The sequence below is a fragment of the Phocoena phocoena genome, chromosome 11, assembly GCF_963924675.1.
Source record: "Phocoena phocoena chromosome 11, mPhoPho1.1, whole genome shotgun sequence".
Lineage (NCBI taxonomy): Eukaryota > Metazoa > Chordata > Mammalia > Artiodactyla > Phocoenidae > Phocoena > Phocoena phocoena.
In genome coordinates, this window is record NC_089229.1 from 67,192,487 (window position 1) to 67,264,575 (window position 72,089).

General features: G+C 40.3%; 1 protein-coding gene across 1 annotated transcript; it reads left to right on the forward strand.

Moving 5' to 3' along the window:
- The first annotated feature begins 16,833 nt into the window (after positions 1–16,833).
- Positions 16,834–55,567, forward strand: DBX2 (developing brain homeobox 2). The gene is made up of 4 exons (XM_065887851.1): positions 16,834–17,561; positions 32,351–32,446; positions 49,463–49,650; positions 54,902–55,567. The coding sequence occupies exons 1-4, from the start codon at positions 17,162–17,164 to the stop codon at positions 55,232–55,234; spliced, it is 1,017 nt and encodes a 338-aa protein (XP_065743923.1). The 5' UTR covers positions 16,834–17,161; the 3' UTR covers positions 55,235–55,567.
- The last annotated feature ends 16,522 nt before the right edge of the window (positions 55,568–72,089 follow it).

Below are 72,089 nucleotides of genomic sequence, written 5' to 3' on the forward strand. Positions count from 1 at the left end.
GCTTGATGTTAATTCTTCTAGTTTATTTCTCATTACAGCTATTATACTCTTCAACTCTGGTTCTTTTTTTTTACATTTTATAGTTCTTTATTAAAATTCTCACTGTGTTCATATATTCTTTTCCCAAGTTCAGTTAGCATTCTTGTTATTGATTTGAACTCTTTATCTGGTAAATTATTTATTTCATTAGGGTTTTTTTCAGGTTTTTTTCTTTTTCTTTCATTTGCAACATATTCTCCTGTCTTCTCATTTTGTTTAAATTTCTGTCTCTATGAAATGACATGAAACAGTTACCTATCCTAGTCTTGAAGGGGTGTCCCTATGTGGGAGCTTTCTATGCAGTCTGTGTGTGCCCACTGGTTTTGATGGGAAAGCTGGGTCTGAAGTGAGCACGGTCACATCTTCCCCCAGGGTGTGCTGTCAGCTATCACCTTGGTGGGAGACAGGGCTGGAGATGGAGGGGTTAGAGCTATAGCCAGGTGCAATCCAGGGCTTCTCTGTTGCTCGTGGCTGTCCCTACCCTATCAGGTATGAGTGCAGGGCTCAAGGTGCTGAAGCAGAACCCCTGAAGGAGCTGGGTTTCTCTTGTGTGGGTGATGGCTGTCTCTACCTTGGTTGGTTTAGTGACAGGGGCCTATGGGTTTGGGGCTTCACTTTTGTGTTGGTTTTTACTTTTTCCCTGTGTGTGCCTTAGTTAGAGGCTGGATCAGGGACAGAGGGGTGGTTTCACACTACTGAGCTGGCTTCGCTCCTGCCGGCAATGTGGGTCTCTGTCCTGGAGCTAGTTTCACTCCTCCTAAATGTAGGTAGGCATGTGTGTCCTGGCAATGGCTACCTTCACTCTGATCAGAGATAGGGTCATGTCCAAGCTAGCTCCACTCCCTCTAAGTGTGTGCATTGTCATTGGCAATGGCAGCCCCTGCTCTAGGGGAGAGCAGCACTGGAGCAATATGGGCAGGAGTGGGTGCCTGGTGCAGGCTTGGGGGTAAACTGGGGCAGTCCTGGCAAGCCAGCTAGAGCCCCAGGCAGTTTTCAGTTTGCTGTCTTTGTGCTGTGACTGGGAGTAAGCAAGCATGTGCATGCTTTTCAAGAGCAGAGTCTCTGTTTCTTTTAGCCTTCTGGTAAGCCCCACTAGTTTTCAATCCAGCTAAGGGGATTTGCATTCCTGGTGTTGGATCCCAGTGCTGGGGTGCCTGATATGTGGCTTGAACCTCTTGCTCCCCAGGGAATATCCCTTAGCCTGTGATATCCCCCTCCTCTCCTGGGTCCTCCATCCAGGGTGCAGATCCCAATCAGATTGCTTCTCCTCCTTTCCTACCAAATTCCATACGGATCTTTCTATTTTTTAAAAATTAATTAATTAATTAATTTTTGGCTGCGTTGGGTCTTTGTTGCTCAGTGCGGGCTTTCTCTAGTTGCAGTGAGCAGGGGCTACTCTTCATTGCAGTGCATAAGCCTCTCATTGAGGTGGCTTCTCTTGTTGCAGAGCATGGGCTCTAGGTGCGCGGGCTCAGTAGTTGTGGCTCATGGGTTCTAGAGCGCGGGCTCAGTAGTTGTGGTGCGTGGGCTTAGTTGTTCCACGGCATGTGGGATCTTCCCGGACCAGGGCTTGAACCCGTGTCCCCTGCATTGGCAGGTGGATTCTTAACCACTGTACCACCCCAGGGAAGTCCCTTTGTGGATCTTTCTTTACAGTCTTGGTTGTAGAAGAGCCTTTCTGCCAGTCTTCAGGTTGTTCCAGCAAGAGTTGCTCCACATGTAGTTGTATTTTTTTTTTTTTTTTTTTTTTTGTGGTACGTGGGCCTCTCACTGTTGTGGCCTCTCCCGTTGCGGAACACAGGCTGCGGACGCGCAGGCTCAGCGGCCATGGCTCACGGGCCCAGCCGCTCCGCGGCACGTGGGATCTTCCCGGACCGGGGCATGAACCCGTGTCCCCTGCATCGGCAGGCGGACTCCCAACCACTGCACCACCAGGGAGGCCCAATGTAGTCGTATTTTTGATGATGTGTTCATGGAGGGAGATGAGCTCAGTGTCCTCCTAACTCTGCCATCTGGATCTCCACCTGCCCTGACACTAAGCCTACAGTATTTCATTATTAAGAAGAAAAAGAAACATCTTGGAGGGCCAAAAGTAAATAGGAGAAGGCTAGTTACAATGGTTCTCATTCGTTCATTCAACAAGGATTTATTGAGTACTTTTAAGTACAAGGTACTTTTCTTGTCTCTGAGGATATAACAATGAACAAGAAACAAACACTCTGCTCTCAGGAAACATAAATTATAGTGGTTATTGTAGTAGAATGAGCAAAAATAATCAAGGCTTGGATTAGAGTATTGTCAGATGGTGATAAGATGAAATCAACAGATCAGGGAAATAGTTAAAAGATGAAAATCAACAAAATTTAGTGAGTGAATGGATATGCATATGAAGGAGTGGGAAAAATATCAAGTATGACTTGAAGATTGTACCCTGAATGTGGGTGGATGGTGGTGCCATTTCCTGAAATGTGAAACACTGTTTGCCAATATTAATGGGATTTATAAACAGTACTTAAGTTTAGTCTTGAATGCTTATATTAGAAAGAAAGAATAAAAGTTAATTGCTTAAGCACTTTACCCTCAGATTAGTATAAGTACATCATAATAAATCCAAAGAAAATAAAAATTAGGAAAGGATAAAAATACAACTAGCAGAAAATAGGAAACACATAAAATAGGATCAAAAATACCAATCTGATATTGTGTGAAAATTAATAAAATTGACTAAGCACACTTTAGCAAGACTAATCAAGAGAAAAAAGAAAAAGAACAAATAAATAATATTATGAATAAAAAAGATATAATTAGAAATTCCACAGAGCATAAACAGAAAAAGTATGTTATATTTTTTTGCCTATAAATTTGAAGTTAATACATTTCTAGGAAATATAACTTACCAAAGGTGACTCAAGAAAATATAGAAAACCAGTGTAATCTTTATTTTTTTTTAATGGAAAGGCATTTTATTTTAAATATAGCCATGTGTACATGTCAATCCCAAACTCCCAGTCTATTCCTCCCCCTCACTGTTCCCCCCCGAGTAACCATAAATTTGTTCTCTAACTCTGTGAGTCTGTTTGTGCTCTGTAGATAAGTTCATTTGTATCAGTTTTTTTAGATGCCTCATATAAGCAATATATGATATTTGTCTTGCTCTGACTTACTTCACTTAGTACGATAATATCTAGGTCCATCCATGTTGCTGCAAATGGCTGAGTAATATTCCATTGTACATATGTACCACATGTTCTTTATCCATTCATCTGTCGATGGACATTTAGACTGCTTCCATGTCTTGGCTATTGTAAACAGTGCTGCAATGAACATTGGGGTACATGTATCCTTTTGAACCATGTTTTTCTCCAGATATATGCCCAAGAGTGGGATTGCTGCATCATATGGTAACTCTGTACCAATTTACATTCCCACCAACAGTGTAGGAGGGTTCCCTTTTCTCCACACCCTCTCCAGCATTTATTGTTTGCAGATTTTTTGATGATGGCCATGCTGACTGAAAATCAGTGTAATCTTTAATCTTTAAAGAAACTGAATCAGTGGCTAAAATCTCCCTCCCCCCAAAACACCTGATTTATTTAGTTATACAGAAAAGACTTCACCATACGTTCCTGAAACATAATTTCAATTTATATAATCTCCAGAAAATAGAAAAAAGAAAAGAGAACCTAAAAAGGACAGTATAGGAATGCAAAATCATGGGCCAATTGGACTCATGAATATAGATGCAAAAATTTTAAACAAAATATTTGCAAACTAAATCTAGCCATGTATATAACAGAGTTGAGGTTATCTCAGGAATTAAATGTAGTTTTGGTCTCATGGATCTCTTTATCAGTCTATCATAGATAAAGCCTATGGACCCCTTCTCAGAAAAATGTTTTAAAATCATAAAATAAAATATATAGAGTAAAAAAGGAAAAGCAGTATCAAAATATAGAAAAGGAAATCTGTGACTTAGTAATATTTGAATTTTCCTATTAGTATGTTAAATAATAAGAGGATTCAGTGGTAGGTCTAATAACTACCAAAATTTTGAGGTGGCAATAAGTGTAAGTCACATTTCAAGATATCTGCAACAACTGCATTTTGATATAAAAGTATTTGTGGCTTCTATTGGTACAGGTACTAATTGTTCCATTGTGGTTTGTTGCGTACATTCATAATTGAAGGAAAAGCTAAATTTCAGTTAAAGAATAATGAGAAGAAAGATATAATTTTTTCCCACCTAAGCTGTTCTGAATTCTGCACAGACCCCCCCAATGGGTCTGTGAACCCCAGGTTAAGAATTCTAGTTCAGACAGAAATCCTGGCTAGAGATGTTTGAGGATTCTCATCATGGAGGTAGTGGTTGAAGCCACAGAGATGGATATTTAGAGCAACCAATGAGAGTTCGTAAAATATTAGAAAAGAAGTTCCTATGGAACACTAAAATTTAAGAGACAGGCAGAGGAAGGGACACTGATAAATAGAATGAGATGTTCAAAAAGTTGGAGGAAAATTAGAAGAGACTAGAGCCAATGTTAAAGAAGGAACTGTTTCAAGGAAGAGGAAATGGTTATAGTCATCATCAGCTTAAGAGAAATCAAGATTTCAAGAAGGACCAACTGTGACCACTGGGTTTAGCAAAAAAAAAAAAAAAAAATCACTGATGACTCAGGTATGAGCAGGTCTCTGTAGGATGAGAGAGGAAGTCATGTTATAGTAGTTTGAGGAGTGAATGGGGAGGAGAGACAGAAAGTAGACAACCCTTTCTAGAAGGTAAACTTGAAGGTAAAATGAGAGAGACATGCTAGAGAAGAATCTCTGATGTTAAGAATGTGTTTTGCTTTGCCAGCTGGGAGAAACTTGAGCATGTTTAAATACAGATAGGGAAGACCCAAAGAGAGGGACATATTAATTGGATATCCAAGATGTCTCATTCACATGTTTATTGCCTTTATGTGTCTTAGTGTCTGTCTGTCTATCTCTGATACTCCCCCTGTCAGCCGCTCTCTCTTTAAGTGGCACCTCATTTTCCAGAGCCTCTTCATGTGGTTTGGGCTTGTCTCCGCATGATGGTCTTCGGATAGACGCACTTCTATGGTGACTTGCTTCCAAGAAGCAGGAAGCAGAAGTTTCCAGCCAGTTAAAGGCTACACTCAGCCCCACTGTCCATCAGCAACATCTGAGGTGATTGTTAAGGTTCTGATGCTAATTCTGAATCAGAAAGTGTTGAGTGGTGCCTGACATCTGATTTTCAGCAAGCTCTACACAGGTGATGCTTTTGCATATCCAGGCTTCGAAATTACAGGGTTAGGAAGCTACAGGAGAAACACTGATTGCTCCAGCTGGTTCATCAGCATCAACCCTCTCCTTCCCTTCCTGGTCAAACCTCCCTTTCCTTTTAAAGATCACTCTCCTTCATTTTAGTGCCATATTTCTTAAAGGAGAAAACCCCCTTTCCGTCTGAGTGATTTAAAATCACCAAATCAAACTAATTCAAAGTTGAACACGGATTTCACTTGTCAAATATCCTCTTATTAAGGAGACTTTATTTATGAGAAGCATTGTTAAGTGGTCAACTTCTCCTCTGAATCTCAATTTTCTGTAAAGAAGCACCCCCTCTATTCTATTATTTCACCACTCTCTCACTATCAGACTGGCTGGTTTCACTTCTCTATGGACTCACCTTGATCCTATGGTTCATTTACTCCTTTTAAATACAGTCGTTGCCTCTACTCCTCCTCATTGTACATGTCAGCAAAACCTCAAACTACCCATTTTCTCCTATGCAAACTTGAGCAGCTGAAAGGTACTACAGAAAATCAAACCATCAGGATGACTAATTGACATTAAAAACATGAACACAGAGCTCGATCATGCCAGGCAATCTTAAAATGTGTTCCCAGTAAGTTTACTTTCCTACTTTCCAAAAAATAGTATCCTATTGCATATCTACACCTCCATCCTCAAATCTCCTATACCAGTCTGCACCATCTCATACTTTTCTGAATATATGAAGGCCATCCAGGAACTCCTTTATCTTTCCATCAACAAACTGCTCGCATTGATATCTCTTCCCATGTTCTTCTGTGCAGTTACAACAGAGGATGCCCTCCTCCTCCCATCAGAGAACCATCCTTGCACGAGTAATCTGGATTCCATCACTTCTGTTCTTAAGGACAGTCCTTCAGTTTTTCTTCCCCCTTGCATCAAGAATTTCTCTTTTTCTACTGAACTATTCCTATCGGTATACAAGCATGCTCAAGAATCGCCTACCTTCTTTTCTTTTCTTAGCCCCTCCTTACTTCATGTACCTTTCTAGCAACTACTTCATTTTTAGACTCCTTCTAGCAAAAATTCTTGAAAGTGGCCTTTATAAAGTCTCCACTTAACTCTCCTGCAATTCATTCTTCGTTTCATCTCCTTATACTTAATACTTTTCCATTCTTATCTTTCTAACCCTTTAAGCAACATTGACTACAGTTGACCACTTCTGCATTCTGGAACCACTCTCCTTTCTCAGCCTCTGTGTGTAACACCACATTCTCCCAGCAGGGGGCAGCTTCTAAGATGACTCCCAATGATCCCCTCTCCTGGTAGTAATGCCCTTGTGTGATCCCCTCACCTTGAGCATGGGGTAAACCCAGCAACTTGCTTCTAAATGAATAGAATATGGCAAAAGTGATGGGTGATACTTCTGAGATTGGATTACAAAAGACTCCGGCTTCCATCTTGTCCACTCCCCCTTGCTTGCTCTTTTTTATTTCGATGGAAGCCAGCTACCATGTTGTGAACTTCCCTATGGAAAGGCCCACATGGTACAAAAACTAAAAGAGGTCTCTGGACAACAGGCAGGGAAGAACTGAATCCTGCCAGCTACCACCAGGTGAGCCTGGAAGCAGATCCTCCCCAGTGGAGCCTTGTGGTGACTTAGCCCCAGCCAACACCTCAGTGGCAGCCTGTGAATGACCCTGGGCCAAGGACTCAGTTAAGCTGAGCCCAGACTCCTGATCCACTGACCCTATGAGAAAATAAATATTTGTTGTTTTAAGCTGCTAAATTTTAGGATAACTTGTTACACAGTCATAGATAACTAATACATGGGAGTTTCCCCCAGAGGTCAGCAAACTACAGCAGTGGGCCAAATCTAGCCCACTGCTTGCTTTTGTCCTGCCTGTGAGCTAAGGATTGTTCTCACCTTTTTAAATGGTTGAAAATGAATAAAAAGGATAATAATATTTCATTAATGTAAAAGTTATATGAAATTCAAATGTGCCATAAATAAAGCTTTATTGGAACATAGCCACATACATTCCTTTCTGTATTGTCTATGGTTGCTTTTGTACTGCAACTGCAGAGTTAAGTAGCTGCGGCAGAGGCCTTATGACTTGCAAAGCCTAAACTATTTACTATCTGACCCTTTACAGAAGAAATTTTGCATTCTTTTTCCATCTTCTTTGCTGGCTCTGCCTCCTCTCTTCTATCTCTAGATGATGTAGTCTGTCTCCGTCTCTCTTTCTATACACATATATATATAAAACGTTATGCACGTTCTGACATATAATACCATTATGTACAATATTACACATATCAGATGTTATATAGGTTTCTTTCTATTTGATCTTTGTGCTTCTATATCTAATAAGCTTCTCAGACTTAACATGTCAAGCACAGAAGCCCTCTGCTGCCAGCTACCTCCAAAACCGGATTTTCCTCTATTCTTCCACATCTCAGTTGATGATACTATCATCTACCCAGGTGATCTACCCAGACATTGAGTGAGCCTGGATTTCTCCCTATTGCTCACCCTGTACAAACAATCCATCAATAAGATCTATATATTCTATTTCCAAAATATACTATTTTGGAATGTATTCAGTCTGTCTCAATTCGTTCCCTAAACACAGCATCCATTTCATTTTTTCTTATCATTTATCAACAGCATATAATTATTTTACTTGCTTAATAATGTATTTTCTATCTCTTTAACTAGAGTTTAAACTCCCTGAGGAGAGACCATCTCTGTCTTACTTACTACAGTATCCCCAGTACCTTGCCCACTGTAAGTACTAGAGCAGTTGATAAGTATTTTTGAATAAATAAACTGGGAGATGCTTGGTAGTAGCTATAGCTCAAAAGGGCACTAATTCACCTTTAAAAAGCTGTATTTATCTTTTGGTTAACTGTAACTACATTTAATAGAAGCAAGCAAATATCTTCAACTCAAAAAAAAAAAAAAAGGGTGATGAGGGGAGAAGTTTGTTCCTCTATTTTTAACTGGAGTAGTTTACTAAACAACATATTTTTAGAGAATAAATAGTTATGTTATTTTAATGACTGAAGAAGACTATGGTTTATATAGAAACATTTAAGATACAGTTTAAAATGTCTAAAACTCTGATATCAGTGATCTGTACTATAGAAAAATATCACTAGAAATTATTCAATGCTATCTCAAATTAATAGCTATATTAGGCAAAGTAAGAAAAATCCAGATAATTAATGGAAATAAATGAAGAAAAAAATTGCATAGGTATCTAACTAAATAATTTAATAGCATTACTATGAGGCTTTGCTAGTACTCAGGCAAACCAAAGATAATTCCTTATATGATCAAGCGAGTTTATTGTTTTCTATCATCATATTTTCCTTTGATTTTATAACCCAGTAGTATTATATGTATGTTTTGATTTCTAATTAATGCAGAACATTGTATGATTAGGATACTGTAGCGCACTTTATAACTGTTCACACATGCACGGTGTCCCTCCTTATGGGAAGATTTTATTCCTCACCCTATTGAACTCAAGCATGGCCACGTGACTTGCTTTGGCCAGTGAAATGTGAGCAGAAGTGACATGTGCCCTCTTTGGGCAGAAATTTTAAGAGTTAGTACGTGCTTTGATATACTTTCTTTTCCTTCTACCAAAAGGCCAGAAATACTTCAGATAGAGGCTACTCCATCAGCTTGAAGCCAGGAATAAATTCTATGTGGAGGAGAGTTATGGCCCACAGAGATGGACATAAACCTTTACTGCTTTAAGCCATTACAATTGTGGAGTCATGTGTTACCAGAGCATAACTAACCTATCCCTATCTTTGAACATTACATACATTTGGAACGAGTAAAACCTTACATTGAGAGAGTGTTGCCTAGGAGAAGGCCATTTGAATTAGTAAGAAGTCAGAGTTGTAGAATATTTTAAAGAAATCCAAACTTATTACTTCCAAATCTAACAAGAACCTAATGAGAGGACTAATTAGTAGTTATGCTCTATTAAAAAGGTGAGGGGCTTCCCTGGTGGCGCAGTGGTTGAGAATCTGCCTGCTGATGCAGGGGACACGGGTTCGAGCCCTGGTCTGGGAGGATCCCACGTGCCGCGGAGCAGCTGGGCCCGTGAGCCACAACTACTGAGCCTGCGCATCTGGAGCCTGTGCTCCTCAACAAGAGAGGCCGCGACAGTGAGAGGCCCGCGCACCGCGATGAAGAGTGGCCCCCACTCGCCGCAATTGGAGAAAGCCCTCGCACAGAAACGAAGACCCAACACAGCCAAAAATAAATAAATAAATTTAAAAAAAAAAAAGGTGAGACTTTGGCAGAATCTATCTAATTAAATAATGTAATCTGTAATGCAATATTGCAACGGAAGAAGAAATGAAATGTTGGTGTGTCATTCAATTAAGTGGTGGGCCATTTCACAAGTTCATCGCTGAATGACTGGTCAAAGTGTGTAGGCTAAATGAAGAACGTGTAGCTAGGGCAGAAGTGTTGGATTGGGGCTTGGGGTGATTACTAGATGGAATGATGGAGAGAGTGAAATATATGTAGTAACTTGAAAAACAGGGAGGGTATTGGAATGCCACTGCAGAATTACACCCCACAATTTAAATGGTTGACTTTCAAGCAATGCTTACTTTAGAAGCTTTGTAATGTTACTCTAGTTTTCAAATAAATCAAAGCTGTGAAACTCAACAGAGGACTGGGGGACTAGAAAAAACTCTAGGGATTAATTTTTGTTTATTGGCCTAAAATACTTGTTGTATTTTACATGAAACAAAGTCTCACCAGAGAAAGGACACCCTGAAGCAAGGCGATTAACACATCTAAATTTGGTTCAGAGAGCCTGGATTCAGAGCCTTAGGGTGGAGCTTCACAAGGGATTAACTTCTCCGTGTGTACTTCATAATTTTGGCAGTAAATGCAAACAACTTAATGTTCATCAGAAGGGACTACTTTGGTGTAAACATTGGGGAACATGACAAAATTCACGATGCAATGTGTATCCTTCCTTTTGTCCAGAGCGGTAATTCAGGGCCAACCAGAAAGCTTTGCAGGATTTCAATATGAATGAGAGGCACCTGTGACTCTGAGGACATTGAGCTAATGAGAAACGGTTGAAAAGGCTGCTGCTCAGCAGCACCCAGGGTAATTTCCTCAAAATCTTTCAGTGGTTCTCACATTTCGCTTGGGGCCAAGCAGTACAAGGGGAGACGTGGTTAGAAATGATCAATGAGCAAGGAATGCCAGAGAAACTGAATGGCCTGGAAAGAAACTGGGAAGTCTCCCAGTTACAGAAGAAAGTCAGTAAAATAGAGCTTGAAGGTTGAATGCAGGGCACGGAGATGAACAATGCCCGAGGCATGGCAAAATGATACACCAATGCCAACAGAGCCAGCCAGGAAAGACATGTGCAGGAAAAGTAGGACAATCGGAGCATGAGTCCTGCCAGGTCAACACTGAGAACACATTTCAGAGGTGAGCCAGATTTTTAGAATGTATTTCAGAGACCCGAGAGTATATGGGATGAGATGGGGTCGAGGGAGTGGGAGAATGTTTGGGAAAGAAGAGAACTGTACGGAAATCAACTGAGTAATGATTATTGAAGTGGTTGAATATGCCTAACTCTTAACATATTCCTTTATTTTTCTTTAAAATATTTTTTTCCTCTAATTCAAGGATTAGGAATGTAATCTGCCTAAGGCTCTGAGTCGTGAGTGTGTGCTGGGCTATGGAGAGAATCTACACAGTTAGCAGTTAATGGGAAATATTTGTTTCTCCCTGAGTAACCCTGCACCAGCCAGACTTAAAGGTTACTAAAAGGGATACAAAGGGTTCCTGAATCTTCTCCTTTAAGTTGAGGACAGAGCCTAGCTCCTCACAATTGCATCTCCTTTTAAAAGATGTCTGATTGTTGGAGCAGGTGCTCAGAGGCTGCCAACGAGAGGTCCGCAATTCATCCCGGACTTCATCCAGTGTCTGTATTACCAGGGCTATGAGAAGGCTTCTCTCTCCACCAAGCACAGAGACTCTCCTGCTCAAAAAGAAGAATTCTGCTGATCATGGAGGGGTGGGAAGAGCTTCTTCAGACTCCATTACAGAGGTCCAGGTCTTAATGGAACTATTGTTAAGCATGCGAGTTTAAAATAAAAAAAAGATATACTTTGTTGTATCTGTTTACCACTTAAAGGATTTGAAGAGACACACTAAATGGATACACATATAACAGAGACATTAAAATAAACATAAAAGATGTAAAGTGAGCTAAGGAGAGGATGGGGATGAGGGAAAGGCAGGCTAAGGGAGTTACTGCCATTGAACTCTAAAATTAGCTCAACTTCTTGGCATTCAAAACACATCAGGAAACACAATGGCTATATAGTTCTCACGGTCTGATAAAACTCAGCATACTGGTTCCTTACGGAGAGACAAGACTTCCTCAGACTCTAAATTCACAGATACTTTCTAGATAGCTCTCAAATTCTCCTGCTTCACCCCATCATCATTGCCACAAACCCAGTCCAAACTCCTGGGACCTCTTACCTGGATGACTTTAATGGTCTCCAATCCCAGTTTTCTCCAAATCTTAGCATAGCCTCTGTACCACAGAAGTGGTCTTTTAAAATGCATATAGGAGATCGTATCTCAATGCAGAGACTGAGATACAACTGACAGACATTATTGAGATACAACTGACATACACTATATTAGTTTTAGGTATGCAACACAACCATTTGATATTGCAAAATGATGACCACAATAAGATTAGTTAACATCCATCAACACACAGTTACAATTTTTTTTCTTATGCACATCTCGTTGCTTTAATGACAAAGTCCAAAATCCTGAGTGCTGCATACAAGGCACAATCTGGCCCCAGCCTACTTCTCCAGCTTAATGACAAAATAGGTCTCAGCCTACACTTTTCCCTACAGGCTCTCTCCCCTCCTCTCCTCCTCTCCCCCTCCCACCCTTCTTTACTAGCTAACTCGCGCTCATTATTTTATACCGGGCTATCCCATAGGTTTTACCCATCTGACCCTGAAGTCATTTAAGTTTGTCATGATGCTTTTTTTTTTTTTGGACCGGATCTTAGCATAGGCCAAGGTGGTTCTTTAAGGAATGAAAATTCTATATAGCAAAATGGGCTGAGCCTCTTTGTGCATTCTCAATTATTAGGTTCTTTTTCATAAATATCAGTAGCTTCTAACAACTGGTTAAGCAAATTAAGGCATATAGAGCCATTCCCATAACCCCACTACCACTAGGTGTGGAAGCAAGTGTCAGACTGAATTCTAGGACGCACTTAAACATTTATGTGCAAGCGGGTACAGAGACAGTCATATAATAGGTTTTGGAAGCTCAATAATGTCCGGCTCTTGGCCCTTTCAAGGTCACATCCTCTAAGAGAGATCTGCTTGAGGAAATGTGACAGTGTCCTAGTCCTGGGATGCTGCTAACCCTAGCTGGGTTTAGGAAATGAGTTCTCGAAGTCAGCGGCTAAGCACAGGCCTGGCTCAGAATTAAGCCTTGGGCTCCATTCTGGAGGTTAAAGGCTTTCACATAAAGGTGGAATGCTTCCCTCCACATCTTAAACGCCACTTATTGATCTCCTGAAAAATAATTTGTAATGTTCATTGAACTAAATAAAGAAGTCTGGTGTTAACTGAACATAAAGATAACTGTTGGGAAAGGCAGTCTTTATCATCGCCCACTTGGCTGCGTAAGAATGGGCCTGGGGCCTGGAACACTGCTTTACCAGGAAAGAGCGAGCCCACCCAGCCTGTGCTGGGCTCATAGCCTCTCTTGGTTCCATCACACAGCCCCACCTCTTTTGAACCTTCAGCCTCCTGTCTGTAGCACCTCTTTTTTTCTCATCGTACAGATATATTCATCTCTTCTTTTAACCCATGACTCCCTTTAGCTTTTCCCTCATGTTTCTTCAATCTCTACTTTCCTATCTTCTGTTGACCTTCAATCATCCACAAACTGATTTCTGCCTCTCTTGCTCCCCATGAAAAGCCTCTTGCCCTAGTCACTTAGAATCAAGGTATTTTTTTGGTCTGAAGCATTTACAGAGTTGCATATTAACTAAGGTATGTGAGGATATGCTGTGGAAATCAACTCTTTGAATTTTAATGGCATTAGCTAATAAAGGTTTACTTTTTGCTTATGTCATAATTTACTCATGGAGATATTCATGGTCACTGGCCTTCCAGGGTGATGCAGGGACTTAGGCTCCTTTCACCTTGTGGCTCCACCATGCCCTGGGGACCTCGGGTCCTCAGCTGGACCTCTGATCCGGCGGCTGAAGAGCAAAGAGTGCAGAGGACTGTGTGGATTGTTAGCAGGGGACAGCCCTAGAGGAGAAATAGATCACTTCCCCTCTTACTCCATCGGCCATACACAGCCTGCAGGGGAGGCTGGGAAATGCACTGTGGCTTTTGTCCAGCTGGAAGAAGAAACTGCTGAGAATACAGCAGTTCTTTACCAAAGCTTGCCATTCACAGTTTTCTGAAACTGCCTCTCCCTCGTCTACCATTTTCTCCTGGTTTCTGTCTTCAAATCTTGACTGATTGTTTTTTCAGTCTCCTTCACATCTCCTTTTCTTTTTTCCATCCCTCCATGTTGGTATCCCCCAGCATCTATCTCCTGACTCACTTCCCTTTTCACTACATTATTCTCCCTCAAAGATTTCATAAACAACCAGAACATCTATCTCCATCCTTTTGTTCATACCCCCATGTAAAACTCCTCCTCCTCTTACAAGTCCCCATCTTGATAAGTGGGCATCTGCTCAGTCACTGAACCAGAAAACCAGAGAAGTGATCCTATACTCTTCCCTTATCCTCTATAGCTGAGGTTTCTCAGCCACCACACTACTGACATTTCGGGCTGGGAGCTGTCCTGTGCGTTACAAGATGTTTAACAGCATCCCTGGATTCCAGCTACTAGGTGTTAGTAGCTAACCCCTGCCCCCCCGCCAAGTTGTGACAACCAATAGTTGTGACATTGCCAAATGTCCCCTGGGGAGGGGGTCACCCCCCCACTGAGAACTGCATTATCCAGTCTTATTGATTCAATCATTACAATATTTATCTCCTCCATTCCATTTTCTTACAATTAACTTTATTAAATTCCACATCATCTTGTGTCTGGATTTCTCCAGTTGCCTCTTATCTGTCTGTGGCAAGTTGGCTGACCCAATAGTTTCTTTGCTCAAATCTTCACTGTCACCTTCCACTAAAAAAAAAGGAATACTTGTTTTTCAGCCCCTCTTCGAACGGCCAGGCAACACCATTTAGCATGGCAAATCAGGTTTGTGGAGAGGGTGACACTTGAACTTAAAGGTTCCAAGGCTTTGGAATCATCCAGTTTAAATTGTGTCTCAGCCTTATCCCTCTGGTAGCTGTGCAGCTTTAGGAAAGTTACTTAAATTTCTCTGGGCCCCATGGTAACACTGGGATAACAATAGCACCAACCTTATAAGATTATTGTGGAGATAAACAAGTTAAAATGTGTAAAGTGCTTAGTGCTATACCTGTCTAAATGTAAACACTGGATAAATGGTGGCTATGATACAGGAATGGCAGCGACGATGTAATCTCTCTGTTCCTTGCTAATCTCAAAGGTTACTACTTCACATCCTATCCTCAACCACGGTCCACTTTTTAGGACTCAGTTTAGGGGAGACTTCTGGAAGTTTTCTCACACTTTTCTCTCCAAATTACAAGATGTTACTTGTTTTTCTCCCTCACCAGGCTGTGAACTACAAGGCAACGACAAGATCTTTCTTTACTTTATGTATTCCCAGGACCACCACAAGTGCTCAATATACATGAAATGCTCTGTAAAGGTATGTTGATTAAATCAATAAGTGAATGAATATTAGTAACACGCACCAGCCTTGCCAGAAACTTCTCTCCCATTTGGCAGCAGCGGGAAAGGGTGGACCTTTAAAAATCTTTGGACATACCAAGTGTAAATGAAACACAAATCCACCAGGTGAATTTTCAAGTGGAAATTTATCTCACAAACCTGGCAACTCCAGCCAGCTTTTAAGTAAATGGAAGCTAGGGGCAAAATTATTCTTAGGGTAAAGAGTAAAACTATACATGTGACCCCAAACTTTGCAGACATCCTTTAAAAACTGTACTCTAAATAAATGCATCGAAATTTGCACAGGAGAGTGGTAGTGGGAAGTGTGAACTGACAGAGAAGTCACAGTTGACATAGACACTCCATTGACATAGACAGTCATGAGCAAAATGAGGCTGCTGGGACTTCCCTGGTGGCACAGTGGTTAAGAATCTGCCTGCCAATGCAGGGGACACGGGTTCAAGCCCTGGTCTGCGAAGATCCCACATGCCCCGGAGCAACTAAGGCCACGCGCCACAACTACCGAGCCTGCCCTCTAGAACCTGTAAGGCACGACTACTGAGCCTGCGTCCCACAACTACTGAAGCCCACACGCCTAGAGCCTGTGCTCCGCAACAAGAGAAGCCACCGCAATGAGAAGCCTGCGCACCACAATGAAGTACAGCCCCCCGCTCACCACAACTAGAGAAAGCCCGCGCGCAGCAACCAAGACCCAACGCAGCCATAAATAAATAACTTTAAAATAAATAAATTTTAAAAGTGAGGTTGCCTTGTGGTTAACCAGAACTTTTAATGACACACATGCTTTTTTTCACCTGTCCAGTCTCTATCTGGCAGACTGTCAATAAATTGAAAATACCCACAATTCTAGGGAAAAAAAGGAAAAAGAGCAACTATAATTCTAAGGAGTTCAGTGTTCACACCCGGGTCTCTGAGGAGGCCCCAGCCACCTTTGGTTTGGTGGTGGCTTTCTTCCCGGGTTTTGGACTCAAGCATCTGTTGTTTGCCATTTAACCAACTCCAACCAAGATCCCCTTTTCTAGATCAAAATTTATTAGATCACCTCTTCTTGAGTGCTTCCTAAGTCAAATCTTACTAAAAAGTCACTGGAAATGAATTGCTGGAACCTGAGAAATTTCTTAAAAGGTCTTCAAGAAAAACATTTCTTTTCCTCTTAAAAACAAACAGGGGCCACATTTAATACGCGAACAAACCCATTCTTGAAAAAGTACCTTTTCATCTGTACCACCACAAGTCTCAGTAACACGTGTGGCTTTCTCTGATGACTACAGCCCTTCAAGACACTGATGACTCCCATTCTCCTCCCCTGGATGCCCTGAAGTGACACCAACACGGGACAGCCAGGGGTCGCCCAACAGGTGGTCCGCCGAGCGCTCTCCAGGTGAGAGCGCCGCCCGCGCTCAGGGCGCACCGCGAGGCTGTCCACGCGCACTGGCGCCCCCGGGGCAGCGCTGGCTCCCTAGAGAGGGCCGGGGCCTGGCTGCTGGGAGGGGGCGAGCGCCCGGTTCCCGTCGCCTCCACTCCCGTCTCCTCCGGCTACGCGTCCCCTCCCCTTGCCAAAGCTCGGACTCTCGGGGTTGCCCTTATTGTTGGCCGCGTCTGTCACTTTGTGGGCCGGGTGACATGAATGGATGGGCTGGACACACCTTCCAGCCTTCTAGAAGAAAAAAAAAGTCTGAATCTGCATAGAGGGCGGGAGGGACGCCCCCGGCGCCCCCAGAGCCAACGCCGCGGGCAGGGGAAACGCACAGCTCCCCCCTCCCACACTCACTCCTCCCCTCCTTTAAAAAACCGCCCAGCCCAGAAAATAATATCTCTCCCTACCCGCCGGCGTCCGCGGTGCTCTCGCCTCCTTTCCCGGCTGAGCGCGCTGCAGCGTTGCGGGAGGCGGCGCGCGGGGCGCGGGTCCGGAAGCGGGCGCGCAGCGGTCCGGGGCGCCGCACCATGCTCCCGAGCGCCGTGGCGGCCCATGCCGGCGCCTACTGGGACGTGGTGGCTTCCTCCGCTCTGCTGAACTTCCCCGCCGCGCCGGGCTTCGGCAACCTGGGCAAGAGTTTCCTGATCGAGAACTTGCTGCGGGCTGGGGGCGCCCCGCCGCACAGGCTACCACCGCCCCCGCCCCACGGCCCGGCAGCAACTCTCGCCGCGGGCGCTCAGGTCCGGCCCCTGCCCGCCAGCCCGGTTCCGCTCAAGCTGTGCCCCGCGGCAGAACCAGTCAGCCCCAGCGGGGCGCTCTACGGCACGCGGTGGGCGTTTCAAGTGCTCAGCCCCTCGGCGGACGGCGCCAGGCTGCCGAGCCGGGCTCCGGCGGACCGAGACTGTGCCTTCCAGCCATCAACCCCAGGTGAGTCCGCTTTCCCCTCCCCAGCTGCGCGCGGCGCTTCTTGGCCTGTGGATCCCGAGACCTGGGCGCGCCGGCCCTAGTGCGCAGGAATCCGCCCGGGCCTAGACCTTTCGAGAGCATCTAGAGATTCGGTGGAGATGCCGCCTCGGGGGTGAGGAGGGTACCACCACTAACTGTGATTCTCCACTCCTTCGCGTACCACCAGCCTCCTCTCCGTCCCCTCTTTCTACAAGTGGTAGGGCTGCCTTGAATTTAAGGCCTTTTTGAAGAAACTCTGGAGGCACCTCCTGGCATTATCCGCAAGGGCAGCCCCGGTCCTGAGATCTCTGGGTTCGCAGGACCAGTTTCACGGGGTTTCCCAAGTTCAGCGTCTCCACCCGCCCGCTCCTGTCCCAGAGGCCTTGCGACACCCGTTCCCTGGAAAGTTCTTGGCTTGGAGAGCCTCGCTCGGCCCGCTTTGGGGGCTTTTGCTTCTTCAAACCGTTGCGACGGTCGAGGCGGTTGCAGAACGCGCGCAGAGATCTTTGGAAAAAGAGTTGCGCAAAGTTTTGGCTTTCTTCACTCTTAACATTTTGGATCACTGAGACGCAAGAAAATCGAGGCTGGCTTTTTCTTAGTGCTGAGCTGGAACAGCCTAATTGGCACCTGGAGTAGGAAGTTCGCCAATAAATGAGAATTTACCAAAAGAAGGGCAGTTTTGGTTTGCTTGTTTTAATTCCCGAATAAAACCTAAGTGTCGTGACTGGGAAGAGGATGCGGACAGTTTAGTCAATATATTAGCTAAAGCTTACGGGAGGGGCTGCCGAAATTGGCAGCGAGAAAGGGGAAGCCTCTTAGAGACTCAAAAACTGAGATCCAGTGGATTAATTTTTTTTTTTTTTTTGGCTTGCGTCCTTTGACGATCTTAACTCATTCTTTAAATCCCGGTGGGTTTGTCCAGAATGACTAATAGACGCTTTTTCAGCAGATTTCATTGTCCCACCAAACTGCCGAATCAAATTTATTGCTAATGGCTTTATAGAATTGAACATGTTTAGAACCTGTCCTGGTCTCTCAGTTTGAAATGGTTACTAACAGAATGGAACAAATATAATTATATTAGCACCGGTCTCATTCACATAGTGTAAAACCTAAATTCTAGGCAGCCTTTTTGCACCCTGGGAGAGGAACAAGTACAGTTAAGACAAGACAAAGTTTATGTGCCTTGGAAATTTGAGCCACTCTGTTCTTTTTGAAGTATTAGGAAAATTAGAAACGTGTAAAGCAGGTTCGTGTAGACAAGAGCTGGTAAATAATGACTCATAAGAATAACATTTTCAAGAAGATTTGGTGATTTGTATAACTTTTGGTGGTTTGCCATTGTGTTCATAGAAGTGTTTTTCAAGAATTCTTAAGTTGCTCTTGATCATGACTGGCTCCTCAAAAAAGTTAATTTTAACCTTTGTAGATTTTACAGGTTAAATTTAAGTAAACCAAATGCAAATCAAATGCAGACATTTCAATAACTGAAAAATAATTTTGTATACCTATTCATTTTCATTCAAGATGTTACAATTATTGAGTAAAGGGTTTCCTAACTACATTATTTTTATTTTCAAGAACATACTCATTCTTGTACACTTTTTAAAGTATCAAAATGCAAAAATGCTTTTTGGAATAATTGAGAGTATAAGAACTTAAATTTCACTTTGAAGTATTTTCATATAGCTTAAGCCTATATTTTTCCTAATTTTTTTTCAGTCCTTATTGAAGATTTGCTGTTTTCCTAGGTTAATTTTTATTTGAACAAATAACTTTTTATTTCAAAAAACTCATTCTTGTGAAGAGTGCATTTAATTTTTGAAACTCAAAAAATATCTTAAGATTAGAACCCCATAAAATTGTGCCCACAAATATGCTGCTTAAAAACATTTAAAAAAATTTTTGACAGAGAATATAGCTTTCTGAACTGTGCTCCAGTTTTATTTAAATGACAGATTCTTGCCCTACCAAATGTGGAAATTCTTTTGTACTGTGTAGAATTATGAAGTTATAATGAGTGCTGACAATGTTAGCTATCACCTGAAAATTAGATGAGGATGAAATAGTGATTGACGTTCTGTAAAGAGTAGAAAGGAGATTTAGAAAAGCTACTGTTTTCAGAACGATAAAATAGTTCTTTCTGAAACATCAGTGAACAACCAGTTCTAATCCTTTAGACACTAACTTAGGAGTGGATCACAAAATGTGATTTTTAATGATTTCGGTAGTCAAATAAGATTTGACTACTCATTTTTTTCTCAACTTAATTTGTTGAGTGCACCAGTCTAGATGTTGAATAAGAAAACCCCGGAGTTCTTTTTAAGGGCATTGGTGAAAGACAGCACCATTTAACTAGAGGATTTATGCCACTGCATGCATTTCGGCTTCATTATTTTTGTTACCCACTATTAATTATACCATATAGTTCATTCATTCAGCAAATGCTTACTGACTGTCTCCCATGTGTTCAGACTGTTCCAGGCCATTGGGATAATGAGTGAACAAAACAGATGACTGTCTCTGCCCCTGTGAAGCTTATAGTCCATGTTCTGTCCTACTTTATGGTTTACCAAGCATTTTCATAATTGTTAGCTGCTTTAATTCTCATAATAGGCCAATTTTTTCCTACAAAGATTATTCCACTTCCTAATTTTGTTTTTTTCTGAAGTATCAGTTTAAACATCTGTGGTCTTGTGAAAGAGAAGAAAATTGCCCCAAATCTCCATATTCCTTGGATTAGTCTTTCATTGAATGTGAGAAAACTAATGAGGGCTTATGGGATAACCAATTGCATGTATCACAATAATAAATCAGACTGGGATCTTATATCTGAGCCCATAAGGAAAGAAATTGGCCTTCCCCTTCATCTTGTTAACGTGTCTGAGAGGTGGTGACAGTAACACAGGTTTACAGATTATGGATGAAAGTTTAGCTTTTGACAGAGAATATAGTACTTCATCCCTGAAAACTGGCAAGCCTTTAAGTATTTAGAGCAAGCAAAGGAACATTCCATAGCTGTGTGTTGTCAAGTTGTATATATAGAGTAGTTTAAAAACTTAAAAAATCAGAGGGCATTCTTCGAAGTTTGAAAGGAGCATGTTTAGTGTAATAATAGGTAGTTGAGTAGATTCACCTCCAGGGGTTGTATGTGAAAAAAAGAATTTTGGATATTATAGTTTATTAATGAAACCAGGTTTTTCAAGTAAGTCCTAATCATCAGAGATCCTCCCCCAGAAGTTCATTAATTTCATTACTTGGTGGCTATTGTGCTAGATTTAAATATCCATGTTTTTGTATATTAAAGAGGGTCCTGAAATGTAAAAAGCTGAAAATTTAAAATTTCTCTTAGTTATGCCACCAATTTTCTTCAAAGTAAGTGGAACAAATAGCCTTGCTTTTCAGTAACATTTGTTATGTTAAACATTTTAGAAAGTGTTTGAAGTGAAGATAATTTCCTGAATATAATTTAGTGATTATTAAATCTACTCCTAGGGCTGCATATAAAAGGATTAGAAAGCAAATGTTTATTCTGAATGGTTGAATTGAACTGTTCTTTTTTTAAAGTAATTTTGTCGAGTAGGTTGTACTATGTAGTAGAGAAATGGAACCAGATCCATAGTATTTTTTTCTGGTACCCCTGTAGGGCTGTGAATTAATGTGTCACGTGCACTCTGAGTTTCTTGTCCACCTCACAGTGCCAGTTACTCTTGACCTGTTAATCCTTGACTCTGTCTTAAACTACTTGCACTTATGTTTTTTTTCCAACTGGTAGTTTTATCCGCTTTCACCGAGATACCCTGAAAGTGTGACATAAAATAGCTTCTCTTACATCTTAGGCACTTTGGAGAGGGAGAAGAAGATGAATCTGTGCTCCAGGTGGGGATTCCAGTCCAGCTGAAGACTGCGATTTGATTTATGAAGCTGGAGTTTGTCATTTATTTTTGCTGACGCTATGCTCTAGGTTTGTTTTGGCAAATTAAAGTCACAGGATCTTGCCTATTGATGATACTGACCCAGAACCAGGACAAAGAGAATGGGGGGATCCAGAAAAGGATAATGATGGGACCCATGCTGGTAGTTCCTTGCTCAGGCTATCACCCCAAACATCCTTTGGTGGAATTTGTAGATAATACCAAACAATATTCTTACTACACCTGTACTTTTTTTTTTTTGCTGTACGCGGGCCTCTCACTGTTGTGGCCTCTCCCGTTGCGGAGCACAGGCTCTGGACGCGCAGGCTCAGCGGCCATGGCTCACGGGCCCAGCCACTCCGCGGAATGTGGGATCTTCCCGGACCGGGGCACGAACCCGTGTCCCCTGAATCGGCAGGCGGACTCTCAACCACTGCGCCACCAGGGAAGCCCTACAGGAGAGGCCACAACAGTGAGAGGCCCGCGTACAGGAAAAAAAAAAAAAAAAAAAAAAAAAAAAAAAAAATCTGCTCAACGTATATTTGGATTTATATGAAGATATTAATAACTTTTACATAGTTCATGAGGAATCAGCTCTGAACAAATTGTTATATGGTCCCCAAGTTCATAAACTTCAGGTTCAGGAAGTTCTTGCAGTGACGAGAACCAGTAGGATTAAGAGACAGTCCTTTTACTTCTGGTTCAGATTGAGAAAACCACACTCCCTCCAAAATAATGTCTGAGTTGGAATTACAAAAGGGTAGCAATTTATGTGCATTTTATTTGCCTCTCACTTTAGCACCTATCCCTCTCCCAATCCCTAAAATATGCTTCTCTACTTTGCTTTAACAGCAGGAAATTTCAATCTGTTAACATGTATTGAAGCTTTATGACTGAGGTTTAATAATCAAATAGGAGTAAATACAGTAGGCAAGTAGGAACATTTTAGAATTTCTCCCTTAACTCTTACTCACTTTAGGAATTTGAGGATTATTTTAAGAGGCACAGTGGTTTGAATGCCCAGAAAATTGCGTACGGATTTATGCAGAAGTAAATGTAGGCTCCAGTGGGTTCAGGGTCGTGTCAGGAAGCCAAAGGATGTCATATGTTGTGGGCAACGTAAAAGAATTGGCAACAGTGATTTTTAGCTACTTTTGTTTGCCATCAGTGTGGCTCAGATGTGGGACCCCATGCTGTGCATTAGACTCCGTTGTATTCCTTTTGGAGTGTGCCGCCTCCATCCTGTTCTTGTGCCCACCAGAAAAAGTCTCTCTTTGCTATAAGAAGACATCTTACGGTTAGTTTTGCCGCTGAACAATGATAGAGATGGTATCAAGTTGAAAGTAAGGGAAGCAACATAAGTAATAGCTGTGTTCATAAAATACTTTCAGCTTCATTGCTATGAAAGTTTTTACAGAAGCAAAAATGTTATTGTCTTTCAAATATTTAAACAAATGTGTGGTTTTTTTTTTTTTGAGTCATAAATTTCTTAATTCTCAAACTCTAAGAGTTAACAAATCAGCCGTTGGATCATGTTGTGAGACTAGTTTATAATGTGTCTGAATTCCTGGGGCAGATCTTATTTGTTTGGTATCCTGCTTATTTCGATTTAGTTTTTTAACTTCTATAATTTGAAGTCATAATGTAAGGTTTTTGTTGGATTCATAAAAAAAGTCACTGATAAGTTACCATTTATTTCATATTTCTATGTAACCTTGCTTTATAAGGTTTTTCTGAAGTCTTATAAGTCATTAATCAATAGGATTATCGAATATTTTGCATAAGAAATGTGTTTTTATGTTAGAGTTGGGGGGTAAATACCTTATTTTCTCCTCAACCTACTTTCCACCACACTATTTCTCTTGCTGATATCTCCCATAATTTTAGAATCCATTTTATACCTTTTGGGGAGGCTTGATTTGTAGCTCTTAAAACAGTGTTTGTCCACTTAATCTTGGGTTAACAGAGGCCCTAAATAAAGTTTTTTACCTTAATTACTGTCATTTTTCTTTCCACAGTGAAGGTACACAATTTTTAAGTCAAATTAAAAACAATTTTTTAAAATTTAAAATTAAAAAAAATGTTAAATTAAAAACAATTTTTAATCACTTTGTTTTCATTCAGATGCACCTGGAGTCTGTCAGGAATAAAAAGGCAAACTGTAGAAAGAAACAATATGATTTTTATCCAGGAATGCTTGTTAGAATCCTTCTTTAAAGACTTCATTAGATCATGCTTCCATTTTAAACTTTCTTAGTAAGAAATTGGATTTTTGCCTTAACGTATAATATGCTTACCAGACCCTTGTATATTTTATTCCAAAAATATTTTATTTTACTTTCAGTAATGTTTCCACTTTTAATGAAATCTCTCCCTTTCATTCTTTTTAGCCTCCAGTCAATGCTTGACTTGGCAATGCTGAGTGATTCATCACTTTGTATAAAGTTACCATAACTGATTTTATCTTTAATAACGTTATTATTTTGTCAGCCAGCTATTAGTTAGGAGTATTTCAGGGGCACACTCTTTTTGTAAGTTATACGAACAGTAAACTTAAGGCACTAAAATTCTCTAAAGTCAAAGATCAGGAAGCCTCTATAAGTTTTTAGACTTTTGTTTCAGAATCAAAGAAAGCATGGGGAAAAGGAAAGGAAAAAAACATCAGGTCTTTTTCTATATATTGCTGAATATTTAATTGCCTTCTTGTTTATAGGTATTCCAAAGATGAACTAGGTTTTTCCCTTTTCTTTCACGTGTTCAGGTACCACGCATGCCATAACAGCCTTGAGTTCATTAGTTCTAAGTGGCCATCAGAAACAGAATATACAATATATACATTTATACCAGTCCTCTTGAGAAGTCTCAAAATTCCTTGTTCCTTAAAGATTTAAATCCCTAATACTTTCAAAATTAAAATATGTGGAGGAATTACTCTTTGAGAAGATTTATGTATGTTAAAAGAGAATAAAAACCATGACTGCTGGTGAATTTTTTTAATAGACTAACCTAGGACTGGATTGAGTTTAGGTGTGTTGAACCTACCCTAGAGTTAGATTGGGTCTGAAACCAAAAGACAGATTCTTCAAAGTGGGAACAGAGTCATTTCTGTTTGTCTACGTATTTTCTATAGGTGCTTTCACACTACACATTGAACAGCTGCAACAGAGACCACATGGCCTGCAAAGCCTAATGTATTTACTATCTGGCCCTTTATAGTAAAAGTTTGCCAAAACCTTTTCCAAAGCATAAATGGCAAATTGAGTCAATTTTAAAAGAATGTATAGTTTTCTGAGCTGGTTTTAGCAGTATTTCTTTAATTTTAAAGTCTAGATTCACATCTAAGGTCTTTAAATTACTGATGATATAACCCTAAGCAATTCATGTAACTGCATTGAGCCTCATTTCAAAATGAGCACAGATGTTAGGCTCACCATTTGACTTTCAGCCACATACCTCAAGAGCCCATTGACAACATACAGGGAAAGATGTGAAGGACAACTTTCCACCCTTCCACCATAAGTAAAATACATACTGGAAAAGGGGTATTGCTGTGAAGAAACCATCTCACAACTTAGAGGCTTAAAGGAACAATTTATTATTTTCTCTCATGGTTTTGTGGACCGGCAGGGTGCAGCTGGGTGGTTCTCACTTGGAATCTCATTGCAATTAGAGGTCAGCTGGGGCTGCCATCATCTGAGGGCTCAGCTGGGCTGGATGTCCAAGATGGATGTCTATTGACTCGCTTGGCTGACAGGGATGCTGGCTGCTGATGGGGTGCTCAACTAGAGCTGTTCCGGCATTCACACTTGGATTTTCCAAGGGCCTGGAGCTTCTTATACCATGGCACCTGGGTTCTGAAAGGCAGAGTTCTAAGAGCAACATTCCCGGAAACCCAGGCAATAGCTGTAAGTCTTCTTACAGCCTAGCCTTGGAAGTTCCAGAATGTCACTTCTTCCATATCCCTTGGTCAAGCAAGGCAGCAAGACTATATCCCAAATACAAGAGAAGGGGAAATAGAGATGGCTCTCAGTGGGAGGAGTGCCAAATAATTTGCAACCATTTAAAGTGTGCCAGGAATTAATCACATATGGTGGTAGAGATGGGAACTCAAGGAGCCTTTATTGAGGATTTTAGAGTTTTGAGAGCTACAGGTACTGTTCTGCCATGGTATTCTCTTCTGTGACACTGACTTTATAATAAAAAGAGCAAGGGATTTCCTCAAATTTTGCTCATTTTTTGGAAGCTGTCTGATGAAGACTCCTTGAAGGGAGAGGCAGCTGTCTAATGAAGACTCCTTGAAGGGAAAGGGACTACTTTTGATAATTGCAATGAACTAGAACCCCACAGCTTGAGGAAAAGCCAGACCCCACCCCCTTGTTGGTGTTGTGAGGACAGAAGAGAAGATGCTAGTGGGAGTGTCCAAACAGCTGGTCATTACCTCTTGCCACGCAGCATGTGACCACAGTAGAATCCTTCCATTTAGCCCCTGTATATTCCACTACAGCCCATCCACTACTGCCAGGTGATTTTTTTTTTAATGTAGCTTTCATCATATCATCAAGCTATTTAAGGAAAACCTTGATTATCCCCATTTGACTATCAGATCAAATAAAAATATTTAGTTTGTCCTTCAAGACCTTCATTCCATCAATTGCATTTAGCTCCTCCAGCCACCTTCTTTTTTTTCTCAGTTATACATATATATATATTCTTTTTCAGATTCTTTTCCCTTATAGATTATTGCAAAATACTGAGTATAGTTCCCTGTGCTATATCGTAGGTCTTTGTTGGTTATCTATTTTATATATAGTAGTGTGTATCTGTTAATCCTAGCCTTCTAATTTATCCTTCCCCACCGCTATCCCTTTTGGTCACCATAAGTTTGTTTTCTGTGTCTGTGAGTCTGTTTCTGTTTTGTAAGTAAGTTCTTTTGTATCTTATTTTTTTTAGGTTCCACATATAAGTGGTATCATATGATACTTGTCTTTCTCTGCCTGGCTTATTTCACTTAGTATGATAATCTCTAGGTTCAGCCATGTTGCTGCAGATGGCATTATTTCATTCTTGGCTGAGTAATATTCCATTTTGTGTGTGTGTGTGTGTGTGTGTGTGTGTGTGTGTGTACACACACACACATATACGTATACACCACATCTTCTTTATCCATTCACCTGTCGATGGACATTTCGGTTGCTTCTGTGTCTTGGCTATTGTAAATAGTGCTGCTGTGAACATTGGGGTGTCCAACTACATTCTTAATGTTCACATCTTTGGCCCTGGGCCAGCAGTCAGGCTGGTCTCCTTAACCTGCCCTGGGTGTCACCATCATCCTTGCCTTCTTTCCTTTTGTTCATGCCACCTTTCCTTCCTGGAATGCCTTTCTCTTCTTTTGCCATTCAAATACTTTCCAAATCAAGTTTCCAGATCAAGATGCTTTTCCTGCTTAAAGCCTTCTTTGACAAAGGCTTCCTAACAATAATAACTCTTTTCTTTGTTCTTGATAGTATATTTTAGTGGAAATGTGGACCATGCTGCTTCTTTTTATATGCTGTCTTAGAATCGATCCCAAATTATATAATAGTGGTAGGAATAAAGGCTAACATTTACTGAGTGCCTGCTGCACGTCAGGCATTTTTTTGTGTTCTTGTCAGTGGCCTCATCCTGTTTATACATTATAATCATGAGTGCAGCTTTTGAAAAATAATGGTATACTAGGGGGCCCACTCCTCGCCAATTGGTGTGGGGCCTGGGCATCTGTATCTTTGAAAAGCACTCCAGATAATTCTGAGGTGTATTCAGTGTTGAGAAACATTGGCTAGGGGAACACACAGTACTATGTTTTTTAGATCTCATGGCCTTGGAAAATGCCTCAGATTTTATAGGACAAAACTGAATTTGGGGCTTCCCTGGTGGTGCAGTGGTTGAGAGTCCGCCTGCCGATGCAGGGGACACGGGTTCGTGCCCCGGTCCGGAAGGATCCCACATGCTGCGGAGCGGCTGGGCCCGTGAGCCATGGCCACTGAGCCTGCGCATCCGGAGCCTGTGCTCCTCAACAGGAGAGGCCACAGCAGTGAGAGGCCCGCGTACCAAAACAAAACAAAACAAAAACTGAATTTGGCGTATGAAGATATTTGTATTTCATTTATTTGATCAGCAGATTCAGACCTGTAAGGTACGGAACATTTAAAGGTAGAAATTCTTCCAGGGAGGGAAGCTATCCTTTTTTAATCTGTGTCATCCCAGCACACGGTGCATTGTGTGGCACTTGATAGATATGCAATAAGTATTATTTGCGTGGAATTAAAAGGACAGAATCAAACAAGTAGACTCTGCATTTGCTTTATCTTCTCATGAACTGTACTAGAACATTAAGACCTTTGTTTTGCTGTCTCTGAAATACTCAAGGCAAAGATAGATGCAGACTTCTCTTGTTTTCTGATGAGCAGAAAGGTAAAGGATGACTTAACTTGCTTAGCCTTGTGATGGAAGGCAAGTTTGCACGTGAATCACATAAATGAATTCCGTCCAGGTTGTGTGATAAAATAAATCACACCTTATTCATAAGTGTTATTTCTTAGGTCTTACTACTCAAGACAGATGGTTGTCATTCTTTAGAGTCTTTTGCCGGGGGCGGGGGTGGTGGTGGCGTGGGTCCACTCTATTCTTTGTAGTCAGTTCAATTGTGTAGTATTTCAAGGTCAGGGGTTTAGATTTCTTTATTCCCGGTGCCATGTGCCCAGCACTTGAAGGAGGTCATTAAAACCATCCTTTTGAAATTATTTAATTCTCTGTTATTCTTTCCCAGAGGTATTTTTTGACCTTTTGGTTGCCTTTGTAAGACACCTTGGAACCTTTTCTCATTTCTCCTTGTCCTTCTAAAATACGCTGCCCAGTTGGCATAGCGTCGCGGTAGCTCCTGAAATTTATTTGAAGGTTTTATCAGTGGTCTTTAGGATCCGTCCCTTGAAATGTCAGCACAAATCAGTCAATACCACAGTTTGCTATGACAATAAAAAGAATGTGGTTTCGCCCCATGTAAATACACTCTGTTCTCCATTGGTAAAGAAAAATGAAAATAATAAAAAACAATTTAAAATGTTTTGCTTGTTTTCTAGACAACAGAATTTTGAAAGTAACTTTTCTGTATCTAGGCTTGTAACCACCCTTGACTGTGGGATGCTTTTGTCACAGAACCGTGTAGTTAAGTTAAAAAGAAAACAAACCAGGCCAGTTCACCATTAAGTTGCCTCTAAGTTCCCATCTTAGTTAAACATTCAAAATAATTAATAGATAGTTTGATTCTGTGTCTTCAAATAAGTCAGAACATCTGATTAAGAAATGAAAAGTTCATGAAGTTTTCTGTGAATAAGTGATTTTAGTCATTTGGATTCAGACAGTCTTGTTCCGGAAATTTTAAGTCATTTGTTTGTAAGAGATTCCCACAGAACCCAGAAGGCAGATTTGTTGGCAGGATACAAAATTTGGAGTATCCTGAAGTGTTGTGCTGAGGGAACCTAACATCACGCTCTAGAACCTGACGGTGCGCATTTTTGCCATAGGGAAAGCCATTCGTTTTTCTCTTATGGAAAGCTGGGGAGATGTGGAGATGTCCATTTCCTGGGTTCCATCTCTTACTGGATAACTTGGCATTCTGTGTGCATGACATCCTTATCCCTCATGGCTAGTAACTACATACTGTGCTAGAATATCTGTGTTTCCCTGGTCTTTTAAAAAATGTGCTGAGACCAGTCATCATCACATTCCAGATGCTTGCCCATTTGAGGTTGAATATTAATGAATGAAATAGCAAGTGTTAAATGCATAGCCAGTCCAGTGCCTGTGTATAGGAGGTATTCCATAAATAGTATGATCATAAATATTGTTCAGTACGCCTAAAATGAATTGTTTCTCTGATGATAAATGATAAAGTGACTGCATCTAAATTATACTGATTGGCTTTGAAATGCATGTCATCTGCTTGAAATTGCCTTGTTTTCTGCCCTTTTCAGAGCTTCTTTAAGGTAGTTCTTAAATGGTTTACAAAAGTTTTAATGCATCTGTTAACTCGTCACTTTGTTTTTATCACACTTGAGTTTCTGTTTTTGCTCACCACTTTAAAAACCATGTGGTTTACAAACACTTAAAAGTGTTACACACGTTTTTAACGCACTACATTGTTTTAAATGGCTATTTCCTCGCACCGTTCGACATCCCTGCAGTCACACGCTCAGCGGGATTAGCATTTGACTTATGTCCAAGTAGGAGCACATAAAAAAATGGAGCACTTAATTGGAATTTCACAGTGATTTCTACATAAACCAGCTTCAACAAGGTGTATTATGTATGGAAATTAGGAATTGACTAATCTGTGTAAATATATGTGTGTCAATGAGGTGATTTTAAAAGGTGAAGAAATGCTACACGGTGGAACTTTAAGCCCGGTCATGTCACATGTAGTTCTTTAGCCACTAGAGTTGCTACTGTAGACAGAATGTCATTTTGATTACAGCTTTACTATATTTAGATAGGATAATACAGAGCACTGTAACAAACTGTTCTATTAAAACCTTTTCTGGTTAAATTTAACACTAAGATCCTATGTCTCAGAACCTCATTTATCATCACAAATGAATTTAGTTGAACACTTGTCTCAAATGAACCATCCATTTTTTAAAACATTCTTTAGTTTTTCATTTTAGGGCCATAGGGTTAGACTGAGAAACATTTTGGCTAGAAGAGTAAAATTTGTAATTTGTCCATATCCTGCATTGTTCTTTTAATAGTATCACTAATGTGCTTATTTTCTACACTAGAAATTGAACAAAAACATTTCTTTTGTGTGTATATTTCCAACTGTCATGATAAATGCTTACACACATGTATGTAAATGCAACATGGCTCAGCCTTTTTCTTTTACCTCAATTTCAAAAATGCCAAACAGCACAATAGCCATAACTGAATTATCTACGGAGTGTTTAGTTTGGAGGTGAAATAAGTTAGTTAACAGAAATACTTGAGAATAGACATAATGAGGTAACTTTTATACAGGGAAATGTATTTCCACATTTCAAAGTGCTTCATAAACTCATAGAAACATTAGAAAATGTAACTCTGCCTAAATAATGCCGTACTCTTATAATTTAAGATGTCAAATTCAGATAAAGTGATTTATCATTTCTATGATGGTTTTTCAGTCAGTATTAGAACAACTTATGATAACAATGAAAATTTTTTAAAAGTTTCATAGAACTTACTGAGCACCAAAGTGGGTCTCCTTTTCATCCTTTGCTTAATTGCCATATTTTCAAGGTAGCATTAAGACATTTTATTGTTTGAAAATCCAGATGTTTAAAAACTAAAAACACTGACATTGACAACTTTCCATCATATTATAGAAAAGACCCTGCATTAGGATTAATTTGCAATTCAAAGACGTTAAGGACCATGAGACCATAAAATTCTTATATATACTTATTTTGATATGTCCTTCAAAGATACTGGTAAAATAAACACATACTTATCAGTTGGTTAAAATATGAGTCTGAAATTACTATGTTCTTGAAAAAGACATGTATTTGTAGCAAAATAATATTCACTGTATATGATTAAGAAAAGAAAGAAGTTTCCATTGAAAATGAAGGGAGAGTAGTAAAAATATTTATTTTCAAGTCATGTTCTAGATTTCAAGGTCATCTGTTATGGAAGATACTATGTTTCAGGGTGTGTCAGGGGAGCAGGGAAGAGGTTAATTCCTGATTTCCTATTTCTTAGTTTTAAGATTATTCATTCATTTATTGAACATTTTTTGACTATTTAGAATGTGCCATGCACTCTGCTGGGTATGTGATGGTAAAAGCAAGTTGCCCACCTAAAGAAATATCACCCGTATTTATATTGTATTAAACCCCACTGTACTAAAGGACATGTTGTATCTAAGGTACTAAACCAAAGCCTGGCATATAGTAAGTGCTCAATAAAGAAGAGCCATTAATATTCTGTGACATCCTTTATAGCTATTTTTCATCTACTGAGGAACAGAGTGTAAAATTTCTTTATTTACAAAAGTAATGATAACTATTCCGTGTATATGAATTGAAAATGTTCTGAATAGAATAGTTTAATAAAATGAGAAGAGCAGAATTATATGGCAACTCCCTATACTATAAACACAAATGCTTTCAGGTTGATATCTCTTGAGAGTAAATGTTGTTACTATTCTCACATACTTTGAGTCATGTAAAAGTGATCAGAAAGACCACTTTTTGTTATGGAATTGCTCAGTAAATTAACTGTTATCAACTTTGGAATCTAGCTATCCTATATATTTCAAAGAACCTTCTGAAAATAAACAGTAGAGCCGTGCTGTTCAATGTGAAAGCCTCTAGACACATGAGTCTATTTAAATTTAAAAAGAACTTAAAGTAAGAATTCAGTTACACAAACATACTAGCCACATTTCAAGTGCTTAGTGGCATATGTGACAAGTGGATACATATTAGACAGTGCAAGTAGAGGACATGTCCATCATCACAGAGAGTTCTCCTGGGCAGTGTTGCTCGAGGTTATATTAGATAAAGGACTATTTGATATTTACTACTTATAACTACACAGAAAACGAATGACTAAGTTTGGTTTTGATAATTTGATTGTTTACACCACAGCTTCCAAATCTTGATTAAATTATTTAGCAAGTTCTTTGACAGGTAAAGCCTGCTTTAAAATGACCTTAATTCCAGTAAAAGTTTAACGAAAGCCTCAGAAGATGTAGTGCTTTACTCCATGACTTCGGGGAAATTGGAATTTTGAATACTGTCTAAGAGATATGGCTAATCAGTGTGATCAACGCTTTCTCTGCAGCGCCTTCCAAGCCTTTTTTTCTGAGCGCCCCGCCATTCTACTCGTCGTGCTGCGGTGGGTCCTGTCGGCGCCCTGCCTCCCCCACTGCTTTTCCAAGTAAGTTTTTATACTTCATCAGCAATGCCTCAGTTACTCTGTAAACCAAAGCAGCAGGATTTAATGTGCTCTGGAAAACTAATTGGTAATGCAATGGCAAGGAGATAATTCCTCACTGAAAATCACAGCGATCCTATTCAGGAGGTTTCCAGAGATTTATCGAACCTCAGCACACTGAGCGATTGTGAGTGGCTTCTAGTGGCATTGAAACCCAGGGCTGACACACCAAGGAAAGCAACTTATTTTCCATTTGATGTAAAAGATCTCAGAGGGACCCATTTGGCTCTTTCTGAAACGTGTAGCAATGCTCATTTAAAGAAGAAGAAAGGAAGGAAAGCAAGCTAAGAAATTGTGTAAAATTTCCATTCAACTGAAAATGTGACACAAGAAAGTCACTAGGTATCCATGGAAAATAATCAAAAATTGTCAAGATTGTAAAAGGTGATAAATACCTTCTCTTATGATCTTTAAGAAAACCAACCAGGGTTGTAGGAAACATTTTCAAGAGAACTTTTCAAACATTACACAATTGGAATAGTGTGCAGGGTAGAGGGAGAATGACAGCTTTCAAAAACTTGAAGAGCACACACGCACACTCACACGCACAAAGAAAAAACATGTCTAGCTGAAAATAAAAAAATAAAGTTCCCCTGATCTTGAGATTTCTAGGTCAGCTAAGAATCTGTAGACAGAGGATTCGAGTTTATGATAAAGAAGTCCAGAGGAGGGGTGCATTTATCTCAGCTGCCCAAGAGAAAACATTGATTCGATTAACAGCTCTGTCAGGTGAAAAGTGAAATAGGGGTAGAGTCAGGTGGAAGTCCAGAGCTGTATCACGGGCGAATTCAGATTCCCTGTTGCCTCTCTGCATGTGTTTTATGAATGTTTCAGGAGAGCAGTTGCTCAATAGAATGATTCCTGACAAGTGAGGCAGCAAATGCTGGCCGTTTAATGAGCTGCCAGCTTCTGAGCATCTCTTTAGGGGGCTGATACTTTCCCACAGAGCACTTTACATGGCTGGGACCCGGCCACAATGGGTGACAGACCCGTGACCAATCGTCACTTTCACTTGACTCATCCACACGCGACCTCACCACGATTTTTCACTGTGCAGATGAACTTTCGGAACGATTTCACAGGGAAAAGGCTCGGGCAAGGGTCAGTTGCCCTTTTGTATGGTCATAAAGCAAGGCTCTGTGTGTCAGTCTTCTCTCCTGTCTCACATTCCAGGTGAATTTCTGGACACCATTTAAAGCACTTGGCTGAAAAATAAAGCAGTGAATGAAACTGACTTTTATAGACTCATTCTAGCTCATCTTCCCATATAACCCTGTCCACCTGAAAAAGGATTTAGTGGATGAGCTGGGTGTATACAGGACTTGCTCAATACATAGGGCCCATTATCCACTGTGGGGATTGTTTATTAACCAGGACTGATACGCTATTTTGGAAGTGACCTATTAATTGTCCATTTAACTAGAATGTATTGATTCAAATAGAAAAATAGAAACCATGACTAAACCTTTTTCTCGCTCCTTCAAGGTGGTCTCCTGTGAGGATAATTGAAAACTGTTGTACAGATTAAGGAGACATTTATCACCATATATTAGAGTATCAGGAAAGGATGCCTGGAGTAAAGACTTAAACCCCAAATATCTGATACCACAGCATGGTGGCATCTCTGTGGAATTAAATCCTCAGTGTGGTATTCCAGGGGTGGAGATTGAAAGAGGTCCAACCCCTAGTTTCAGTGTTTTCACCCTGGTATAATACTGGTCTTCTACTTTAGAAACTCTCTGGAAATATAGACAGGTAAGGGGCAATGTACCAAAATATTGCATGTAACAGGTGGACATTCATGTATGCGTGAATGTGTGTGTGTATTCATTTTATAGTACTGTTTTCATGAGTTTCTAAGCCATAAAAGCATACTAATGCCCGGGCCAGTTTACTAAATAGAGCACATAAAAGTAAGTCCAAAGTCATTTTCTAGATAACTTCATCTTCCTGACTGCTTGAAAAAAATCACCCTAAGCATGTCTCATTTTTCTCCATCTGCTTCTCAGCCCTTCCCACTTTATGCCTTTGTGTAGCTGTTGTAAATTGTGATGTGTATCTCTGGAGGCTTATAAAGTCCTTGTGTTTATCTTTTTTATTCAATAAAACATACAAGGAGAAAATCAGCACAGTTCAGACTGACGATGAGAATGCACTTGGTTTGTCTCCGTTTCTAAGCTGGCATTTTAAAACAGCACAGGAGGGTGGAGTCAACCTGGCATATTAGGAGGATGCGGAATGCGCATCTCGGCACAACTAGGGCACCTACCAGGCACCGGTGGGGAACCTCGGACACCTAAGGGGATGGGAGGAGGCCCCAGTGACCGGGTAGGACATGGGTCACTGGGGGAAGGAAGGGGGAGGAGAAGTGGAGGCGGGATGGGACTGGCGCCCCTGAGGGGTGGCTGGGTGAGGGGAAGGGATCCCATACCCGAAGGGAGAAATTGGGGAACCACTGGGAGGGCAGAGGATCAAAAAGGAGTATGGCCAGGTTTCTCCTGCCCACTTGGGCCCCCAGGAACCTGCTGAGATCCTGGGCCTGATCCTCTGGCCACCAAAGCCCCCTCCAGCCGTGCAGGTCCTGAAGGAGTGGGAGGGAGGGAAGGGGGAGCAAAAGTAAAGGCCAGACCTCCAGGACCAGCACCCCGAGGAGTGGCTGGGGGAGGGGAGGAGTGCCTAAACCCAGTGGGACTGACCCAAGGTTACGGGTCCAGCAGTGGTGACAGGGGAGAACCTGGGGGAGATGGTGGGGACGTGGAGGAACACAGCCAGTGCTTTCCTTGTCCACTTAGGCACCGGGAAGCCTGTTGGGCTCCCGGGCCTAATCCTCTGCCATTGGACCCTCGCTCCTGCCATGCAGAACCCAAGCCCCACCCATACACCCTCACTCAGGGCGCTACTTCCAAACTCCAGAACTCCACACTCCAGACTCCCTCCTTTTGACGTGCTGCCTCTCCTATTCCACGCAGGTCCTAAGCAGAGGCTCCACCCCATGCTCAAACGTAGCCCCCCCTCCCACCTAGGTCCTGTCCCACCCTAAACCCCGCCCCTGCCTAAGTTCCACCCCTGCCTAAATTCCGCTCCCACAGTCAAGGCTATTTTTTTTTTTTTTCTTTTTTCCTCTTTTAGATTGGGATTGTTTTACCTTATTGATTCATTGTGGTTGATTCTTTTATATTTTTATTTTTTCAATTCTTTTATTTTTCTAATTTTATTTTATTCTTTATACTTTGTTATTGTTCTCTCCTTTTGGCTTGTTCCCCACCCCCCACCCCTTTTTTTTCCTTTTCTTTTTTCTGGTGTGGTTTTGTTTTACTTTGTTGCAGTTGTTCCAATTATAGTTTTATTTTTCCTAATATATATTTTATCATTCTAATTTTATTTTGTTTTTTTATTCTTTGATATTGTACTGCTCTTTTCTTTCTTGCTTGCTTGCTTTTTTTTTTTTACTGCACTAGGAAGCTTGTGGGATCTTGGTTCCCAGACCAGAGGTGGGCCTGAGCTCCTGTGCAGGGAGCTCTGAGTCCAAACTGCTGGACTAACAGAGAACCTCAGACCCCAGGGAATATTAATCGGAGTGAGGACTCCTGGAGGTCCTCATCTAAGCTCCAAAACCCAGCTCTATCCAACCGCCTGCAAACTCCATTGCTGGATGTCTCAGTCCAAACAACCAGTAAGACAGGAATACAGTACCATCCATCAAAAAAAAAAAAAAAACAACAACAAAAAATTACGTTACAGATGAAGGAGCAAGGGAAAAACCTACAAGACCAAATAAATGAAGACGAAATAGGCAACCCACCTGAGAAAGAATTCAGAGTAATGATAGTAAAGATGATCCAAAATCTCGGAAACAGAATGGAAAAAATACAAAAAACATTTAACAAAGACCTAGAAGACCTAAAGAGCAAACAAACAGTTATGAATAACACAGTTACTGAAATTAAAAATACTTTAGAAGGAATCAATAGCAGAATAACTGAGGCAGAAGAACAGATAAATAAGCTGGAAGATAAAATGGTGGAAATAACTGTCAAGGAGCAGAATAAAGAAAAAATAATGAAAAGAATTGAGGGTCGACTCATAGACCTCTGGGACAACACTAAACGCATGAACATTCAAATTATAGGGGTCCCAGAAGAAGAGAAAAAGAAAGGGTCTGAGAAAATATTTGAAGAGATTATAGTCGAAAACTTCCCTAACATGGGAAAGGGACTAGTCAATCAAGTCCAGGAAGCACAGAGAGTACCATACAGGATAAAACCAAAGAGAAACACGCCAAGAAACATATTAATCAAACTATCAAAAATTAAATACAAAGAAGAAATATTAAAGCAACAAATAACATACAAGGGAATCCCCATAAAGTTAACAGCTGATCTTTCAGCAGAAACTGTAAGCCAGAAGGGAGTGGCAGGACATATTTAAAGTGATGAAAGGGAAAAACCTACAACCAAGGTTACTCTACCCAGCAAGGATCTCATTCAGATTTGATGGAGAAATTAAAACCTCTACAGACAAGCAAAAATTAAGAGAATTCAGCACCACCAAACCAGCTTTACAACAAATGCAAAAGAACTTCTCTAGGCAGGAAACACGAGAGAAGTAAAAGACCTACAAAAACAAACCCAAAGCAATTAAGAAAATGGTAATAGGAGCATACATACGATAATTACCTTAAATGTAAATGGATTAAATCCTCCAACTAAAAGATATAGACTGGCTGAATGCATACAAAAACAAGATGCATATATATGCTGTCTAGAAGAGACACACTTCAGACCTAGGGACATATACAGATGGAAAGTGAGGGGATGGAAAAAGATATTCCATGCAAATGGAAATCAAAAGAAAGCTGGAGGAGCAATACTCATATCAGACAAAATAGACTTTAAAATAAAGACTATTACAAGAGACAAAGAAGGACACTATGTAATGATCAAGGGATCAATCCAAGAAGATATAACAATTGTTAATATTTATGCACCCAATATAGGAGCATCTCAATACATAAGGCTAATACTAACAAGCATAAAAGGGGAAATCGACAGTAACACAGTCATAGCAGGGGACTTTAACACCCCACTTTCACCAATGGACAGATCATCCGAAATGAAAATAAATAAGGAAACACAAGCTTTAAATGACACATTAAACAAGATGGATTTAATTGATATTTATAGGACATTCCATCCAAAAACAACAGAATACACTTTCTTCTCAAGTGCTCATGGAACACTCTCCAGGATAGACCATATCTTGGGTCACAAATCAAGCCTTGGTAAATTTAAGAAAATTGAAATCATATCAAGTATCTTTTCTAACCACAACACTATGAGACTAAATATCAATTACAGGAAAGAAACTAAAAAATACAAACACATGGAGGCTAAACAATATGCTACTAAATAACCAAGAGCTCACTGAAGAAATCAAAGAGGAAATAAAAAAATACCTAGAAACAAATGACAATAAAAACACGATGACCCAAAACCTATGGGATTCAACAAAAGCAGTTCTAAGAGGGAAGTTTATAGCAATACAATCCTACTTCAGGAAACAAGAAAACTCTCAAATGAACAAACTAACCTTACACCTAAAGCAATTAAAGAAAGAAGAACAAAAAAACCCCAAAGTTAGCAGAAGGAATGAAATCCTAAAGATCAGATCAGAAATAAATGAAAAAGAAATGAAGAAAAAAATACCAAAGATCAATAAAACTAAGAGCTGGTTCTTTGAGAAGATAAACAAAATTGATAAACCATTAGCCAGACTCATCAAGAAAAAAAAAGGAGAAGACTCAAATCAGCAGAATTAGAAATGAAAAAGAAGTAACAGCTGACACTGCAGAAATACAAAGGATCATGAGAGATTACTAGAAGCAACTATATGCCAAAAAAATGCACAACCTGGAAGAAATGGACAAATTCGTAGCAAAGCACAACCTTCCGAAACTGAACCAGGAAGAAATAGAAAATATAAACAGACCAATCACAAGCACTGAAATTGAAACTGTGATTAAAAATCTTCCAAAAAACAAAAGCACAGGACCAGATGGATTCACAGGTGAATTCTATCAAACATTTAGAGAAGAGTTAACACCTATCCTTCTCAAACTCTTCAAAATATAGCAGAGGGAGGAACACTCCCAGACTCATTCTATGAGGCCACCATCACCCTGAGACCAAAACCAGACAAAGATGTCACAACAAAGAAAACTATAGGCCAATATCTCTCATGAGCATAGATGCAAAAATCCTCAACAAAATGCTAACAAACAGAATCCGACAGCACATTAAAAGGATCATATACCATGATGAAATGGGGTTTATCCCAGAGATGCAAGGATTCTTCAATATATGCAAATCAGTCAATGTGATACACCATATTAACAAATTGAACGATAAAAATCATATGATAATCTCAATAAATGCAGAAGAGGCTTTTGACAAAATTCAACACCCATTTATGATAACGCTCCAGAAAGCAGGCATAGAGAGAACCTACCTCAACATAATAAAGGCCATATATGACAAACACACAGCCAACATTGTTCTCAGTGGTGAAAAACTGAAACCATTTCCTCTAAGATCAGGAACAAGACAGTTGCCCACTTTCATCAGTATTATTCAACATAGTTTTGGAAGTTTTAGCCACTGCAATCAGAGAAGAAGAAGAAATAAAAGGAATCCAAATGGGAAAAGAAGGAGTAAACCTGTCACTGTTTGTAGATGACATGATACTATACATAGAGAATCCTAAAGATGCTACCAGAAAACTACGAGAGCTAATCAATGAATGTGGGAGAGTAGCAGGGTACAAAATTAAAGCGCAGAAATCTCTTGCATTCCTATACACTAATGATGAAAAATCTGAAAGAGAAATTAAGGAAACACTCCCATTTACCATTGCAACAAAAAGAATAAAATATCTAGGAATAAACCTACCTAGGGAGAGAAAAGACCTGTATACAGAAAACTATAACTCACTGATGGAAGGAATTAAAGATGATACAAACAGATGGAGAGATATACCATGTTCTTGGATTGGAAGAATCAACATTGTGAAAATGACTATACTACCCAAAGCAATCCACAGATTCAGTGCAATCCTTATCAAACTACCAAGGCATTTCTCACTGAACTAGAACAAAAAATTATACAATTTGTATGGAAACACAAAAGGCCCCGAATAGCCAAAGCAATCTTGAGAAAGAAAAATGGAGCTGGAGGAATCAGGCTCCTGGACTTCAGACTATAGTACAAAGCTATAGTAATCAAGACAGTGTAGTACTAGCACAAAAACAGAAATATAGATCAATGGAACAGCGTAGAAAGCCCAGAGATAAACCCACACACATATGGTCACTTTATCTTTGATAAAGGAGGCAAAAGTATACAATGGAGAAAAGATCGCCTCTTCAATAAGTCGTGCTGGGGAAACTGGACAGCTACATGTAAAAGAGTGAAATTAGAACACTTCCTAACACCATACACAAAAGTAAATTCAAAATGGATTAAAGACCTAAATGTAAGGCCAGACACGATAAAACTCTTAGAGGAAAACATAGGCAGAACACTCTATGACATAAATCACAGCCAAGATCCTTTTTGACCCACCTGCTAGAGAAATGGAAATAAAAACAAAAATAAACAAATGGGATTTAATGAAACGTAAAAGCTTTTGCATAGCAAAGGAAATCATAAACAACATGAAAAGACACCCCTCAGAATGGTAGAAAATATTTGCAAATGAAGCAACCGACAAAGGATTAATCTCCAAAATATACAAGCAGCTCAACATCAAAAAAACAAGCAACCCAATCCAAAAATGGGCAAAAGACGTAAATAGACACTTCTCCAAAGAAGATATACAGATTGCCAACAAACACATGAAAAGCTGCTCAGCATCACAAGTCATTAGAGAAATGCAAAGCAAAACTACAATGAGGTATCACCTCACACTGTCAGAATGGCCATCATCAAAAAATCTACAAACAATACTGGAAAGGGTGTGGAGAAAAGGGAGCCCTCTTGTACTGTTGGTGGGAATGTAAATTGATACAGCCACTATGGAGAACAGTATGGAGGTTCCTTAAAAAACTAAAAATAGAACTACCATACGACCCAGCAATCCCACTACTGGGCACATACCGTGAGAAAACCGTAATTCAGAAAGAGTCATGTACCACAATGTTCATTGCATCACTATTTACAATAGCCAGGACATGGAAGTAACCTAAGTGTCCATCAACAGATGAATGGATAAAGAAGATGTGGCACATATATACAATGGAATATTATTCAACCATAAAAAGAAACAAAATTGAGTTATTTGTAGTGAGGTGGATGGACCTAGAGTCTGTCATACAGAGTGAAGTAAGTCAGAAAGAGAAAAACAAATACTGTATATTAACACATATATATGGAATCTAAAGAAAATAAAAATGTTCTGATGAACCTAGGGGCAGGACAGGAATAAAGACACAGACATAGAGAATGGACTTGAAGACATGCAGAGGGGGAAGAGTAAACTGGGACGAAGTGAGAGAGTAACATTGACATACATACACTACCAAATGTAAAATAGATAGCTAGTGGGAAGCAACCGCATAGCACAGGAAGATCAGCTCCGTGCTTTGTGAACACCTAGAGGGGTGGGATAGGGAGGGTGGGAGGGAGACGCAAGGGGGAGGGGATATGGGGATATACATATACATATAGCTGATTCACTTTGTTATACAGCAGAAACTAACACAACATTGTACAGCAATTATACTCCAATAAAGATGTTTAAAAAAAAAAGAAAGAACACTAGAAAAAATAAATAAATAAAACAGTGTAGAGATGCCACAAGTGTTCTTAATAAACATTGGTGTCTCATTAGTGATAAATCTGAAATGAATTTCTTACTTTCTTCTTTATGATGTTCACTGTATTGGCAGCAAATAATAATGAAATGGTAGATTTAGGCTTTCAATTAAGAATATTACATAAATAATCATGATACCAAGGAACAGTTAATAAGACTTACAGCTGCCCGGTAAGCTTTTTAATTTAAGGCGTTTACTAGATTTTCTTTTCTTCTTCTTTTTTTAATAGGAAGAACGATTTTATGCCCAAGCATTTAAGTTTTTTTCCATTTGTACGAAAGAAGGAAAATAAACTGTTGAAGTAATTTTGTATTATTTTGTATTTCAGTTCGAATAGCCAAAATTATGGTTTACACTAAAAATTTTAATAAGAGATGAAATCAGTGCCCTCATCATTGTTTCACAATATTGACTTCACTTTTTCTAAAAGGTGTAGGATTAGAGCAACACATCCTTAGCTAGCAAGTGAAATACCATTTTGACTGTTAACATGAGTCACTTGTTTAAAATTGATTTAGTTTCTCTTGTTAACCTTTTAGATTTATGATTGGCTTGTGGCAGTGTGGAAACAATCATTCATCTAGTGCCCTTCTCACATATAATAGTTTAATAGGGTATTTAAGCACAATCCTTACAGTGGGGAAAAATTTAAAGGCAGTGGTAAAAGTTCTCCTCTCCCCCAAAGCAGTGTAAGGAAGATCTTTGATAGTATATCCATAAGGTTCTTTTCAAAATAACATACTTCATAAAATGAGATGGAAAGTTGTAGAAGTTATGCAGAGAATGACCTTAAGGAAAAGACTACATGAAAATGTATAGGAGTCTTAATTTTGTAGAATAGCTAATTGAATTAATGAGATAATGATTTCGTTTTGTCTTTGAGTACCCAACTTGAATTTGACCTTTCAAGAATTTTATGCATTAAAAGACAAAGTTTAAATTTGGAGCAGCATTATAAAAATATGAGTGAGGAAATGTTCTTCTGGGATAAGTTGCTCTCCCTTTTTCTTGGGAGGTGAACTTAGATTCTGCGTTTTGAGATCATTTTACTATCTTCCGTTTCTCATTAAAACTTAAAAGAACATAGAATATTCTCCAAATTTGAATTTAGGATTTTGTTGAAGGCAGCAGGGAAAGGACCTTATTTTTATTACTGTAGGTTCGTCCTATGAGTGACACTGTCAGAGGTGGCAGTGCTCTGATGGGTCTTCTTACCACCTGACCTGGATGTTTCCTGCTCTCAGCTGGAGCAGTGAGTGGGCTTGGGGAACTGATTGAGACCTATGGAAATCCATAAAAGGCTGCCTGAGAGCTTCTTTTATAAGGATTTATCTTTAGAACTCTAAGATTTTCAGAGGGATGCAGCATTTTGTGCTAACATAGAAAGAAGCCTAATTATTGTGGTGAAAACATAATTGTGTATGTGTGATAAGTTGAACATAGGTTTTGACTTCTCAATAGTGAAGGGAGATAAATGACACTTGGTCAACCAGGAAGAAAGTTTAAAGGAGTCAGAGACTCGAAGACAATAGATTTTCCAAGTTGATGGCTCTATTCAGCAGTTCCACAGTGGCAGTGAAAGTATTCGAGGGTCGTTCCTGGAATGGGGTTCCCTTTCTCCCCAAATGTTCATAAGTAGTAGTAGTAGCCTACCCTGGGGTAGACAGAGGCCAATCTACTGCTGTGTTTCTCTATTGCTCTTCGCTGCCCCCCACCCCGTACTGTATCATTCACACACAGCACACCTCTGTTCAAATTGCCCTTCACAAGCTCACTGCACACAGGGATTCCCAGGGGGGTGTGGTACATGGGGGCTGTCTCAGGATGCAGGGAATTAGGCCTTTGCAAACTTTTCTATACTAGGTCATTCTGCCACTTTAATGACTCTCCCTACCTCCCGACCTCTTTCCCGGCACATTGGTAATTTTCACAATCTTTGGTATAATTTTAAAGAGCATTGATTGGCCTCACTCTGCTTGGGTGTATGACCTCAGTTGCACAACTTATCTTTCCAGAGCCTCAGTTTCTTCCTGTGGAAAATGGGGATGATAATATGTACCTCTGGGGATTGTGGTAAAGATTTCATGCCATGCTGCCTGTCGTTGCCACATACATCAGCGCATGTTGAGCCCCAAATATATATGGAAGCCACATTATAAAATAATAATAATGATATTCGCAAATTAGCAGAGCCTATAGCACCTTGAATTGGTGGCCCTGGATTTTAAAGTGTCTTTTCTACTGCATGCCTTAAACTCTGTCCCTTTTCATTGTTATTTTTATATTATTTATTTATCTTTGTCACCTGTAAGTTTCCATATAAATCAGACTTTTGTCATGAATTTAGGAATAATCAGAGGTGTTTGTTGCTTATAACTTTTCAGTAGCTTCTGAGAGATTTTTGAATTACCAAAAAGTTCTTGAAGTCACTATGTTTGTTTCGCAGGTGTAATTGAGCCCATATTCCTAGATTTAGAAGGTAGGAAGATGGTATAGGTTCATCAGTAGTTTATGGTTAGATCCAGAGACAGCCCACAAAAGACTCATGGGGGAGAAAAGGAGAGGAGCATCAGTGGTAGAAGTAGCATCTTGTCACATGCTTCTTGTAGGAAACTGAGCCACCTCCGTTTATGAAAACAAGCACAATTTGTGTGTTGAGAGCAATGCGAAGAGAAACCAGGCAACTAGCAAAGAAAGGAAAAATGGAATATTCTTTATCTTTGCCATGGTTTTCGCTTGTTTAGTGGTTGTATTCGTGTTTGTTGTAGGGCACCGAATCCCAAAGACCAGACCCAGGAGTTAACCCTCTGACCCTCAAAACCACTCCAGCTCTGTCTTTCAGAGATTGAGGTCTGCTTTGTGTGCACGACCCTTCAACGTTAGCTTTTACCATGTTGGTGAGAATAATTTACCTGTAGATCCCCTTGATGGGACTCTTCTTTCTCTTCACTTAAACATAACTCAACAGGAAAACCTGTAGGTTCCTATTAAAAGTCGTAGGGGCATTTAAATGTGTTACCCCATTGTTTTATGTAAACATGTAGATCTTGGTGAAGAAGGGGTGAAAATGAGTAAAATCATGATCCCTATTTATAAAATCTCGGCTTAGAAAAAAATGTAGGCAGATTTTTTTTTTTAAACTAGCTTTATTGGTCCAGAAATTTGTTTGTATTTCTATACAGATTTAAAAAGTTGTATTATAAAATAGATAACCCATAAGGACCTACTGTATAGCACAGGGAACTATATATACTCAGTAGTTTGTAATAACCTGTAAGGGAAAAGAATCTGAAAAAGGCTATATATATAACCGAATCACTGTGCTGTACACCCGAAACTAACACAACATTGTAAATCAACTATACTTCAATAAGAACAAAATAAAATTATTTTAAAAAGTAAAAAGTTGTATTAGCTCAAAAAGTACTGGCCTTTCTAAAATACTAAATTGGTCAAGTCCTTGAAAGGCTTTTCCTCTGTGGCAAATTATCCCTTAGATTTGTTTCAGTCACCCCTGGCCCTAATCTACCTCCCAGCTAATGTCCTGTGTTCTTCCCGCTCATCTCCTGCAGTCTGGAAGTTCCAAGCTGTGTGAGATTCCTAGATTTACCACGTTTCACACTTGTCCTCACTCCACTCACGCGTCTGCAAATGTCAGTCCCTCTCTCTGCCCGCCTTTGTCAAGATGGCCAGCAAGAGGAATTGCTAGTCTTCTGGCAGCTCTTCTCTCTCAGGACTCACTCTGTTGGCCTCCAAGACTAAGTGGCTTCTTATCTGGTGCTTAAAAGCTTCCTATGTGGTGGTCTGCGGGTGTTTATCTCACTTGTACCTTGGCTGTCTCTGTTCTTCTCGGACCTCTCCTTATCAACTGTGAGCATCTGTGAAGGATGGAGTGGATTCATTTTCAGTTGTCACTCAGGGACGACTCAATCACTTGGCCAGATTACTCCCCCAAAGGTTACTACAACGTTTGCTTGTTTTCCTTAGAAAACTGAGCCAGACTTAAAATGTAGAGTGGAGGTGAATTATTTGTCCATAACTCTACAACGGTAGCCTATCTGAGTGGGTTTTTTTTTGCCTTTCAGTCTTTTTTCTCTGCATTTTTACTTAGTTGTGAGCATAGTATGTATCTTAAATATCATACGTATTATAATGGTTTTTTGTTTGTTCGTTTGTTTGTTTTGCTGCTGCCTCATCTTCCTAGTCATCATCGTTAGTGGTTCTTTACAATTTCACCTAGTAGATATAGCGTTATGTGCTTATGCATTTCTTTAACTTCGGATATTTAAGTTTCTTTCCTAATTTTTAGTACATATGGCTTTAATAATGGTAGATTGTATACAGTTACAAATTAAGAATTCCAGATCAAAATAGGAAGTGAGAAGGGGATGCTGGAATCTGAGGACACTGTTACCAGGTTGGATAGGAGATGCTATATGGTTCAGGCTCACAGACTGACCCAGGACAGGGAGCAGAAGCCCATAGACACAGACAGGAGCCCTGGCTATGTTTATAAATGTTTCTTTCTTCCCATTCTTGACCCATCAAGAAACAGTGTGGGGAAGCATAGAAAGGAGCCAAGAATTTGGATTTAGAAGGTCTTGCTACCACTGAGATCTGTGTCCTTTGTGCTGCTTTGGAACTTAACTGCTCTGAACACTTCTTCGTCTGTACAGAGGATGTCTGTGGCATATGATTCGTATAAGAATAAAATGAAATTCAACAGGGGCAAGTGAAATAGATTTGAGGGATCCTTATTGTGGGCTAGGCACTGGAAATGTTTTGTGCTATTTCATCAAATCCTTAAAGAAACTCCATAAAACAAACTGAAAGAGTAACTCACTCCGAGTGCTGAGATCCAAACCCAGTTCTTCCATCCTCCAGAGACTTTTGTTCTGAGGCTTCCTAGAGAGACACCGTCTCAACAGATGAATCTGTGATCTGAAATAGTGCAGAAGGGCCAATTCCATGGTCTCTCTACAAAGGATAGTTCAGAGAAGAAAAGTATTTAGAAAGATATGAACATATTGAGATGTTTGTACTATTTTTATTACTGACAAATATTGCATAAAACGATTCAAATCTCTAAGAAATAGTGAATCCAGGTGCCAAAGCCTGACTTCCAGCTATGACCTCGGTGTGAGAGAGGCAAAAATAATTGGTTCTGTAGATGGAGAATTAACCAAGTTCCCATGAGAGGATGAATGGGAAGGGCATCAGTAAGAGTAGACTTTTGTAAAGAACTGGGCTTGATTACATCCCAGGGGCTCTGGCATTTCTACAGAGATGCAGGTGTTACAGACCTGGAAGAAAGAGGGAGAGGCCAGTAGTTCTGGGAATGTCAGGATGAATCAGAATGAGGCACAACCCAGAGCTGAGAGACTAGCTGGGAGATGTTTACAATCTTTTAAACAAATAGGAAGGGAAGCTATTATATTACAGAGGTAAAATTGACGAGATTTATCCACTTATTGACATTTTTCTTCTAAAATACAAGTCAGATTGTGTCAGTCCACTGTAGGATTAAGAGCATTTGTTTTGGAATCAGTATTCCTGGGTTTGAAGCCCTAGCCATGTGACCTTGGACAAAGTTCCGTAAGCTACCTAAGCTTCTTTTTATTCATCTGTGAAATGGGAAGAATAATAGTAGCATTCATGGCATAGGTAGGTTGGGAGGATTAAATGAAATAATGCATGTCAGTGACTTAACATAGTAAGTATGAGTACAGAGGAAGTGCTCAGTGTAGGTTTATTATTATCATGTCACACCCTGCTTAAACATATTCTATTGGTCTTCACTAACTATTGGGTAATGTTCCAAACCCTTGTAGTCCTCTATGGTCTGGCTCGATTCCACTCCATAATCTCTGTGCCAGAGGTCTAGATGTCTTCAAGAGCCTGTCAGGTAAGAAGCAAGTTAGGGCTTCCCTGGTGGCGCAGTAGTTGGGAGTCCACCTGCCGATGCAGGGAACATGGGTTTGTGCCCCGGTCCGGGAGGATCCCACATGCTGCGGAGCGGCTGGGCCCGTGAGCCATGGCCACTGAGCCTGCGTGTCCGGAGCCTGTGCTCCGCAGTGGGAGAGGCCACAACAGTGAGAGGCCCGCGTACCGCAAAAAAAACAAAAAAAGCAAGTTAGGTGAGGCTATGGCAAACTGAGGATCACATGCTCCATCTAAAGAGGACACCTGCCACTCACTATGGTAGATCTCTGCTTTATGGGAAGGTGAGCCTAGTGTGGTTACCTTTGAAGAGATGTTAGAAACCTGGACTTCATATGAAACCTCCCAGTTATTAAATGTGAACAACTAAATCAGAATTTTTAATCAACACTCTAAACAAAGCCTGTCTGCAGGCTGGATACGGTTGCCAGCTTGCACCCTCCGTTTCATGCCCTTCCAAGGCCTTGCAGACTGCTTACTTTTCCTTGGAGAGACTTTATTCCTTTGTGCTTTAGTGCTTTGAGACGCTAGTCACTCAAGGCCTGGATTGGCCTTGGTTCTTTCTCTCTGGAACTGAATTGTCCTTTTAGACTTGACTCAACCTAACTATTTTCTCGAGCTCATCACTTCCTTTTTTGTGATGCCAGAGCATTGTAGGGATCATTCTATTTCAGTACTTAAGACATGCATTTGCTTTTTTATTTAGAAATAATTATCAAGCACCCAAATGCATACCAGATACAGTCGTAAACTGGAGTCCCTGCTCCTCTGGTGCCTGTATTCTGGAGTGACGTTCATGTATTGGTCCTCCCATGAGAAGGTGAACTCCTTGAGGGCGGGGACCATGTGCCGTTTGTCTGGTTTCCTCAGTAGATACCCAGTGTATTAGTGTCCTCTTGCTGCTGTAACAAATGTCCACAAACCTCATGTCTTAATACAAGCTTATTATCGTACAGTTATAGAGGTCAGAAGCCTGAAATGGGTCTCACTGAACTAAAATCAGTGTGTCAGCAGGACTACATTTCTTCTGGAGGCTCTAGGGGAGAATCTGTTTCCTCACCTTTCCAGTTTCTAGTGCATTTCTTGGTTCATGGCCCCTTCCTCCATCTTCAAAGGAAGAAGTGTAGCATCTTCAAAACTATCACTATGACTTCCTTTCCTGGTCTCCCTCTTCCACTTATAAGGACCCTTGTCATTACATTGGGCCTACATGGATACTCCAGGATACTCTCCTAACCTCAAGTTCAGCTGATTAGCAACTGTAATTCCATTTGCAACCTTAATTACCCCTTGCCATATAATGTAATATGTTCACAGGCTCTGGGGATTAGGACATGGGCATCTTTGGAAAGGACATTATTCCTCCTACCACAGCTTGGAAGCTGAATAAATGAATAGTGAATGATGAATGAAACTCACAGAGGGTGGGAACCAGTGTTGTGCTAGCTGCAGAAAGGCAGAAAAAGTAGTAAATGTCTCTTCCCTGAAGGAGTTGATGATCAACTGAATCAGGGAGGGGGTGATTGGAGGTCTTCCAAACCTTCCTTCTCAGTTTAAACATCTCTGACTCTTGCAAGCTTTCCCTGACATCCCAGATGAAGATTAAGCCCATCGTTTTGTGCTCCCAGTGCACCCTCTTCTTAGGAATACTTCATCACACTTGTGATGCTGGTTCAATAAATGCCTCCCACTTGATTTTATAGGTAATGAGTACGATAAAACATATGTCTTATTTCTCAATGTATAGTATTGAGAGGAGTGCCTGGCATATGGTAAGTGTTCAACAGTTTGAGACAATGAATGAATGAATAAATAAATGAAGAATTAGAGGAAAATTAAGTATTTAAACCACCTACTAGTTCTGCACTGGAGCTTTGTAACCTGGGACCATGGACTTTCTGACATGGCATGCAAAATTGGGAAGGCAAGCATATGTACTTTTTTTTCCCAATGGGGAGCAAAGAGCATTTATCAGATTCTCAGTGGAGTCCATGACCAAAAAAAGGTTAAGAAGCTCTCTAAATGTGCAGAGTTCAGAGATGAGATAATTTGGTCATGGTACAGAGAAGGAGGATATTGTCATGGAAAAGACGGATGGAATTCTCCCTGCAGCTAATGGGGCTTTTTGTATCTTTTCTCCCCTCTAGGAGAAGAGAGTGTGTTGCCTCTTCTGACACAGGAATCTAATTCCAAAGCTCGGAGGGGTATTTTAAGAAGAGCTGTCTTTTCTGAGGACCAGAGAAAGGCTCTGGAGAAAATGTTTCAGAAGCAGAAATATATCAGCAAAACAGACCGAAAGAAACTTGCCATCAACTTGGGACTAAAGGAATCACAGGTACTAATGAGCAGGAAGATATCTACTGCTCCTGATTTCTGAAGGAATCCAATGATATCCATTCATTTGGTAACTATCTGTTGTAGTAGGCATAGCACTGGACCCTGAAGCATTATTGAAATGACTTGCATAATTTTTTAGTGGGTGGAAATATATGTCACAATTCCTATTTGGAAATCGGTCCCTTTGCTGAAGAGGTCTAGGTTTTCGCCTGATTAATTCTTCCCAATTGAAGAGAAAAGCGAAGGCTTGTGGCATTTACATCGTTACATTGTTTGCTCTGTTTTCAGAGAAACAGGTTACATAATTGCCTTCAAAAGCAGGAACCAATTTTCCTGTCTTTTTCTTCATTTCCAGTCCAAAATCAAGGCATGAATGAGTGACTCATAAATACCCCTTAATAGATTTCATTATTTTGCACTGTGGGCTTATGTCAAGTACAGTCAAGTAGTTTCACATTTGCAACCTTTACAAACCTTTCTTGTACAATGATATTTCACATAATTTTGAAATAGACTTTCTAGCTTTTTGGGAAGTGCAGCATACTCCATTTAAAGTTTGGCCTACTTATAAATAATTAACAGTATAAGGCACTAGCATTTTCCTATTTAATCCTTATTGTAATCACCATATGAAATATCCCCATTTTCTAGATGAGGAAATGTAGAGAGGTAAACAGAGGTCCATGTCACAAAGTGGAGCTGCTTTGGAACTGGGCTCCCACTCCAGGCAATCTGACTCTGGAGTTTGCATTCTCTTTAACCTGGAGCCACCATGTACAGTTGTGCAGGATGTTCACTGCACAAGGCCATTTGGCTAAGAGGGATGGCAGCAACTGAAATGCAGCAGGTACTCTGCTTGTCAAACTGACTTTCCAGGTGCAAGGCTCCTTCCACCTGGAATTTTTGAATCAGCATAAAGGCACTGAAGGGCTAGCAGAGGCTCTGTGTTAACCACCATGCTCTACTGTACTTTCCTCAATACAAATGACCTGGTTTCTAACTTTGGATGTTATTAAACTAGTTATTTTTGGATGAAACCCTTCTTAACCTTGCTTCCTTTCCCTAGGGAAGTGATCTGTCCCCCTGTCCCCCGACTTTTTATAGTCGTAGGAAGCAGTACGAGGTGTGGTAGAGGATAATTGACCTAGATCAGCCAGTCTGTGTTTTCCTCGTGTGTGGGACTAATGAGCCCATAACCTTAATTGACTGCTCTGTGCCTCAGTTTCTCACTTTAAAAACAGGGACAAATATAGGAATTCTGTCTATGTCACAGAGCAATTTTGTGTCTGTGACAGACAAATCAATAGGTGTATCTTGGTGGTCTATTGTGTGTAAGACACTATGCTAGGTAAGAGGGAATATTGAGAAATACTGATTAAGATAAGATAACAAACTGTTTCCATATTTGTATGTTATCTCCCAGTTGTTATCCATAGGCACATAGTTTTACATAGTCGATTATATCGTTTTTAAAATTCAAGTGCCTCAGGAATGAACGCTTTTTGCCTTATTGAATTTGGCGAACAGCTCGGAAGTAATTTAACGTTTTCTTATTTGCATGTACACTATATCTAATTACACAGTTACTACATGGTATTTATTACGGTAAATTCAGACAAAAGGGAGATTGGTAAAGTTAAAAATGAAAACACATCTGTTCCCTTTCCAATCCAACTCCCTGGTTACTACTGTCATTTATACATGGCTCTTGTTTGAGTTTATTGGCATATCATGTATTATTTTTAAAATAAACTTATATGTGTGTCATATATGCACAAACATAAAAACACAGGTACTTTCATAATGACTACTATGTGCCCTTACATTTGATGTTATTTACAGATAATAAAAGTAGCTACTTTTGCTATTTCTGTTTTACAAATGAAGCTGAGACCTAGAATCGTGTATATAATTTTAAATAAAAATGGCATCACACTCTGCATATATTTTAACATCTTCTGAAGGATAATACAAATCACTTGTGTAACCAGCACACAGCTCAAGAGGTAGAACATTACCACCGGGCCAGGAGCCCCCTGCCTGCCCCCTCCCGGTCACTACCTTCTCCTTTCGAACTTTGAACAGCATAGATTAGTTTTGCCTGTTTTTGTGCTTTATATAGGTAGGCTCACTCAGTCCATCTTCTTTGGTATATGGCTTCTTTCACTTACCATATGTTTGCGAGATTCATCCATGTGGCTGTGTTGTAGCAGTAGCTCATTCACATTCATTGCTGTGTAGTATTACATGGTATACCAGGGTTTACCCATTCTAATGGTGGGTGTTTGGATTGTTCCCATTTTGGGGCTATTATGATTAATGCTGCTGACCGTGAGTATTGTTTTGTCCTTTGCTTTTTCTGCCCCCACTCAAATGGCATGGGATACATCCTTCCATGTCTGCATACACATGTACTTCATTCTTTTTTAGTGAGTGTCTCCGAGCAGACCATTACATGGATATACTGTAATTCACTTAGCCATCCTCAGCTTTAAGTTACTTCCTGGTTTTTACTGTTGCATATCTTTATGCACTTTAAAAATATTTCTGTAAGATAGGGAACTAGGAGTTGGATTTATAAGTTAAAGTTTATGTACATTTTAAGTTGTGATCAATTTAAAAATTCCTTTCCAAATATTGTATCAAGATATTGAATTATATCAAATTTTACTCTTACTAATAAAGTCCTTTTTTTGCAATCCCTCCACTATTTAAATTTTTGAAAATGTTGCCAACCTCATGGGCAGTTGTGTCTGTTATTTTTTTCCTAATTATCAGAACTCGGGAATCTTTTGATCACTTTACTGGTCATTTTTCATCTGAATTTAACCTTTTCGTGGCTGCACCATTTTTTTTTTCTATTGTCTTTTTGTTGATAGATATGCAGCAATTACTTTGGCTGTTAATCAAAATATTTGGAATATTACGGTTTGTAACATTTTCCTGTTAACAGCTGCCACAAAAATCCCCTCCAAGTTTGTGGCTTTTTTTTATTGTGGTAAAATACACATAACATAAAACTTACCATTTTAACCTTTTTGAAGTGTACAATTCAGTGGCATTAAGTACATTCACCTTGTTATGCAGCTGTCACCACCATCCCTCTCCAGAACGTTTTTCATTTCTCGAAACTGAAACTCTGCACCCGTTAAACAATGACTCCCCATTCCTCCCTCCCCCCAGGCATCAGGCAACCACCATTCTACTTTCTGTCTCTGTGAATTTGACTACTCCAGGCACCTCATACAAGTGGAATCATACTGTATTTGTCCTTCTGTGACTGGAATATCTCACGAGGCATAATGTCTTCAAGTTTCATCCATGGTGTAGCATGTGTCAGAATTTCCTTCCTTTTTAAGACTGAATAATATTCAGTTGTATGTATATACCACATTTTGTTTGTTCATTCATCCATCAGTGGACACTTGGGTTGCTTCCACCTTTTGACTAATATGAATAATGCTACTGTGAGCATTGTGTGTACAAATATCTCCTTGAGTCCCTGCTTTTAATTCTTTTGGGTAGTTTGTGGCTTTTTCATATGCTTGTAGCATCTTTATTTGTACAAAGATTTCTCTTTTTTTAATGTAGTCAGATCTAGTTTTCCCTTTGTAGCCTTATTTTTTATGTCATGCTTAAGAAATCATTCATCTCCCCAAGACTGTAATGATCATCTCTACATTTTCTTCTAGAATTTTTATAGTTTTGTATTTATGTTTAGCTGTTTAATCCATCTGGAATTTGCTTTTGTATTTGTTGAGAGATAGAAATTTTATTTTATGATTTTTCCCAAATATGTACATTTGTCCCAATGCCACTGATTATGAAGAAAGTCCTTTCATGATTTCTTTTAAATTGAGATATTACTCAAAAAATTTCTGGATATACAGAAAAGCTAAGAGGAGAAGAAAATAATGTGGTGAGAAAGACAAAATTCACTAATGGCAACAAATAACTGTCTTGGTGAAAACCCATTGGAAATAGTTGGCAGGCATTCTGGGAGTAAATGCCTACTGCAAATAATAAATGAGTTTGTGAACAGAAGCAAATGCTCTGCTATGTATGCATTAGGACTGGTTTCTTGTGAAAAGCCTGAATCACAGGATTACAACTGAGATGGCAGTCTTTCGGACTCAGCTGCCTGTGGTAGGTTTCTTTTGTAGCCATTTTGGACATTGCCCATCACGTTGAAAGAATGAAAGAATTGTTTTGCCAATCTGGAAAGACCATCTCAGGTAGAATTTTTTACTTCATTGGGAGAACTATCTGGTTGGTACACTTTAATAATTACTTCTTTAGGTAAAAATTTTCCAGTTTTTGTTCTAAAAATAGAAAGCTACTAAAAAAGGGTGCAGTGCAATGCACAGGAAAGCAATGTGATTGGCTTTTAAGCTGTCAGGAAACCAGTTGTGAAGTTTCCTGCTCAAGCACAGTTGACTACACAGTCAGAGGGAGGTTAGTAGTAAAGAGGGACTCAAGTGGGGTGGGGGAAGGTACGGCTCAAATTAGAAACTACCATCATAAGCACTTTTAGGTTAATTACAGTCAATTGTTATTTATTGAGCCTAATTCTTTGAGTCTGATCAATCCTGGAAGTACTCGAACTTGGAAATTATATAAAGCCTGCAATTTATCCAAGCATTATAAAATGTAATCTTAATTTAGTCTCCAGAAGCTTCTGATGAGGTCTGAATGTTTATAAGAGCCTCAACGCTGGAGTGGGACTTTCACGGATTCTAGTATAAATGCTTCTGTTTTACTAGCTATGTGACCTTGAACTGGTTCATTGTGTTGAACCTAAGTTTTCTTATGTGTGAAATAAGGACTTCTTGCAGTCATTGTGAGGATCAAATTGCATAATCCAGGATGAGTGCCTGGCCTGACACCTGGCACAAAATAAACACTCAGATGCTATTACTAGTCAATAACATTTCCTTTGGATAAATAATTTAGCACAGACTAAATGAGGTTTTAAAATATCGAAGAGAGTTAAATCAGTCTTGAAAGATGTCTGACTTTCAGGATGTCATCAGCTTACCACAGTTGTTTTGTTTCATAAGTGTGTGGAGATGCTGTACTAAAGTAATTTCTCAGATACTTCTGAAGTAAAAAGCCACAAGCACTTTGCTAGGCTGGCTCTCAGGATAAGGTATTCTATGGAAGGCACAGTGGAAGAAATTACAGTTTAAAATGCTGAAGTGAAGTAACGTGATGTAAGTGATCATTTTGTCCGATTACTTTATCAATAGGTGAAAATCTGGTTTCAGAACAGAAGGATGAAATGGCGGAATTCCAAAGAAAAGGAAGTGCTTTCCAACAGGTGTATCCAAGAAGTAGTCCTTCAAGAGGACCCCCTCTCAAGATCTGCTCTGGGTTTCCCTTCTCCATGTCCTTCACTCTGGGAAATCTCCCAACAGCACTCGAGTCCAAGATGGAGGGAGAATTCACCAGAACCTTCAGAGAGACTAATCCTGGAGAGTCCAGGGGCATTGGCCCCAGAAGCAAAGTCACTGCAAGGTGCCTTATATTTGTGTTCTGAAGAGGATGCCAGAGACAAGGGTGTACTTACTGGCTCAGTGTGAATGGAAGCATTCTGCCACGTTAACGTAAAGAACAGTTAACTATTAACGTTTGGACTCTTAAGCCTGCTAGCTTGTGTCTCATCAGTGCCTAAAACCTAACACCTTTGGAGTGAAGCATGGACTAATGTTTTAGGAAACGCTCTCCAGTGTTCTCTTATTTGGGTCCTAGACGCAGACTTAATTTGTAAGTGGAACAGAATCTCCCAGAAAGTACGATGGAACTGAAAAGAACGAGAATAATGGTCAGCTCAGTCCTTACTCTGAATATGTGTATATATGCGTGTGTCTCTATGTGTATATATATAAATATTCATTAAAATACATTAGTAGAAATTAGTTTCTCTCTAAATAGTGCATTGAGCAAATTCACTTCCTTTTATATGAAGAAAAACCAGCGATGACTGAATGTTTTTAATTTTTTGAAAATTATGTGAAATTTGGACTTCAGTACAAATTTTCATATCAAAAGAACATTTTTTAAAAACTCTCTACTTTCTGGTTTCTTTCAGTATCCAGATGTAAGTGATTTTTAACAACTCAGCTCAGAGATCCTAATCAAATGAGCCACTATTAGATACATGCACTGAAAGTATGTATTTAAAATTAATCCAACAAGCAACTAGAAGAATTTCTGAATGTAACTGTTAGTACCTTTAATTTCCAAGGCTCTGGACTTTATCAGCCTATCAGTGAGGGAGGGACCCATTTAACTAATGATTATCATTTGATCTCTTTTCTGTAAGGATGGGTCTTAATCAGGGTCTGCCAAATAAAATGCCTTTAAGGGCCTGTCAGGTAAATAGAGGGCATGACTCACCTAAAGATATTTGAATTTAATAATTTTGAAATACTGTGTTGGCTGAAGAAAACATCTGTGCCAAGCAGTTTGTGACCTCCAACCAAGACTTAAAGAAGTGTCACAGCTCTTAAAATGTTCCCAACTGGGCTTCAAAACCCGATACTGATGGGATCTATAGTGATTTCTGTTTGCACTTTTAGTTATAGACTCAATTTTCCATCTAGGTGGTATGCAGTATATATTAGGTTATTTTTATGTATTAACAAAAACATCACCACAGATGTTTTATGTTTCTTGAGTACTCTGAAATAGTATTATTATAAAATTGCATTTCTGGTAACGATTTGCTTGGTTCATCTAGAATTTTTTATTCCAGGTCCAAGAAAAAATTATGTTTCACTTTGAAGGAAATGAGGCAGAAAAAGGAAATGATGTGGTTTTGAACTAGGTTGTTATTAATCTGTGGACAAGAAACATTAGTAGAAGTTCATGATGTGGAATTTTGTTAGTGAGAAAGCTGCATAAAGAGAGTAGCTTCTAATTTGCTTACGTTCTTAGCTATAGACTTTGAGGGTTTAGAGTTTTAGCAAAGGTAACATTTCAGATGGTAATGTTTTTTGTCAACACCAGGGAATTGTTTTGTATGAATGGAACTTGATTTGGTGTATGCTAGCTTATGTCTTTATCACAAGATCAAAAATCATCTCAGAAGAAGATTGTCTCAGTCCCTCTTTGTGGGAAGCAGAGGCAGGGATCTGCTGACAGCAATTTAAATTTTAAAACCTGTCTTAAAATGATTTATAATATGGTTTCTTTTCTTTGTATAATGTTAACCTCATTTACATTTATCAGGTCCTTTCTGTGTGCTGGAGACTGCTAATAAGCCTTTAATGTGGATTAACTCATTTAATCCTCATGACAATAACCCTATGAAGTGTAGGGACTCTATTACTGTTAGAATTCTTGTTACTCAGACAAGGGACCCAGACCAGTATGGTCAGGGTGATTTGCCCAAGGTACTGAGGGTAATAAATGGGATTTGACCCCTGGCAGTCAAGTTTCAGCTCTTGAAATCTAACCAACCATGCGGGGGTGTCTACCACTGTGAATGTATTCACCCAGCTATCAGATGCATTGTAAGACATACATTTTGAGGATTGCAGAGAAATTTATTAAAGAAATTCAGAAGCACGTTGTACTTTATAATCTCTTACTTGGGGAATGATTTTCTCTTCAGTATCTTCTCTATTAATTTTGAAGTTTGGGGAAAGTAAAGAATCACAAAAGTCTTCAACTTTGAAGTCTCTGTAGAGAGTAGTCACTCAGGAGTGTTTATGAAATGGAAGTGTATTTTTCTATCACTTGTTGCTAGAAATCATAGAGTGCTTATCTATGGTCAATGTTTCTTGAGAATAATTTAAAAATCAAATGAGAGAAACCTGCGTCTTGGCCATCCGATTACCCAGGTTTTAGAAGTGAGCTACTTGGTGCTTAAATGATCTTCCCCCAGGGTTTCATCTCGAGCTCTGAGACCCAGCGGGGGCTTCTCTCTGTATGATTAGCCTGATAATCGTATACACAGATACATTTTTTTTTTTTTTTTTTTTTGCGGTACGCGGGCCTCTCACTGTTGTGGCCTCTCCCGTTGTGGAGCAACAGGCTCCAGACACGCAGGCTCAGCGGCCATGGCTCACAGGCCCAGCTGGTCCGCGGCGTGTGGGATCTTCCCGGACCGGGGCACGAACCCATGTCCCCCGCATCGGCAGGCGGGCTCGCAACCACCGCGCCACCAGGGAAACCCACAGATACATTTTTTAATTGGCTTCTACCTCAGAGTGTGTTAAAGGCTTAGGAAAAGTACATCTTGGATGAATATATTAGGGGTACTTAGGAAACACACACAAACACACACATGGTCCACAGGCATATGCTTGCTGTGCCTTGATTTTGCCTTCATTTACCCAGATTGTTGGAGAGAAGTGCTGAGCTTCATATTCTAATTGACAAGGGTCTCCTTTCCCCTTTAACTTGTGCTTTACCAACGCCCCCTCCACCTACAGTGTTCTTACACGTGTATTTCCCTCTGTTTTCTAAATGCAGACTCCTTTTCTCCAAGCGATCACATATGAGTATGTTTTCTGTCTGCTTTCCAGACTAACACTACTCTAGAAAGCACCAGGACCATATAAGCCCGCAGGCAAAAGTGTTTAAAATTTTTTATTTCTAATTAATCTTAGGTGGAAGAGAAGGAAAAAAATGAACACCATCCTTCAGCTTTTATACAGGAAAATATTTTATAACGCTAAGTATAAAGGGTTGGAAGTATATTACCAGGTTTGGAATGGTCACTGGATCTGGAGACAGTGAGGCCATGATCACTGATGTTTAAAAAGCAACTCTGTTTTCTTAGTAATGAAGTGGTTTGAATGGGGAACCTAATTATTCAGTCTAGTGGTTCACAGCCTTTAAAAATCCATACCCTTGAACATGCCATAGCTTCCAACCAGTTTTGGGTATGTGCTCAGATTTGGCATATACCTCATAATACTCTTCAACACCCACACCTCCCACTCCACCCCCTTAGAATCACACCTATAGTTCTTCTCACTTTTCAAATATAAAAGCATAATTAAATATAAACCACACGTGTCCTTTCTGGCCCCCTTCATTCCCCATTCTGATGCATCGTTTGCAAAGGTACATACTCCCCAGCTTGCTCCACCACCGATCCCTTGATGACCAGTGATTTCGTCAAGTTCCGCTGGCCTTTAATAAAACAAAGCTCATTCCACTGCGCTCGTAAGCGTGTTAGACACTGCCTCTGCACTCTTTTGAAATCCACAAAAATATTTTTTCTTTCTGGATCTCAACACTTCTTAAGCATTATGTGTCAGGCACTGTCCTAGGCTCTATGTAAACAAATATGAGGGAGAGCATGGTCCTTGCCCTTAAGGAACTTATGATCTAGTCTTCTTGCCAAACTATTTTTGAAATATTCCATGTTACCAGTGACTGGATCCAGTAAATTTGGGGTAAAAAATAATCTAACATCCTCCAAAACCCTATCTATCCATTTGCAGTGGTGGTGGTGGATTGTGGGGGGCGGGGGGGTGATTATTGAGTGCTCCATTTTTCAGAAAAATACAAGCTATTTGGCATTGCTGATTTTCTGTGCTCTCTCCCCTCCATTTAGGCCACAATTGGTCCCAAGAGGAGTCAGAAAGAGTCTAAGGAAAGAATATAGTGACTTTTTTGTTCATAGTGCACCCTACCCTCTACTTTCGTCTTTCTACCTTCCCAGCCTCAGATCAACTTGCAACCATGGTGAGTGGTAAGAGCGAAGAAAAAGCAAATAGCATAAGTGGGAGGAAATCAGGATGATGAGTATTCTTGATTATATAGGGAAAATCTTGCAGAATTAATTTATATCCTTTATAAACCAGTTCTTAAATAAGCAAATACCTTAAGGACAAAGTACTATCCCCCCAAAGATGGTTCTTAGCCTCCAGCTGTTAGTTGGGTTCCATTACATTAGTATTTTTGGTTATAAAAGCTATACATGCTCATTATTAAGAAACACTTGAAAATGTAGCTAACAAAGAAAAATTCACGTAATTCTGCCATCTGGAGATAGCCAATTTAGCTCTTGTGAAAATTTTTCACTTTTGAATGTATGTGTATGTAAATGTGTATGTCTAAACAAATTTGGGTCCTAGTGTATATCTAGTTTATCCTTTTTTTTTTTTACTCAACTTTATAGAGAATATTTTCCCATGCCATTAAAAGTTCTTTAAACTGGTTATGACAGCTGCATAATATTATTTCTTTGTAACTCCTTCATTTCTTGAGGTGGACCAGGGGATGGGGCCAGGAGATGGTAGGTCATGGGAAGAATGATCTTGGGCTCCTGTACCAAAAATTTACTTAAGAAAAACAATCTGATGCTTGTTATTTCTTTTAACTAAATGAAAGCCCAGCAAACTAGATGTAGAGTGAAAATTGAGGAAGTTTGGGCTTATACTTTCAGTGGTGTTGAATATCAAGGAATATCAAATATACTACCTGGAGAGCCTCTTCCAAAAATCCATCATGAAATTTATCAAAACAGCCCCCATCCATTCAAAATCCAAGGGAGTGTATACACGGATTTCAGTACGTAGCCAGCAGCAAACATAACTAGTGTAGGGTAATAGTCTACCTCTCTTTAATTGTGCTTTATGGTCACATTGATATATTAGTTAGCTTTTTCAGGTACATATTTTTGTTCACAATGTGGACAGAGGTCAAGTAAGCTAATGGGTATCTGACGTGTGTCACCATTTTGAAGGTTTCGTTGATAAGGCTGTTTTGCCTGTCCAGTCTAGAATTCCCCAGCTCTCACAACTCTATGCATATTCTCTCAAATGTGCTTGAACAACAGAAATTATGGAGAGAATCTTTTGGGATCAGAACATTCCAAGGTTAAAAGAGAGCCTTGAATGTTATCTAAACCCAAAATAGAACCATTAAGTGCTTGATGCTAATCAAAAGTCAAAATATCAAGCATGTTAAATTTGAAAAAAGTGCGTGTCATAACCAATTCATAATGTAAATCTAATCCTATTACAATGAATTTCCATGGTGGTTGTCTAGGGCTACCATAACAAATTACCATAAACTGTGTGGCTTAAAATAACAGAAGTTTATTCTCTTAGAGTTGTGGAGGCTAAAAATCTAAAATTAAGATGTCAGCAGGGCCTTGATCTCTCAGAAGGTTTTAGGAAGCCCCCTCTTCAGCTTCTGGTGGTGCCTCTAGGAATTCTTTGGTTTGGGCTGTGTGACTCCAGTCTCTACTTCTGACTTCTTATGTTTTTCTCTCCTATGTGTTTATGTCACAAACTTCCCTCTGCCTTTCTTTTATTTCTTTTTTTCTTCTTTTCTTTCTTTCTTTTATCCAGGACACCTGTCACTGGATTTAGAGCTGAAGTCCAGGAATATCACATCTAAAGATCCTTAATTGTATCTGCAAAGGCCCTTTTTTTCCAAATAATTTCATAGTCACAGGTTTTAGGAGTTAGGACATAGACGTATCTTTTTTGGGAACCACTATTCAGTCCACTACAACTGTGTTCCTCAGTATCACAGCATAAGATCTAAAATAAATGAAAACAGAAGACTTAGACTCCTATGGCGTTCCCTGTAATGGAATTTGACTATATTGCTTTGACTTAGGCTTTTGTACCAACCAAGCAATGCACTACTTGCAAGGATATTTGGAGCAGGGAAATTTTTGTAAAAATTGCCTCCATTTTGGATTTCTTTCTACAATGGGACAATTTAAGAAAATGTAGCACTAATTTTTTAAAGCCCTCACATGGATTCCAGATGTTGACCATTTAACCCAAGGTGTTTCCTTATTATACAAATGTGGTGCACATCAAAAAATTGGCATTGTTTAATTTATGACTCACACGTGAACCATTGTTTTTTGTGATGTAGTTATTTTAAGTGATTCATAAATGAAACAATGCCAATATTTAGGACACATACCATGTTTGTATAATGAGGAAACACCTTCTTGCATTAAATGGTCAACATCTGGGATCCATGTGGGAATTTCTTCATTTTAAATAAAGACAAATTAGCATGGCATACATTTTCTCAGAGATGCAGCTAGCTGGTGGTCAAAAAACAGAGTGAACTTGGTACTATATTGTGGTTAAGAAAATGGGGATTTTTTGATGGAAATATCCAATAATGTTTCGATAGCATTATTTTGAGGATGGGGTAAATGGAGGTGTGGAGTGAAATACGATATGGGCAGTGTTGAGTCAGGGATGAGAAATCAACTCAAATGTACTCTCTTAGGGGTGTAACTTAGCATAAACTTTCTGGAGGAGTATTCGGTAACACAAACAAGTTGTTAAATGAGCATACCTTTTGACCAGACAATTCCACTTACTGGAATTTATCTTAAGGAAATAGTCCGGAATATGCAAACAGAGTTACATACAAGGATGCTCATCATAATACACTTGACTTTATTTTTTCGAGCAGTTTTGGGTTCACAACACAGTTGAGCAGAAGGTACAGAGAGTTCCCATATGCCTCCCGCCTCCACATGTACACGACCTCCCTTCCTATCAACATCTCACACAAAAATGGTACGTTTGTTACAATGAAAGAATCTACAGTGACACACCATTATCACCTAAAATCCATAGTTTACATCAGAGCTCACTCTCGGTGTTGTGCATTCTATGCGTTTTGAAAAACGTATAATGACATTTAACTACAGAATAGTTTCACTGCCCTAAAAGTCCTCTCGTTATATATTTTGATGACAAAAGGGGTTTGATAACAATAGGGGACTGCTAAAATCAGTCGTAGCAAATTTATATAATAAAATCCTATGCAGCCGTTGAAAGTATTGTAGAAGAATGATGATTGATAAAAATGGCCATGATTCATTGTTAAAGGGGAAAACAGATTACAAAACAATATTTTAATCACCTGATATTGCTTGTGTGTGTGTGTGTGTGTGTGTGTGTGTGTGTGTGTGTGTGTGTGTATACAGGTTTAAAGAAAAGACTATACACCCATGTATTAACTGTAACTGTCTCTGAGTAGTGGGGTTAAAGATGATGTTTGCTTTCTTTTTTCCCTCCATTTTCCAAATAATCTACTACAAATCATGTTACTTTTAAAATTAGAAAACACACATTGACTTGGATGTCTCACAGACATCTCAAATTCAAATGAGTTCTTCTTTCGCCTCACATCTTTAGCAGTATTTCCTTCTTTGGGTAATAGTAAAATAGGACAAACAGTTGCTGAAGTCAGCAACATGGGAGTCAGCTTGACTCTTTCTTCCCCGCTCCCCTCATATATAATTAATTACTGAGTCTTGTCTATGCATTCTCCTAAACATCTCTTCAACCTGGCCCCTTCTAACCATCCCCACAGCCGCTAATGCATTCCAGATCACCAGTCCCTCTGGTTTGCAACCCCTTCTTGTTTCCTAGAAGTCTCTTTGCATTCTTCCTTCTAGCTTCCTTCCAACTCCTTCTCCAGGCTGTAGTCAGAAGGATCCTTTTAAGATGCAAATTTGATCAGACCATTCTTCTGATTAAAATCTTTTTGTGGTTCTTCCCTAAGCTAAGATCAAGACCAACCTCCCTCATATAGTTTACAGTGTCCTCTGAGATCAGATATCTGCACATCTCGTCTCATCTCTCCCTACTTTCCTCTTTGTTTTTTAAATATACAAGTATTTAAAATATTATTTTGTATTAGTTTCCTATGGCTGCTGTAATAACAAATTACTGCAAACTGGTGTCCTAAAACAACAGAAATGTATTCTTTCATAGTTCTGGAGGCAAGAAGTCCAAAATCAATATTAATGGGCTGAAATGAAGGTGTTGGCAAGGCTAGCTTCTTCTGGAACTTCTAGAGGAGAGTCTATTCCTTTCCCCTTCCAGCTTTTGCTGGCTGCCGGCATTCCTTGGCTTGCGGCTGTATCACTCCAATCCGTCTCCATAGTCACATGGCCTCCTCTTCTGTCTATGTTTTCTCTACTTCTGCCTGTATCAAATCTCCCTCTGCCTCCCTCTTATAAGATTACATGTGATTGCATTTAGACTCCACTCAGATAATCCAGAATAATCTCCCCATCTCAAGACCCTTAATTTAATCGCATCTGCGAAGACCCTTTTTCCAGATAAGGTAAAATTTACAGGTGCCAGGGATTAGGATCTGACATCTTTGGAGGGAAGATATCTCAGCCTACCACAACCAGTATTTTATTTTATTTATTTACTTGTTTTTTTTTAAATTTCTTTATTGTTTATTTATTTAATTTATTTTTGGCTGCGTTGGGTCTTAGTTGGGTCTTAGTTGTGACACACGGATCTTCATTAAGGCATACGGCATCTTTCCTTGCAGTGTGCGGGCTCTTCCTTGTGGTGCGCGGGCTTCTCTCTAGTTGTAGCGTGCAGGTTTTCTCTCATTGTGGCGCACAGGTTCCAGAGCGTGTGGGCTCTAGTTGAGGTGCGTGAGCTCAGTAGTTGTGGTGTAGGCTTAGTTGCCCTGTAGCATGTGGGATCTTAGTTCCCTGACCAGGGATCGAGCCTGTGTCTCCTGCATTGTAAGGCAGATTCTTTACCACTGTGCCACCAGGAAAGTCCCACAACCAGTATTTTAAAATATTGTAGTCTTTTACAATTAAGCCTTGATCTTAAAGTATAATTTCTTTCAGTCAAAAGTATATTTTTATGTTGTGGTTCCATAAACGTATACAAATCTTCTTTATGATGAAAAACTTCAAGTTATAAAGGTCAGAAATAAAATCAGAAGCCTTACCACCATTGTTTTTAAAGGGGATACATATAGAAAAGATCTTTTCTATATATATTATAAAACTTTTAAATTCCTTTCACATGAGTAATCCAAACTGGCCATTTAATTGCTCACTTGTGCTAAAAGGGATTATACATCAGTTTAAAGGTTTCCTACTCTCATTATCATCTTATTGTAAATTCAGTTTCTGCTTTATTGTATGCTCTCAATGATTTCTCTCGGTATTTTGAATCACTGCATTTCTGAAGTTTTTATTCCTTTTTACCTTATTTCATGTTATTCTCTTTTCTTTCCTTTTGTGAAATATCTCTAGTAATTGTACTGTATGCTATTTTTTCATACCATATTGTTTTCACCTTTATAAGATTTGTCTTGATTTACCTCTGAGAATTTATATCTTGGGTTTTGTTTTTTTTTACTTCAGCGATGGAATTTGTTAGGTTCGAATTGTGAGTTCCCCAACCATTTATTAACTTCATGTTTCATTCAAGACTGATTTCATCTTCCTCTCCAAGTGAGCTCAGCTTCCTATATCTTCAGACTTAATGAATGCACTGCTTTTATCTAGACATCTAAACAAGAAACTTGTGGGTAATCCTGGATATCTTTGTCTGTCTGTCTGACTCTCTCTCTCCTCCAATGGTTATTTACAAAGTATAGTCAGCTGTAAACATTTACCCTATATCCAAACATCCTAAACGTGTATTTACTTCTCTCCTTACCACATACTTTTTTCTATTATAGGACATCCTCTCTTACCTGGAACGACCTTCTAATTGGTCTCCCCACTGCCAACTGAGGAAGAGATTAGCAATAATGTATTCTTTAAATTTTACCTTGATCTCTCTAAAGCAGGATCTCTTAACCTTGACACTGTGGGCATCTGGGGCCAGATCATTCTTTGTTGTGTAGGGCTGTCCTGTGCCTTACAGGTTGCTTATCAGCAACCCTAGCCTCTACTCACTAGCAAGTCCTCCTTCACTCCAGTCATGACAATACAAAACATCCAAACATCCCTGGGGGAGAGGGAGGATTGCCTCCAGTTAAGAGCCACTGCCCTAAAACATGGATCTGATCATGTCACTTCCCTCCAGGTATGTCATTGATTTGGTACTTAATTCATTCAAGAAATACGTGTTTGCGGGGCTTCCCTGGTGGCGCAGTGGTTGAGAGTCCGCCTGCCGATGCAGGGGACACGGGTTCGTGCCCCGGTCTGGGAAGATCCCACGTGCCACGGAGCGGCTGGGCCCGTGAGCCATGGCCGCTGAGCCTGCGCGTCCGGAGCCTGTGCTCCGCAACGGGAGAGGCCGCAACAGTGAGAGGCCCACGTACCGCAAAAAAAAAAAAAGAAAAAGAAATACGTGTTTGCACGGCTCTGTCCTAGACTATAGGAATATCATGGTGAACAAGTTCAATGTGGTCATTGCCCACACAGCTTATATTCAGTTTCACTGAACAGACAATCTAAGTCAATAAAAAAGTGTAAATTATAATAAGTTCTAGAAAAGAAACAAGGTAGATATGAGGCAAACTTTACCCTGGGTGGTAACATTTCAGGCACACTGTGAAGGATGGGAAGAAGCTGGATGTGCAGGAGTGGCGGGAAGAAGGTTCCCAGCAGAAGAAAGATCATGTGCAGATGCTTTGAGACTGGAAAACATGCTATGTCTGTGGAACGGGGGCAGAATCTATGGGGATAAGCATTGTTCAGCAAAGGGGAAGGGGCTGTAGCATTGGGCAGGGACTAGATGAAGCCCAGTCATATAAAACATGGTAAGTGGTTTGGATTTTATTATAAGTGCAATAGAACCCAGGGAAGGGTGAGGGAGTAATCTTCTTATTTTTGAAAATCACTTTCTTGTTGCAGGGAATGGGGTAGAAAGGGATAGGCAAGAGATTACAAAGTAGGCAGAAAGAGAAAGGAAGGAAGGAGAAAGAGAGAGAGAAAGAAAGAGAACGAAGGGAAACCAAGCCCCCCTAAAACTGAGTTCCCTTGCTGAGTTTATGATTAATCTCTCTATCCAAAACTTTATTCCCTTTCTTGTCCTGCCCCTGTTCCTCTCAGGATTGAGGAGTATCAATGAAAAGGGGAGACTGAAACCAAGCAGGACCCTGGGGGTCCTTCCCAGGTAAAAACCCCTCTGTTCCCTGTTTCTTGTTTGTAGAGACAAGGGCTTTAGTCTCCTAGGCCTTCCCTGCGTTCCAGAGAGCAGGCTCAAGCAGTTAATGATTAGGACAATAGGACAGGACTCCTAAATCCTCCTGAAGGGATAAATATAACAATCTGATGCATATCTTTGAATCGTTCTGTAGAAACTAAGACCCCCCCTCCCCCAACTAGGTGGAGGATGATGACTACTTTTTGACCACAAGATGTAGACCCCAGACTGGTTGGAACCAGAAGGTTGAGATTCCTGAAACATTACCCTGTTACTGCACCTCTAACCAATCAGAAGAAAGTCCAAGAGGTGATCACACATTCTACGAACCTCTCCCCTAATACTGTCTTTAAACACCCTTGCCTGAAAGCCACTGGGAATTTGAGTCTTTTGAGCATAAGCTGCCCATTCTCCTTGCTTGACTTACTGCAAATAAATTCTTACTTTGCTGCAAACACCTGCTGTCAGAGTTTGGCTTTTTGCACTGGGGGCACATTGCTCTGTAATAGGAGGAAGGAAAGAGGGAAGGAAGGAAAGGAGGAAGGAAGGAAGGGAGGGAGGGAGGGAGGGAGGAAAAGACTATTCAGTAGACCAGAGGGGAAATGAGGAAATGATGGTGGCATGGACAAAGTTGATGGCAGTTTAAATGGATATATTTGAGGTAGGCTGTAAAGCTAGAATCAGTGGGGCTTTCTGATGGATTAAATGTGATGAATGATGGAAATGAAGGGATCACAAAGATTCTGAGCCTTGTGGGTTGAGCAGTGAGATGAGCAAAGAAGACATTTACTAAGACAGTGAAGGTATGGGGAATGAGTTTGAACTGGAAATTCAATTTTGGGTTCATGAAGCTGTTGAGTCATTCAATGGACATTGGTTAAAGTTGGTTATGAGTGCCTGGGGTTGAGAGGAGACATCCATACTGGAGATACCAATTTGGGAATCATCAAAATATAGGTGGTATTTAAAACTATTGGGTGGGATCATGGAAGAAAAGGTGTAGAGAGAAAACAGAAGAAGAGGACCCTGGAATGACTCTGAGGGACACCAGCAAAGAGTTTGTGAAGGAGGCACCGTCTCTGAGAAGGAGGAGGCAGTGAGGTGAGAGGAAAAGCAAGAATGCATTGTGTCAGGAAGCCAAGAGAAGATTATAACAAGAAAAGGCTAACCTCCTCCTGGAATGCTGCTGAGAGGTAAGATAAGGACAGAGAAAAGCTCTTTGAATTTGACAACAGAGAGGATGAAAATGACATTGACAAAAATAGTCTTAAATGTAAGTGAAGGCCAGATTGGAGCCCACTGAAGGTGTTGCCAAACCCAGGTTCGTGTGCACAGTGAGGCCAAACAAACTTTAACGTTGGAGTTTGGAGCAAAGAAAGGTTTATTGCAAGCGCCACGCAAGGAGAATGAGTGGCTCAAAACCCCAAACTCCCTGACGGTTTTGGGGGAGAAGTTTTATAGGCAAAATTGGGGAAGAGGGCTGCAGGGTATGTGACTTTCCTTTGATCTGTTGGTGGGGAGGTGACAGGGTGGTGCTCCAGGAATCTCAGTCACCACCCCTCTGGTTGCAACCAGTCTGGGGTCCACATACTTGTGCTCAGCCTGAAGTTACCATCTGTCCTCTAACTGGGTGGAGCTCGGGAGTTCTTCCCAGCTCCTGTGGAAGAACTCAGTATCCCATTGCTGCACATCCCCTGAGGAGGAACGAGGACCCTGCCCCATTGCTACATGGTCCCGAATTAGTAACTGTTTGAGTCTTCCCTTTTGAACTCAGAGAAGGTCTGGGAGGCTGAAGCCCTTTTCCTACAAACAAGAAACGGGGGGCACAGAAAGCCTTTTGTACCTGTGAGGGCCCCACAGGGTCCTGCTCAGTTTCAGAGAGATGAGGAAAAGTGAGAAAGCAGACAGGGTTGAGTATAGAAAAAGTTTGAAGCATTTTTGCTGTGAAGGAGGGTGGAAAAGTAGTGTGGAATGTAGAGGGGTGTATACAGTGAAGTGAGGTCCTTTTCTTTGAAGTCAAAGCTACTAGAGAATATCGGGGAAGCAATGGAATGCTTTAGTTGAGAGGGGATGTCAACAATGTAGGAACGGGAGAGAAGGAGACAGTCTTGATGACAGCAGGAGGGATTGGATAAAGGGCCATGTGTGGAAGAGGGGCCTTCCTTCAGCAGGGGAGAGCACTTTCTCCCCTGGACTCACAGAAAAGGGCAGTGCAGAGACACATCTCTGTGTAGGTATGTTGCCAGAAGGGGGACCCCTTCCAGGGCCCAAGAGGGGGCTCTTGTCTAACACTTGGAAATGAATTGTCCGAGGACACACATCCTGATAAAGCAAAAGACTATTGGGAAGGGGCATGCTGGCAGAGAGCAGCAGGGGAACTGCACTGTCACGTGACTCACGGTCTCAGGTTTTATGGTAATGGGGTTAGTTTCTGGGTTGTCTCTGGCCAATCATCTTTCTTGGTTCATATTTGGTCTGACTTAGGGTCCTGCCTGATGGTGCACGCATGTCTCAGCCAAGATGGATCCCAGCGTGAGGGTTTCTGGGAGGTTGGCAGATGTCTACTCCCTCCTTGTGGCCCCTCCAGAATTCTCTCAGTTAGCTCTCAGCAGGAGCACCGTGTTCCTCATTGGGACCTTGTGTTGTGAGACAACTCATGCAAGCGGTTATCATCATGTCTGGCCAAGGATGGTGGTTTCGGTCGATGGTTCCCTAGCAAAGTCTTCAGCTGACAGTGAAGGTGAAGACTGAGGAGGGGTGTGGAAGGTTAGAGGAAAAAGGAGATAAAATAAAAGAGGGTGTGGGAAAGTGAATCTACCAGAAAAACAGAGTAGCGAGGGTTTCTGGGTCTTTTTGTGTACTTGTTACCGAACCCAGTTTTATGTTACTGCAGCACAGAGAGGCAAAACAAACTGAAAAGTTGGAGTCTGGAGCAGAGAAAGGTTTATTGCAGGCCCAAGCAAGTAGAATGAGCGACTCAATACCCCCAAACTCCCTGACTGTTTTTGGGGAGAAGTTTTATCAGCAAAACTGGGTATGCGGGCTGCGGGGAGTGTGAATTTCTTCTGAGTGGTTAGTGGTGAGGTAACAGGGCTGCACTCCAGGAATATTGTGCTCAGCCTGAAGTTACCATCCTCCACCTGGGTGGGGCCTTAGTTCCTGCAGAAGAACTCAAAGATTTTGTTATGTATATCTCTCGAGGAGGAAGGAGATCTTGCTTTAATAGCAGCACTATTGTTTCTTGACTTCTCCTCCTTTGTTTCTGCATTCCCTCACTTCCCTGATTAGTACCAGTTTGATTCTCCCTTTAATATTCAGGAAGGTCTAGGAGGCTGAATAAAGCCCATTGCCTACAAAAAAGAAACACGGAAAGGATTTGTACCTGGGAGGACCCCACAGGGTCCCGCTTGCTTTCAGTCTGTGATACGAATTTAAAGATAAACAAGTTTTACATTCATGATTTTTCTCTACCAATTTTCAGATGCCAGTGCATATATGAAGAAGGCAGATTAACAATCAGGGTTTTGACAAGAGAGTAGTATGGAGGGATAAAAGGATAAGAGAGCTCAGGGTCTTTGGAAAGACCGTGATTATGATAGTGTACCATGATCTAGGCTAGTTGAGGGAAGGGCTGAAGGTTTGTAGCTGTGGGAATACATGAACAAGAGATCTGGTGGCTGAAAAGTGTGGTATTGTAATATTGTAAAATTAAGAGTTTAGAAGTAATGCAGTTTCTAGTAGTGATGAGGTCTAGGATAGGACCATGGGGATGAGTAGCTGATAGGATGGAGAGAAAGGTCATTGCTGATAAAGAAATGAAGGAACCAGAAGATTCCCATTGCTTTTAGGATGAAGCTTAAATTCTTTAATAGGACACACACGGATGTTTGTGAAATGATTCCTGCTTAATTCTCAATCCAACCGTCTCCTAACTCCAGACATTTTTCAGTGCATCTCCCTCTTCATACTCTCACTATTGCCGTCAGGTCTTTGCTCATGTTCCTTCATTCTGTCTAGAGCAACCTAATCTCATTGTACTCTGCTTCTCATCCTCAGCTATGCACATCTTTAAAATTTCCTACATATTATTTTTTCCATTAATATATACCTGAACATAGAATTCTGGGTGAGACATTCCTGTTTTTGCTTTCAGAGGGACTCTGTACTTCCTCTTTTATAATTGCTAGTATGTTTCCACACTTGTCTGTATGATAGGGATTGTTAATACTTGTTTAGACTTGCTTATAGCATAGAACATGCTCAAAATTTGCCATTATTCCATTTGTATTTTGACGAAATGTTGGATGCAGAGTTCTATGCATTCATTCATTTGTTCAGTCATTCATTTCTTTCATTTAACAAATTTCTACTAAGCACGTGCAAAGAGAGGAATGTGCGCCAGGAACTCTTTGAAGTGCCTGAGATACATCAGTGAACAAAACAGACAGAAATCTTTGCCCTCAAGAGCTTACATTCTAGTGGAGGAAGACAGATAACAAATCATGAGGGTAGTGTGTAAGTAAATTAGGAGAGTGTAAGAATCTGATAAAGGCTGTGGGGGGAATGTAATACAGGAGGACTGGAGGTGCTTTTTGCTATTATAAATAAAGAGATCATAGAAGGCTTCACTAAAAAGATGACATCTCGGGCTTCCCTGGTGGCGCAGTGGTTGAGAGTCCGCCTGCCGATGCACGGGACACGGGTTCGTGCCCCGGTCCGGGAAGATCCCACATGCCGTGGAGCGGCTGGGCCCGTGAGCCACGGCCACTGAGCCTGCGCGTCCGGAGCCTGTGCTCCGCAACGGGAGAGGCCACAACAGTGAGAGGCCCGCGTACACCCCCCCCCCGCCAAAAAAAGATGACATCTGAGCAAAGATCTGAAGAAGGTGAGGAAATTAGTCATGTGGGTATCTGTGGGGAGAGCATTTTAGGCCGCTGGAAAAGGGAATGCAAAGGATCTAAGCAGGAAGACAGAGCACATAGATGGAGATACTGGAAAGTGGGAACTTGAGTGTATGTTCAAAGGACAGCAGGGAGGCAGTGTGACCGGAGGGGTGTAAACAGAGAGAATAGTGACAGAAGAGGTCAGATAATGAGGTGTATTTCATTGTAAGGTCTTTGGTGTTTACTCTGAGTGACAGGGGGAACAGGGAAGTGCTATAATATGATTTACACTGTCAAAGGGTCATTGTGGCCACTGTGTTGAGAATAGACTAAACGGGAAGGACAGAAGCAGGAAAGTCCGGAGGATAGTGTAACAGTCCTTGGAGGAGATAATGGTGGCTTGGCCCATGGTAGTAGCATGGTGGTAAAGACAAGTGGTTGAATTCTGGATATCTTTTTAAGATAGAGCCAAATGGATTTCCTGACAGAATAAAGGTGGTATGAAGCAGAGGGAATAATGATACTCCAAGGTTTTTGCCTGGGCTTGCGGAGGGATGGGATCATCATTAACTGAGGTAGGAAGTCTGTGGGTGAGTTAGGTTCTTGGGGGAAGATCAGACGCTAACTTTTAAACATCTTGAGTTCGTGATGTGAATGAGCTCTTCAAGTGGAGAGCT

Coding starts and splice junctions, on each gene's coding strand:
- DBX2 (XM_065887851.1), top strand. CDS start 17,162: ATGCTCCCGAGCGCCGTGGCGGCCCATGCCGGCGCCTACTGGGACGTG. Junction 17,562..32,350: donor CTTCCAGCCATCAACCCCAG/GTGAGTCCGCTT, acceptor CTTTCTCTGCAG/CGCCTTCCAAGCCTTTTTTT. Junction 32,447..49,462: donor CTCCCCCACTGCTTTTCCAA/GTAAGTTTTTAT, acceptor TCTCCCCTCTAG/GAGAAGAGAGTGTGTTGCCT.